Here is a 72,089-nt window from a genome sequence, read left to right as displayed (position 1 = left end):
TCTGGGGTCATAAAACCAACCATCTACACAGTATTTTCAATTGTAATAACAATTAAAAATGTTTTTGAAGAATATGCTTATTGGGACAGGGATTATGTAATTTCAAAGAATTAAAGACAATGGTATCATTACCTCTTGCGTCTCGCTCTTTTCTATCAGGTAAAAACTATGTTTAACTATGATCATCCCCCTTCATTTGTTTTCGCTTTTAATATTTTTGCAAATTCGATTAGTGTCTTTTAGCTTATCGGAGTGAAAGGTCTGAAACTAGCAGAGCTAATTCAGTTGTTTGCCTGTGATTTAACTTTTTAATGTAAGTACATCAAGTATTCTAGTTAAGGGTCTTTGTTTAGTTTATATTTTTGTAAATTAAATATTTAAAAACTTCAATTTTAAGGTTTATTTTCGTGTAGCAGTGTATAATTTTTTAAAGTTATTCAATATATCATATCAATATGTTTGGTACTTTTAAATTTATTTACGGGACTTATATTTATATGTTTAAAGGATACTACATTTACAATTATGTATTAATCAGAATTGAGTTGTATAATTTTCATCATTAAATCTCTCCAAAACGTTACCTTACATTAAGTTTTAATAATTCTTACTTTTAACAATGTTCTGTTTTTATTTGTCGTATTTGTTTCTCGTTAAATGTAGGGTTAAATTTTATCTATTAGTTGCTATAAGCTATTATAAGCCATATGAGGTGCCAAAGAACTATCCATAATACAGATCTTTTCGTTGACAAATACTAATTAATAGCAAATTTACAGTGCCAACTAAGTTGTAAGCCAACGTTGCCCTGAATTTTAAATTTTGGAAATTATTTTGATAAAAACAGTGCAAGTTTCGTCAAATTGTATTTGAAGTCATTTTCATTTTTCTGTTTTACTTAAATTAACCAATATTAACTATGTGTAAACAATGCAGTCTTTTAAATATTTTTTTTCGGAATTAGGCATGTTCAAACTGTTCAAAATGTTTTTTAAGTATATGATGTATGTATAATACTTTTGTGTTCCTTAATTTACAAATATTTGTAGAATGTCTCTGGTATCATTCGAAATAGCCGCCGTCCAAGCCCTGTTGGCGATGAAGGAATCGATCAGCTTGACTCCGTTGAGTGGTAAGTGCGTTAGCAAAGTGATGATTTGTGTAAACCAATGACACTACTTATGAACCTAAATCAGTGCATCAAATTGGAAATATAGAGTGTTGCCCGTGTATTTTTCTTAACTAAATAGTCTGCGGAAGGTCGGAGGGCAAAAGTATTCTCAATTTTAAACGCAAAGAATCTTGAATGACTATTTTGGTTCGAGAACAAATTCATATTTTTTGTTTTCGTGTAGAAATGGGCATCGCCGAAATAATCGCCGCCAAAGCATTATTAGAGCTTCGGGGAACCGGAATACAATGTCCTCCAGAGACTCGTAAGTACTTACTGTTACTATTATATTTTTAATTCTATTTTAAATGTCTTATTGGATCATACTCAAATCCAAATCCTTAGTTACGCATATTCAGTTGGTGTTAGTTCGCTTGGCCAGCTCGTAATAAACCTGTCGTATTAGTCGAGACAACTCAGTCTTTATGGCAGAGTCCTCTGTCCCATTAAACCGATGTCTGCTAACGTTAATTCAAAATGGTGGTATGCCAGCCACGTTTCAGGAAACAGAAAATCTGCATTTCTCATCGAGGCTTTCTACCGTGACAATTCATAAGAGCAGTTCTTCGATGACGATAGAGGAGGAGGTCCCAACGACGAGTCGTAAAAGGGCTCGCAGTTGCACTTCAGTAAGTTTAACCATAATAACCAAAAGTATAAGGTACATCAATATTTAATTCATATAATTTTCAAATAAAAAAAAATTTAAACATTTGTTTAACAAGAACTAACTAAATAGAAAACTACTTGAAATATTATGAAATCTCTTTACAACAGGAATCATCAGACCAGAGTGTGAGTGAAGAGTCTTCACAGGCGATGGAGTCGGTTGGAAATGATGTGGTAACCATTTTTATTTATTATTAAATACGTTGAGATTTCCATTTCTTGTTTCCATCTAACTTTTTTCGGTTAGTTTTATATCTATTAATCAATTAGGAGAATTATGCAATTGGAATGATCATGTTTTAGATGAGAATCGGCGATGGAAACGCCAATGTCCCGGTGGAAATTTACAAATCAATAAAGTGGCATTCCTACACCATGGCCACCAGGAATCTACTAACAGCCGTATTTCCTCGCCAGTAAGTACTCATTATCTGTGCATCGAAATTATATAACTCAATGTTTGTAATGAAAAAGTGCTGTGTTACTATGTGTGTGTGTGTGATCTGTATTACTTTCTTCGCAGCATTCTCGCAACGCATTCCTTAAGCGGGAAACGGTCCCCCGCGTTCCCCGACAAAGCGGCGAAACAGAAATTGGACCCGAAGCTTGTCCACGACATTGTAAAAACTGTTGTGGAGAAGTGTGGTGTACCGGAAAATATTGTGAGGTTAATATTTTTATGTAATTATTCATTTCCCGAGAATCCTAGTCGTTTGGCTCTACAACTGTAAAGTCCTTCCTAAATTTGGATAATGTCATTTTTCAAGTAGTTTGATTTGATATTGGTATCTAATGCAGATATTTTCTGTTTACTTTATAGTATTTTTATAATTATAAGTGCAGATACTACAAATCACTATTATCCTTTCAGAAAAGCTATAACATCCAAATGTGCCGATGAATATAAAATGTTGCGACATCGGCAGAAACATAAAATAGAAGAAGACGATGAAGAAGAATAAGTTTTCGCTATAACAAAGGCTCGCAACGGTCTTCTAGATATACTAATTGATAAAGCAAAAACTCGACCGTAAGATAAAATAATTAGTCTTTGTTTGTTTATCGAAACTGTTTATACGGCAATAGATTGTAATATTGTGTTCATTTTTCAGATGCATCGATTTAGCTTCGATTGGTTTGTTCCAGCGAACTCTTCTCAAGTGTACAACCAGGGCGGTAGAGGACTGTTTTAAGAATAATTTTATTTTTACATCTTTGGTTGGGGACTCGGAACGTTTGGTCAAAAATATACAACTTATCAAATTCCCTTCTGTTTTATTAAAACCTGCACGACGTACATACAGTTGGTGTATCTTGCTCCATCTTCCTTCAAGAAAAAAGGCATACAATTTGTTTAGTTGGTATTCACATTGCCACGATAACGCACAAGAGCTCAACGATCTTAAACGATTTTCAAAATTTGAACTAAATCTGTTGAGCCATTTGGTCACAATAATGTTTTTTTGTTTTATAAGAAATTAAGAAGTTCTTTGACTGTAGTTATAAGGATGAATTTAGTATTAAGAAATGTATTTTAACAACTAAAAGTAAAAATAACGCTTACACGTAAGAGTATGAACATCATGCATTCCAAAAAAAAATCACTGTTACTGCATATGTTCAATCTGCCAAGTACTTTAAGATTTTAGTGGCTAGGGATAAATATCGATTAAAAGTCTTTATAGCGTAAATTTACAGATATGTTAGGGGATTATTAGTTTTAATTTATTAATTTAATATTACTGTGGTAATAGTTTAATATTTTTGCTTCATGTTTTTTACCGGCAATTATGCTACATTCGTTAAATTAACAATAATAGAAAATTTCATAAATCAAACTCACATTTATGTACAGCATTGAAAATTGAAAAATCTGGAATAAATGTTCTAACAGTGACTACGTCTATCAGCCACGCGATCGGGCAGATCTGTGGCGGAGAAGCTGGGCTCAATATCTTCCTTTTCCAAAAAAGGGACTTTATTTCCTCCCGACAGGCCCGGGACAACTATTCCGGAAATATCCTCACGATATTTATGACCGAGTCGGGATGGGTATATCTATACGGTACGATGACGTAGTCTTGCTCTTTCGCGAATTTTGGAAACGTTTGACATTCATAAGCATGCGCTTAAGACGCGTCTAAACTGTATACACGTATTTTGATTTTGATTTTTTATACAATATACATATGCATTAAATAAAATATAATCATGAAACTCATTTTGTTAATCACGATTACATTTCTTGAAAATATTTGTGTTTTTCTGTAATATTCAAGTGAAATTAATAAAAAAGAACTGAATTTATTCAACACTAATATTATAGGTGTCAAGAAATAATACGGCGCTTGCTCCGTTTTGACGTCCTTCGCCAGTTCCCCAATGGATCCGAATAGCTCGGGATAGAGAAAGATGGCAAGCCTTTGAGGCCTTTTCAGGAGAGGGTTCCTAATTCATACAAACTGTAAAATATATTTAATAACACATAGGATAATTAGGTAATAAGTGTATCAGGACATAATATTAGCTTATATTCAAATAAAATAAGTTTTTAAACGGCCATTTTGCCTTCTTTACAGCGGGTTTTTGAAGTGAATCTTCTTAATCAGCGTTGGAAAATAAATTACCGTCACATTTTTTCGTTACCAGCCATCTTTTTCTTGTGTCTACCACGGTTGATTAGAAGAGATTCGAAGCCATTAATAACATAAATATATAATAACGATAACAATAATAGTAATAATTCTATAACAATTAAGAAATTATGTCTTATTTGTATTCATGTCTATGATGATAAAATCCTTTTGTTAAACTATATCTAATTTAACTTTATTTAACCAATTTCTGTAAAGTTGCATATAGTAGATAATCCTTTCCATCGTTCGTTTCAACACACGCACACATTTTGTATTTTTTTCATACTAGCTGTTCATGGCCAAAGGTGGTTTGGACACCCACCACCCCATACCTCACCAAACTCGCAGGCTGCTGACAGTATTTTTGGACGCCAGACGTGCCATTTGATTTTACTGTTTCCAACGTACCTTGTCATCATAAACACGTTTCATCAAATGCGGTTCGATGTAACTTTTGAAGACATATCCCCATTGTACTCTCAACATCAACTGCTCACTCCCCTGAATTACATTTAGTTAAACGCTACCCACCTAAGTATACCTTTTAAAGGCTCTTGCAGGTGCCGAGGGTGCAACAAAATTGTTTTTTTATTAAAATAATTATGATATTTTTATATCGCGTTCCGAATAACAGGTTTCGCCTTTTGCAATAATAGAAATGAAGTTTTAACACTAGTAGTTCAGATACCGGAAAACTTTATGAGCAAGGGAGAAGATAACTTTTTAAAATAGTCAGTTTTAATTTTTGTAGTATGTTAGTGCTTATCAGATATTATTGTGAGTTGACAAATATAATTTTTAAAACCTTCTCTAATATGATAACAAGTAATGAAAACGGGCTAAGTGAAACCAGGAAAACAGGAAACACCAGAAAAAAATGAAAGAATATATTTATTTATGTATTTCTTAATAATAAATTAATAGTAGTAATTCTTAATAATATATGTCCCACTGCTGGGCACAGGCCTCCTGTCAGAACAAGAGGGCTTCAGCCATAGTTCCCACGCGGGCCCAGTGCGGATTGGGAACTTCACACGCACCACTGATTTGGTGGTATGAAGCAGGTTGCTGCAGGTTTCCTCACGATGTTTCCCTTCACCCCAAAGCTCGTCATCAATTTCAAATGTTATTAATAATGATTGGAAAAAAATATTTAATCATCGTCTAAAAAAGTTATTCCTTCTATTAGGTAATTAGCAGAGTCTAAGCTAGTGCTTGGTCTAGGTTCATGCGAGATGGGGTTATCATGATGCTCATCATCATCCTCGGACTCACTATCATCGCCTCGCAGAATAAAAAATTGGTCGGTAACTCAGTCTACCACACGATCTCTTTTCGTGCACGCCAATGTGTAGTGTGTGATTTACCAATCACGCTATCGACACATCACTCGTCCGCCGCCGCGCACCCCAAGTGATACCAAAAATCGCTTCTGCGTCAAGATATTTGCCGGTATCTGTAATAGACACGTTCTTTACGAAACACGAGGAACATTAGGCCTACCACCACTTAATAATGTCCGGACTTGTCATAAGTAATGTAATTAAACCTCTAAATGTATTCAATTTGAGTAGCTCTTGAATGTTAATAAGAAATAAGTAATAAGTCTTGGTAAAGACATGTATTAAAAACCTGTCATTATCTAGAACTAAAATATTTTGTGGCGTAGAATATATCTGCGTGTTTTTTTATAATTCATTATACTTGGTATCGTTGTTGGTATCGGTTGGTGGACTCATTTGCCGCATTTAGCCTCATAGTTGGTCCATTGTGCGTAAAGATCTGGCTAATTTAGCCTAGCTCCTTCCAGATGTACAGAAGTCTTCTGGGCACTTCACAGGTTTCAAAGCGAACTGCTCCGATAATTTCTGTTCATTGTTTAGCCACAGCCTCGCATTCCAGGACTACCTGGAAGGCTGATATCTATACGCTGAAACAGCCTCTGCACATGGGGCAGTCGTGCCTAGGACAAAAAGATGTTTATTAAGGATAAGATGTTTAGTAATTGTCCGTATCATTTATAATACTTATATTAGTTACAGTTATCAATAACGTTGGTTAAAAATCTCATAATCAATACTATTTTCAGGTAGGAGACAGGAAGGTAACAAAAAACTATTTATAAAGTAATAATCTTTATTGAAATGAATAGTTTAAAACCAGCTGTTCCAAAAACAGCTTCATTTTTCATTCACATGTAACAGTGTACAAACAATCACTAGACGCCGCCTTTTTTTAAGTGAAACTTCTTTATCGGGTTGGAAAAAAATACTGTCACATTTTTCCGTTACACGCCATTTTTCCTTGTCCCTACCACGGTTGACGCGAAGAAATTCGAAGCCATTAATAACAAAAATATAAAATAACGATCGATAACAATGATAGTAGTAATTCTATTTTATTTTATTTAACCAATATCTGTACAGTTTCATATAGAAGATAATTTTTCGAAAACTAAGGTCATAAAGAAGTTTCATTTCTTACGTGCGTACACATATTAGTACACGCACACATTTTTATTATTAATAATGGTATCTGCGAGCTACATAGTTAACTTATATTTAAATAATTAGAGATATGTAAATGTTATCTTCATTTGTCCTAATGAAGCACTAATTAAAAACTCTTTTCTTTCTAAATATATATTAGTGTAGAACTAAGCCACTGTAGTGAATATTTTTAATGTGTTAATGTAATAATATATAACCTATTATGATTATGAATTCAATATTAAGAATGAAAATGCTTTACTACATTGTGTCGGTTAAATTAGGTAATCTTCAGTTTTATACAGTATAAATTTAACAGTTAACGACAAAATAGAACTTTAATAATAAAATTCGTTCTGTTGTACGCATCCTTCTATACAACGTTAGTTTTTCTATACAGTTGATTATTGATGATACTAATATTAGTAACAAACTTAAGCTATAATATAACAATATTATAATATTATTTTAATAGTACCTACTGATAAGTCTTAAAATTATTTTGTTTGTTATATACACTATTTACGCGATATCTACACTGATATATCAATGTAGAACGAGAATCCACGGACATCAATAACTTTTATTTAATGTCAATAATAACGAAAATCAAAATAGCACATACATTTACAAGAAACATAAAGTCCCAGCTTCAGACTTTTGTAATAAATGTGCTTCGTATTAATCCTTGTTTTCTTTTGCTATAGTGCAGCGTTCGCACTATAGCAGTGCCTATATATATATATATATATATACCAGCATATACTTACTACTAGCGGCCTGCATGATAGTCAGCCGTTGCATTTGTAACAACATTTAACAAACTGGCCGACTAATGCTTTGGCCATTCGTATGATAGGAGAAATAAGAAACATTTGACATAAAATTCTTTATTGAAGTTATATTTCTTTAGAGAGTAAATCACTTTAATACGCGCACACACCATCACAAAAAACCGACACACTGAAGTGAGCTATAGTCAACATTTTAGAGTTTGTGATATTTAAATAAACTGTAATTAACTAGATAATGCGTTATAATAAAACTTTCAATGTATTAATTACCTTTTTTCTATCGTTATTGTTGTTTTTTATACAAACGTAGAATAAGATGAAAGATTAAAATTTTTAAAAGATCTTGTTACTCCAAAGAAGTATAACTTCTAACGCGTACGCGTACTTCTAAGTACGTACTTACGTGTATGTAAGATAATATGTCCTTTGGAAATCAAGAGCGACGCTATAATGCCGTTTGAAAACAGAATGTCGATAAACTGAACTGAACAGGCTGGGTAGTAATGAAACGTCAACCATTCAAGTTATTTCATATTTGCCTAGCTATTTAATCAAAGGGCTAACGCCGGACGGCGGACGCCGAGGTGATATGGGTGGAATTACGTATTCTGCATCGACGTGAGATGATGAAACTCAACTGATTCAAACAACCCCTCAGAACACTCGCCATGATAAATGCAGTGCCAAGTGATGCTGAGCACACCAACTTTCTTGGAGGCTTTTTAGCCTTTCCCTCCAAATGACCACGAAACTGAACGTTGTTCAGTATATCAACGCCAATCCTTACGATGCTGGCTGCGGCTTTAAGAAGAGTGGTTTCGAAAAGAGCAGTAGCAACAAAGAGTATTTTTATCTTCTGCCTTTTCGGGATTAAATTGGACTAGATTGATTAGTCATAGATCGTTGTCTAAGGATTCCTCTCCAGTTGCAATCTTCCTCTTGGGAACTAACAGACCACAATTACTAAAACGATCGATGTAAGCCAAAATGCAACCTGTAACAAGCAAATAAAAATATTAGCTTGGAGGCTCCCAAAAGATCAGACATTTAGCAAAAGTTCATAGCAACAAATTATTGTTTGTTCACTTTTTAGAAAAATACTCATTTCTTTATGCTGATTTCCCACATAACCTTCTATCTTTACAGATATTACTAATAAGATAATACCTACACCGAAAATAATTCATTAAACGAGGCTAATGAAAGAACGAATTAAAATACTTACGTCAACATTTTCACGTACACATTACCACACACACAACTTCTTAACAATATCAGGGGCAAGCTCCGATCCGATCTTAATCTTAATCCGATCAATCGGATATTAATATTTGTGATTTGGGCTTTCAATAACACTTACAATCCCGATTTGTATCGAAATCGTTGGCTAAAATATATGACATCGTATGAAAGACCGACCAAATGTTTTATTGGTAGATTTTCTGTCTCAAAAACAAGTACATTTTCATAATTCTTCACTGGTACTGAAGTTAAATTGTACTAACAGTAGACATGCAAAGGAAGGCTGACATTGGAAATGTAAGCAACACCTTGGTTTTAAAAAGATTGCGCTTGACATAGGCACTCCTGCGCATGAGGGAAATTATATTTTTAACTGATATCCGTTCCATTGTAATGAACAAGATTGAAACCTTTAGATGTGTATGAAAATAATCCTTAAATAGAAACTATTCTGATAACCATTTTTTATTTGATATCAATGTTTAAGTTTGGCTTTTTCGTCTAGAATACTAAATGGCGAGAAAAAGATGTTCGTTGTTCATTTAAAATATTCCACGGCCAAAGATGAAAGTAAATCCTAATTCACAGAAATAGCATCAATATAATCTGGGGTCATAAAACCATCCATCTGCACGGTATTTTCAATTGTAATAACAATTAAAAATGTTTTTGAAGAATATGCTTATTGGGACAGGGATTATGTAATTTCAAAGAATTAAAGACAATGGTATCATTACCTCTTGCGTCTCGCTCTTTTCTATCAGGTAAAAACTATGTTTAACTATGATCATCCCCCTTCATTTGTTTTCGCTTTTAATATTTTTGCAAATTCGATTAGTGTCTTTTAGCTTATCGGAGTGAAAGGTCTGAAACTAGCAGAGCTAATTCAGTTGTTTGCCTGTGATTTAACTTTTTAATGTAAGTACATCAAGTATTCTAGTTAAGGGTCTTTGTTTAGTTTATATTTTTGTAAATTAAATATTTAAAAACTTCAATTTTAAGGTTTATTTTCGTGTAGCAGTGTATAATTTTTTAAAGTTATTCAATATATCATATCAATATGTTTGGTACTTTTAAATTTATTTACGGGACTTATATTTATATGTTTAAAGGATACTACATTTACAATTATGTATTAATCAGAATTGAGTTGTATAATTTTCATCATTAAATCTCTCCAAAACGTTACCTTACATTAAGTTTTAATAATTCTTACTTTTAACAATGTTCTGTTTTTATTTGTCGTATTTGTTTCTCGTTAAATGTAGGGTTAAATTTTATCTATTAGTTGCTATAAGCTATTATAAGCCATATGAGGTGCCAAAGAACTATCCATAATACAGATCTTTCCGTTGACAAATACTAATTAATAGCAAATTTACAGTGCCAACTAAGTTGTAAGCCAACGTTGCCCTGAATTTTAAATTTTGGAAATTATTTTGATAAAAACAGTGCAAGTTTCGTCAAATTGTATTTGAAGTCATTTTCATTTTTCTGTTTTACTTAAATTAACCAATATTAACTATGTGTAAACAATGCAGTCTTTTAAATATTTTTTTTCGGAATTAGGCATGTTCAAACTGTTCAAAATGTTTTTTAAGTATATGATGTATGTATAATACTTTTGTGTTCCTTAATTTACAAATATTTGTAGAATGTCTCTGGTATCATTCGAAATAGCCGCCGTCCAAGCCCTGTTGGCGATGAAGGAATCGATCAGCTTGACTCCGTTGAGTGGTAAGTGCGTTAGCAAAGTGATGATTTGTGTAAACCAATGACACTACTTATGAACCTAAATCAGTGCATCAAATTGGAAATATAGAGTGTTGCCCGTGTATTTTTCTTAACTAAATAGTCTGCGGAAGGTCGGAGGGCAAAAGTATTCTCAATTTTAAACGCAAAGAATCTTGAATGACTATTTTGGTTCGAGAACAAATTCATATTTTTTGTTTTCGTGTAGAAATGGGCATCGCCGAAATAATCGCCGCCATTATTAGAGCTTCGGGGAACCGGAATACAATGTCCTCCAGAGACTCGTAAGTACTTACTGTTACTATTATATTTTTAATTCTATTTTAAATGTCTTATTGGATCATACTCAAATCCAAATCCTTAGTTACGCATATTCAGTTGGTGTTAGTTCGCTTGGCCAGCTCGTAATAAACCTGTCGTATTAGTCGAGACAACTCAGTCTTTATGGCAGAGTCCTCTGTCCCATTAAACCGATGTCTGCTAACGTTAATTCAAAATGGTGGTATGCCAGCCACGTTTCAGGAAACAGAAAATCTGCATTTCTCATCGAGGCTTTCTACCGTGACAATTCATAAGAGCAGTTCTTCGATGACGATAGAGGAGGAGGTCCCAACGACGAGTCGTAAAAGGGCTCGCAGTTGCACTTCAGTAAGTTTAACCATAATAACCAAAAGTATAAGGTACATCAATATTTAATTCATATAATTTTCAAATAAAAAAAAATTTAAACATTTGTTTAACAAGAACTAACTAAATAGAAAACTACTTGAAATATTATGAAATCTCTTTACAACAGGAATCATCAGACCAGAGTGTGAGTGAAGAGTCTTCACAGGCGATGGAGTCGGTTGGAAATGATGTGGTAACCATTTTTATTTATTATTAAATACGTTGAGATTTCCATTTCTTGTTTCCATCTAACTTTTTTCGGTTAGTTTTATATCTATTAATCAATTAGGAGAATTATGCAATTGGAATGATCATGTTTTAGATGAGAATCGGCGATGGAAACGCCAATGTCCCGGTGGAAATTTACAAATCAATAAAGTGGCATTCCTACACCATGGCCACCAGGAATCTACTAACAGCCGTATTTCCTCGCCAGTAAGTACTCATTATCTGTGCATCGAAATTATATAACTCAATGTTTGTAATGAAAAAGTGCTGTGTTACTATGTGTGTGTGTGTGATCTGTATTACTTTCTTCGCAGCATTCTCGCAACGCATTCCTTAAGCGGGAAACGGTCCCCCGCGTTCCCCGACAAAGCGGCGAAACAGAAATTGGACCCGAAGCTTGTCCACGACATTGTAAAAACTGTTGTGGAGAAGTATGGTGTACCGGAAAATATTGTGAGGTTAATATAATAAAAGTAATTAATTTTATGTAATTATTCATTTCCCGAGAATCCTAGTCGTTTGGCTCTACAACTGTAAAGTCCTTCCTAAATTTGGATAATGTCATTTTTCAAGTAGTTTGATTTGATATTGGTATCTAATGCAGATATTTTCAGTTTACTTTATAGTATTTTTATAATTATAAGTGCAGATACTACAAATCACTATTATCCTTTCAGAAAAGCTATAACATCCAAATGTGCCGATGAATATAAAATGTTGCGACATCGGCAGAAACATAAAATAGAAGAAGACGATGAGGAAGAATAAGTTTTCGCTATAACAAAGGCTCGCAACGGTCTTCTAGATATACTAATTGATAAAGCAAAAACTCGACCGTAAGATAAAATAATTAGTCTTTGTTTGTTTATCGAAACTGTTTATACGGCAATAGATTGTAATATTGTGTTCATTTTTCAGATGCATCGATTTAGCTTCGATTGGTTTGTTCCAGCGAACTCTTCTCAAGTGTACAACCAGGGCGGTAGAGGACTGTTTTAAGAATAATTTTATTTTTACATCTTTGGTTGGGGACTCGGAACGTTTGGTCAAAAATATACAACTTATCAAATTCCCTTCTGTTTTATTAAAACCTGCACGACGTACATACAGTTGGTGTATCTTGCTCCATCTTCCTTCAAGAAAAAAGGCATACAATTTGTTTAGTTGGTATTCACATTGCCATGATAACGCACAAGAGCTCAACGATCTTAAACGATTTTCAAAATTTGAACTAAATCTGTTGAGCCATTTGGTCACAATAATGTTTTTTTGTTTTATAAGAAATTAAGAAGTTCTACTATAAGAAATTAAGAAGTTCTTTGACTGTAGTTATAAGGATGAATTTAGTATTAAGAAATGTATTTTAACAACTAAAAGTAAAAATAACGCTTACACGTAAGAGTATGAACATCATGCATTCCAAAAAAAAATCACTGTTACTGCTTATGTTCAATCTGCCAAGTACTTTAAGATTTTAGTGGCTAGGGATAAATATCGATTAAAAGTCTTTATAGCGTAAATTTACAGATATGTTAGGGGATTATTAGTTTTAATTTATTAATTTAATATTACTGTGGTAATAGTTTAATATTTTTGCTTCATGTTTTTTACCGGCAATTATGCTACATTCGTTAAATTAACAATAATAGAAAATTTCATAAATCAAACTCACATTTATGTACAGCATTGAAAATTGAAAAATCTGGAATAAAAGTTCTAACAGTGACTACGTCTATCAGCCACGCGATCGGGCAGATCTGTGGCGGAGAAGCTGGGCTCAATATCTTCCTTTTCCAAAAAAGGGACTTTATTTCCTCCCGACAGGCCCGGGACAACTATTACGGAAATATCCTCACGATATTTATGGCCGAGTCGGGATGGGTATATCTATACGGTACGATGACGTAGTCTTGCTCTTTCGCGAATTTTGGAAACGTTTGACATTCATTAGCATGCGCTTAAGACGCGTCTAAACTGTATACACGTATTTTGATTTTGATTTTTTATACAATATACATATGCATAAAATAAAATATAATCATGAAACTCATTTTGTTAATCACGATTACATTTCTTGAAAATATTTGTGTTTTTCTGTAATATTCAAGTGAAATTAATAAAAAAGAACTGAATTTATTCAACACTAATATTATAGGTGTCAAGCAATAATACGGCGCTTGCTCCGTTTTGACGTCCTTCGCCAGTTCCCCAATGGATGCAAATAGCTCTCGATAGAGAAAGAAGGCAAGCCTTTGAGGCCTTTTCAGGAGAGGGTTCCTAATGCATACAAACTGTAAAATATATTTATTAACACATAGGATAATTAGGTAATAAGTGTATCAGGACATAATATTAGCTTATATTCAAACAAAATAACTTTACAGCGGGTTTCTGAAGTGAATCTTCTTAATCGGTGTTGGAAAATAAATTACCGTCCAGCCATCTTTTTCTTGTGTCTACCACGGTTGATTAGAAGAGATTCGAAGCCATTAATAACATAAATATATAATAACGATAACAATAATAGTAATAATTCTATAACAATTAAGAAATTATGTCTTATTTGTATTCATGTCTATGATGATAAAATCCTTTTGTTAAACTATATCTAATTTAACTTTATTTAACCAATTTCTGTATAGTTGCATATAGTAGATAATCCTTTCCATCGTTCGTACACGCTCACATTTTGTATTTTTTTCATACTAGCTGTTAATGGCCAAAGGTGGTTTGGACACCCACCACCCCATACCTCACCAAACTCGCAGGCTGCTGACAGTATTTTTGGACGCCAGACGTGCCATTTGATTTTCCTGTTTCTAACGTAACTTGTCATCATAAACACGTTTCATCAAATGCGGTTCGATGTAACTTTTGAAGACATATCCCCAATGTACTCTCAACATCAACTGCTCACTCCCCTGAATTACATTTGGTTAAACGCTACCCACCTAAGTATACCTTTTAAAGGCTCTTGCAGGTGCCGAGGGTGCAACAAAATTGTTTTTTTATTAAAATAATTATGATATTTTTATATCGCGTTCCGAATAACAGGTTTCGCCTTTTGCAATAATAGAAATGAAGTTTTAACACTAGTAGTACAGATACCGGAAAACTTTATGAGCAAGGGAGAAGATAACTTTTTAAAATAGTCAGTTTTAATTTTTGTAGTATGTTAGTGCTTATCAGATATTATTGTGAGTTGACAAATATAATTTTTAAAACCTTCTCAAATATGATAACAAGTAATGAAAACGGGCTAAGTGAAACCAGGAAAACAGGAAACACCAGAAAAAAATGAAAGAATATATTTATTTATGTATTTCTTAATAATATATATATATATATATATATATATATATGTCCCACTGCTGGGCACAGGGCTACTGTCAGAACAAGAGGGCTTCAGCCGGGGGCCCAGTGCGGATTGGGAACTTCACACGCACCACTGATTTGGTGGTGTGAAGCAGGTTGCTGCAGGTTTCCTCACGATGTTTCCCTTCACCCCAAAGCTCGTCATCAATTTCAAATGTTATTAATAATGATTGGAAAAAAAATATTTAATCATCGTCTAAAAAAGATATTCCTTCTATTAGGTAATTAGCAGAGTCTAAGCTAGTGCTTGGTCTAGGTTCATGCGAGATGGGGTTATCATGATGCTCATCATCATCCTCGGACTCACTATCATCGCCTCGCAGAATAAAAAATTGGTCGGTAACTCAGTCTACCACACGATCTCTTTTCGTGCACGCCAGTGTGTAGTGTGTGATTTACCAATCACGCTATCGACACATCACTCGTCCGCCGCCGCGCACCCCAAGTGATACCAAAAATCGCTTCTGCGTCAAGATATTTGCCGGTATCTGTAATAGACACGTTCTTTACGAAACACGAGGAACATTAGGCCTACCACCACTTAATGATGTCCGGACTTGTCATAAGTAATGTAATTAAACCTCTAAATGTATTCAATTTGAGTAGCTCTTGAATGTTAATAAGAAATAAGTAATAAGTCTTGGTAAAGACATGTATTAAAAACCTGTCATTATCTAGAACTAAAATATTTTGTGGCGTAGAATATATCTGCGTGTTTTTTTATAATTCATTATACTTGGTATCGTTGTTGGTATCGGTTGGTGGACTCATTTGCCGCATTTAGCCTCATAGTTGGTCCATTGTGCGTAAAGATCTGGCTAATTTAGCCTAGCTCCTTCCAGATGTACAGAAGTCTTCTGGGCACTTCACAGGTTTCAAAGCGAACTGCTCCGATAATTTCTGTTCATTGTTTAGCCACAGCCTCGCATTCCAGGACTATCTGGAAGGCTGATATCTCTACGCTGAAACAGCCTCTGCACATGGGGCAGTCGTGCCTAGGACAAAAAGATGTTTATTAAGGATAAGATGTTTAGTAATTGTCCGTACCATTTATAATACTTATATTAGTTACAGTTATCAATAACGTTGGTTAAAAATCACATAATCAATACTATTTTCAGGTAGGAGACAGGAAGGTAAGAAAAAACTATTTATAAAGTAATAATCTTTATTGAAATGAATAGTTTAAAACCAGCTGTTCCAAAAACAGCTTCATTTTTCATTCACATGTAACAGTGTACAGACAATCACTAGACGCCGCCTTTTTTGAAGTGAAACTTCTTTATCGGGTTGGAAAAAAAACTACTGTCACATTTTTCCGTTACACGCCATTTTTCCTTGTCCCTACCATGGTTGACGCGAAGAAATTCGAAGCCATTAATAACAAAAATATAAAATAACGATCGATAACAATGATAGTAGTAATTCTATTTTATTTTATTTAACCAATATCTGTACAGTTTCATATAGAATATAATTTTTCGAAAACTAAGGTCATATAGAAGTTTCATTTCTTACGTGCGTACACATACTAGTACACGCACACATTTTTATTATTAATAATGATATCTGCGAGCTACATAGTTAACTTATATTTAAATAATTAGAGATATGTAAATGTTATCTTCATTTGTCCTAATGAAGCACTAATTAAAAACTCTTTTCTTTCTAAATATATATTAGTGTAGAACTAAGCCACTGTAGTGAATATTTTTAATGTGTTAATGTAATAATATATAACCTATTATGATTATGAATTCAATATTAAGAATGAAAATGCTTTACTACATTGTATCGGTTAAATTAGGTAATCTTCAGTTTTATACAGTATAAATTTAACAGTTAACGACAAAATACAACTTTAATAATAAAATTCGTTCTGTTGTACGCATCCTTCTATACAACGTTAGTTTTTCTATACAGTTGATTATTGATGATACTAATATTAGTAACAAACTTAAGCTATAATATAACAATATTATAATATTATTTTAATAGTACCTACTGATAAGTCTTAAAATTATTTTGTTTGTTATATACACTATTTACGCGATATCTACACTGATATATCAATGTAGAACGAGAATCCACGGACATCAATAACTTTTATTTAATGTCAATAATAACGAAAATCAAAATAGCACATACATTTACAAGAAACATAAAGTCCCAGCTTCAGACTTTTGTAATAAATGTGCTTCGTATTAATCCTTGTTTTCTTTTGCTATAGTGCAGCGTTCGCACTATAGCAGTGCCTATATATATATATATATATATATATATACCAGCATATACTTACTACTAGCGGCCTGCATGATAGTCAGCCGTTGCATTTGTAACAACATTTAACAAACTGGCCGACTAATGCTTTGGCCATTCGTATGATAGGAGAAATAAGAAACATTTGACATAAAAATCTTTATTGAAGTTATATTTCTTTAGAGAGTAAATCACTTTAATACGCGCACACACCATCACAAAAAACCGACACACTGAAGTGAGCTATAGTCAACATTTTAGAGTTTGTGATATTTAAATAAACTGTAATTAACTAGATAATGCGTTATAATAAAACTTTCAATGTATTAATTACCTTTTTTCTATCGTTATTGTTGTTTTTTATACAAACGTAGAATAAGATGAAAGATTAAAATTTTGAAAAGATCTTGTTACTCCAAAGAAGTATAACTTCTAACGCGTACGCGTACTTCTAAGTACGTACTTACGTGTATGTAAGATAATATGTCCTTTGGAAATCAAGAGCGACGCTATAATGCCGTTTGAAAACAGAATGTCGATAAACTGAACTGAACAGGCTGGCTAGTAATGAAACGTCAACCATTCAAGTTATTTCATATTTGCCTAGCTATTTAATGAAAGGGCTAACGCCGGACGGCGGACGCCGAGGTGATATGGGTGGAATTACGTATTCTGCATCGACGTGAGATGATGAAACTCAACTGATTCAAACAACCCCTCAGAACACTCGCCATGATAAATGCAGTGCCAAGTGATGCTGAGCACACCAACTTTCTTGGAGGCTTTTTAGCCTTTCCCTCCAAATGACCACGAAACTGAACGTTGTTCAGTATATCAACGCCAATCCTTACGATGCTGGCTGCGGCTTTAAGAAGAGTGGTTTCGAAAAGAGCAGTAGCAACAAAGAGTATTTTTATCTTCTGCCTTTTCGGGATTAAATTGGACTAGATTGATTAGTCATAGATCGTTGTCTAAGGATTCCTCTCCAGTTGCAATCTTCCTCTTGGGAACTAACAGACCACAATTACTAAAACGATCGATATAAGCCAAAATGTAACTTGTAACAAGCAAATAAAAATAATAGCTTGGAGGCTCCCAAAAGATCAGACATTTAGCAAAAGTTCATAGCAACAAATTATTGTTTGTTCACTTTTTAGAAAACTGCAATTATAATTCTGATCACAACTAAGCTTTAATCAAATCTATTTCCATCAAATTACTAAATACTCATTTCTTTATGCTGATTTCCCACATAACCTTCTATCTTTACAGATATTACTAATAAGATAATACCTACACCGAAAATAATTCATTAAACGAGGCTAATGAAAGAACGAATTAAAATACTTACGTCAACATTTTCACGTACACATTACCACACACACAACTTCTTAACAATATCAGGGGCAAGCTCCGATCCGATCTTAATCTTAATCCGATCAATCGGATATTAATATGTGTGATTTGGGCTTTCAATAACACTTACAATCCCGATTTGTATCGAAATCGTTGGCTAAAATATATGACATCGTATGAAAGACCGACCAAATGTTTTATTGGTAGATTTTCTGTCTCAAAAACAAGTACATTTTCATAATTCTTCACTGGTACTGAAGTTAAATTGTACTAACAGTAGACATGCAAAGGAAGGCTGACATTGGAAATGTAAGCAACACCTTGGTTTTAAAAAGATTGCGCTTGACATAGGCACTCCTGCGCATGAGGGAAATTATATTTTTAACTGATATCCGTTCCATTGTAATCAACAAGGTTGAAACGAAAGGTTTTTAGATGTGTATGAAAATAATCCTTAAATAGAAACTATTCTGATAACCATTTTTTATTTGATATCAATGTTTAAGTTTGGCTTTTTCGTCTAGAATACTAAATGGCGAGAAAAAGATGTTCGTTGTTCATTTAAAATATTCCACGGCCAAAGATGAAAGTAAATCCTCATTCACAGAAATAGCATCAATATAATCTGGGGTCATAAAACCATCCATCTGCACGGTATTTTCAATTGTAATAACAAACAAAATGTTTTTGAAGAATAAGCTTATTGGGACAGGGATTATGTAATTTCAAAGAATTAAAGACAATGGTATCATTACCTCTTGCGTCTCGCTCTTTTCTATCAGGTAAAAACGCGATCGGGAGAAACAAAAGAGGTTAGATGTTTAACTATGATCATCCCCCTTCATTTGTTTTCGCTTTTAATATTTTTGCAAATTCGATTAGTGTCTTTTAGCGTATCGGAGTGAAAGGTCTGAAATTAGCAGAGCTAATTCAGTTGTTTGCCTGTGATTTAACTTTTTAATGTAAGTATTTTAACTTTTTACTGACGAAGACTGTTTTAAGCTAAATTTTTGTATTCTAGTTAGGGGTTTTTGGTTAGTTTATATTTTTGGAAATTAAATATTTAAAAACTTCAATTTTATGGTTTATTTTCGTGTAGCAGTGTATAATTTTTTAAAGTTATTCAATATATCATATCAATATGTTTGGTACTTTTAAATTTATTTACGGGACTTATATTTATATGTTTAAAGGATACTACATTTACAATTATGTATTAATCAGAATTGAGTTGTATAATTTTCATCATTAAATCTCTCCAAAACGTTACCTTACATTAAGATTTAATAATTCTTACTTTTAACAATGTTCTGTTTTTATTTGTCGTATTTGTTTCTCGTTAAATGTAGGGTTAAATTTTATCTATTAGTTGCTATAAGCTATTATAAGCCATATGAGGTGCCAAAGTACTATCCATAATACAGATCTTTCCGTTGACAAATACTAATTAATAGCAAATTTACAGTGCCAACTAAGTTGTAAGCCAACGTTGCCCTGAATTTTAAATTTTGGAAATTATTTTGATAAAAACAGTGCGTTTCGTCAAATTGTATTTGAAGTCATTTTCATTTTTCTGTTTTACTTAAATTAACCAATATTAACTATGTGTAAACAATGCAGTCTTTTAAATATTTTTTTTTCGGAATTAGGCATGTTCAAACTGTTCAAAATGTTTTTTAAGTATATGATGTACGTATAATACTTTTGTGTTCCTTAATTTACAAATATTTGTAGAATGTCTCTGGTATCATTCGAAATAGCCGCCGTCCAAGCCCTGTTGGCGATGAAGGAATCGATCAGCTTGACTCCGTTGAGTGGTAAGTGCGTTAGCAAAGTGATGATTTGTGTAAACCAATGACACTACTTATGAACCTAAATCAGTGCATCAAATTGGAAATATAGAGTGTTGCCCGTGTATTTTTCTTAACTAAATAGTCTGCGGAAGGTCGGAGGGCAAAAGTATTCTCAATTTTAAACGCAAAGAATCTTGAATGACTATTTTGGTTCGAGAACAAATTCATATTTTTTGTTTTCGTGTAGAAATGGGCATCGCCGAAATAATCGCCGCCAAAGCATTATTAGAGCTTCGGGGAACCGGAATACAATGTCCTCTAGAGACACGTAAGTACTTACTGTTACTATTATATTTTTAATTCTATTTTAAATATCTTATTGGATCATACTCAAATCCAAATCCTTAGTTACGCATATTCAGTTGGTGTTAGTTCGCTTGGCCAGCTCGTAATAAACCTGTCGCATTAGACGAGACAACTCAGTCTTTATGGCAAAGTCCTCTGTCCCATTAAACCGATGTCTGCTAACGTTAATTTAAAATGGTGGTATGCCAGCCACGTTTCAGGAAACAGAAAATCTGCATTTCTCATCGAGGCTTTCTACCGTGACAATTCATAAGAGCAGTTCTTCGATGACGATAGAGCAGGAGGTCCCAACGACGAGTCGTAAAAGGGCTCGCAGTTGCACTTCAGTAAGTTTAACCATAATAACCAAAAGTATAAGGTACATCAATATTTAATTCATATAATTTTCAAATAAAAAAAAATTTAAACATTTGTTTAACAAGAACTAACTAAATAGAAAACTACTTGAAATATTATGAAATCTCTTTACAACAGGAATCATCAGACCAGAGTGTGAGTGAAGAGTCTTCACAGGCGATGGAGTCGGTTGGAAATGATGTGGTAACCATTTTTATTTATTATTAAATACGTTGAGATTTCCATTTCTTGTTTCCATCTAACTTTTTTCGGTTAGTTTTATATCTATTAATCAATTAGAAGAATTATGCAATTGGAATGATCATGTTTTAGATGAGAATCGGCGATGGAAACGCCAATGTCCCGGTGGAAATTTACAAATCAATAAAGTGGCATTCCTACACCATGGCCACCAGAAATCTACTAACAGCCGTATTTCCTCGCCAGTAAGTACTCATTATCTGTGCATCGAAATTATATAACTCAATGTTTGTAATGAAAAAGTGCTGTGTTACTATGTGTGTGTGTGTGTGTGATCTGTATTACTTTCTTCGCAGCATTCTCGCAACGCATTCCTTAAGCGGGAAACGGTCCCCCGCGTTCCCCGACAAAGCGGCGAAACAGAAATTGGACCCGAAGCTTGTCCACGACATTGTAAAAACTGTTGTGGAGAAGTGTGGTGTACCGGAAAATATTGTGAGGTTAATATTTTTATGTAATTATTCATTTCCCGAGAATGCTAGTCGTTTGGCTCTACAACTGTAAAGTCCTTCCTAAATTTGGATAATGTCATTTTTCAAGTAGTTTGATTTGATATTGGTATCTAATGCAGATATTTTCTGTTTACTTTATAGTATTTTTATAATTATAAGTGCAGATACTACAAATCGCTATTATCCTTTCAGAAAAGCTATAACATCCAAATGTGCCGATGAATATAAAATGTTGCGACATCGGCAGAAACATAAAATAGAAGAAGACGATGAAGAAGAATAAGTTTTCGCTATAACAAAGGCTCGCAACGGTCTTCTAGATATACTAATTGATAAAGCAAAAACTCGACCGTAAGATAAAATAATTAGTCTTTGTTTGTTTATCGAAACTGTTTATACGGCAATAGATTGTAATATTGTGTTCATTTTTCAGATGCATCGATTTAGCTTCGATTGGTTTGTTCCAGCGAACTCTTCTCAAGTGTACAACCAGGGCGGTAGAGGACTGTTTTAAGAATAATTTTATTTTTACATCTTTGGTTGGGGACTCGGAACGTTTGGTCAAAAATATACAACTTATCAAATTCCCTTCTGTTTTATTAAAACCTGCACGACGTACATACAGTTGGTGTATCTTGCTCCATCTTCCTTCAAGAAAAAAGGCATACAATTTGTTTAGTTGGTATTCACATTGCCATGATAACGCACAAGAGCTCAACGATCTTAAACGATTTTCAAAATTTGAACTAAATCTGTTGAGCCATTTGGTCACAATAATGTTTTTTTGTTTTATAAGAAAATAAGAAGTTCTACTATAAGAAATTAAGAAATTCTTTGACTGTAGTTATAAGGATGAATTTAGTATTAAGAAATGTATTTTAACAACTAAAAGTAAAAATAACGCTTACACGTAAGAGTATGAACATCATGCATTCCAAAAAAAATCACTGTTACTGCTTATGTTCAATCTGCCAAGTACTTTAAGATTTTAGTGGCTAGGGATAAATATCGATTAAAAGTCTTTATAGCGTAAATTTACAGATATGTTAGGGGATTATTAGTTTTAATTTATTAATTTAATATTACTGTGGTAATAGTTTAATATTTTTGCTTCATGTTTTTTACCGGCAATTATGCTACATTCGTTAAATTAACAATAATAGAAAATTTCATAAATCAAACTCACATTTATGTACAGCATTGAAAATTGAAAAATCTGGAATAAATGTTCTAACAGTGACTACGTCTATCAGCCACGCGATCGGGCAGATCTGTGGCGGAGAAGCTGGGCTCAATATCTTCCTTTTCCAAAAAAGGGACTTTATTTCCTCCCGACAGGCCCGGGACAACTATTACGGAAATATCCTCACGATATTTATGGCCGAGTCGGGATGGGTATATCTATACGGTACGATGACGTAGTCTTGCTCTTTCGCGAATTTTGGAAACGTTTGACATTCGCGTCTAAACTGTATACACGTATTTTGATTTTGATTTTTTATACAATATACATATACATTAAATAAAATATAATCATGAAACTCATTTTGTTAATCACGATTACATTTCTTGAAAATATTTGTGTTTTTCTGTAATATTCAAGTGAAATTAATAAAAAAGAACTGAATTTATTCAACACTAATATTATAGGTGTCAAGAAATAATACGGCGCTTGCTCCGTTTTGACGTCCTTCGCCAGTTCCCCAATGGATCCGAATAGCTCGGGATAGAGAAAGATGGCAAGCCTTTGAGGCCTTTTCAGGAGAGGGTTCCTAATTCATACAAACTGTAAAATATATTTATTAACACATAGGATAATTAGGTAATAAGTGTATCAGGACATAATATTAGCTTATATTCAAACAAAATAACTTTACAGCGGGTTTCTGAAGTGAATCTTCTTAATCGGTGTTGGAAAATAAATTACCGTCACATTTTTGGGTTTCGCGTCACATTTTTCCGTTACCAGCCATCTTTTTCTTGTGTCTACCACGGTTGATTAGAAGAGATTCGAAGCCATTAATAACATAAATATATAATAACGATAGCAATAATAGTAATAATTCTATAACAATTAAGAAATTATGTATTATTTGTATTCATGTCTATGATGATAAAATCCTTTTGTTAAACTATATCTAATTTAACTTTATTTAACCAATTTCTGTAAAGTTGCATATAGTAGATAATTTTTCAAGAAATAAGTTCATAAAGAAGTTTCCTTTCCATCGTTCGTACACGCACACATTTTGTATTTTTTTCATACTAGCTGTTAATGGCCAAAGGTGGTTTGGACACCCACCACCCCATACCTCACCAAACTCGCAGGCAGTATTTTTGGACGCCAGACGTGCCATTTGATTTTCCTGTTTCCAACGTAACTTGTCATCATAAACACGTTTCATCAAATGCGGTTCGATGTAACTTTTGAAGACATATCCCCAATGTACTCTCAACATCAACTGCTCACTCCCCTGAATTACATTTGGTTAAACGCTACCCACCTAAGTATACCTTTTAAAGGCTCTTGCAGGTGCCGAGGGTGCAACAAAATTGTTTTTTTATTAAAATAATTATGATATTTTTATATCGCGTTCCGAATAACAGGTTTCGCCTTTTGCAATAATAGAAATGAAGTTTTAACACTAGTAGTACAGATACCGGAAAACTTTATGAGCAAGGGAGAAGATAACTTTTTAAAATAGTCAGTTTTAATTTTTGTAGTATGTTAGTGCTTATCAGATATTATTGTGAGTTGACAAATATAATTTTTAAAACCTTCTCAAATATGATAACAAGTAATGAAAACGGGCTAACTGAAACCAGGAAAACAGGAAACACCATAAAAAAATGAAAGAATATATTTATTTATGTATTTCTTAATAATATATGTCCCACTGCTGGGCACAGGCCTCCTGTCAGAACAAGAGGGCTTCAGCCATAGTTCCCACGCGGGCCCAGTGCGGATTGGGAACTTCACACGCACCACTGATTTGGTGGTGTGAAGCAGGTTGCTGCAGGTTTCCTCACGATGTTTCCCTTCACCCCAAAGCTCGTCATCAATTTCAAATGTTATTAATAATGATTGGAAAAAAAATATTTAATCATCGTCTAAAAAAGATATTCCTTCTATTAGGTAATTAGCAGAGTCTAAGCTAGTGCTTGGTCTAGGTTCATGCGAGATGGGGTTATCATGATGCTCATCATCATCCTCGGACTCACTATCATCGCCAGAATAAAAAATTGGTCGGTAACTCAGTCTACCACACGATCTCTTTTCGTGCACGCCAGTGTGTAGTGTGTGATTTACCAATCACGCTATCGAGACATCACTCGTCCGCCGCCGCGCACCCCAAGTGATACCAAAAATCGCTTCTGCGTCAAGATATTTGCCGGTATCTGTAATAGACACGTTCTTTACGAAACACGAGGAACATTAGGCCTACCACCACTTAATGATGTCCGGACTTGTCATAAGTAATGTAATTAAACCTCTAAATGTATTCAATTTGAGTAGCTCTTGAATGTTAATAAGAAATAAGTAAGTGATATTGGTCTTAGTAAAGACATGTATTAAAAACATAAATTTGCATACGACAATGCGTACTAAAGTGCAACTTGTCATTATATAGAACTAAAATATTTTGTGGCGTAGAATATATCTGCGTGTTTTTTTATAATTCATTATACTTGGTATCGGTTGGTGGACTCATTTGCCGCATTTAGCCTCATAGTTGGTCCATTGTGCGTAAAGATCTGGCTAATTTAGCCTAGCTCCTTCCAGATGTACAGAAGTCTTCTGGGCACTTCACAGGTTTCAAAGCGAACTGCTCCGATAATTTCTGTTCATTGTTTAGCCACAGCCTCGCATTCCAGGACTACCTGGAAGGCTGATATCTCTACGCTGAAACAGCCTCTGCACATGGGGCAGTCGTGCCTAGGACAAAAAGATAAGATTATTAAGGATGAAGGAGTTTATTAAGGATAAGATGTTTAGTAATTGTCCGTATCATTTATAATACTTATATTAGTTACAGTTATCAATAACGTTGGTTAAAAATCTCATAATCAATACTATTTTCAGGTAGGAGACAGGAAGGTAACAAAAAACTATTTATAAAGTAATAATCTTTATTGAAATGAATAGTTTAAAACCAGCTGTTCCAAAAACAGCTTCATTTTTCATTCACATGTAACAGTGTACAGACAATCACTAGACGCCGCCTTTTTTGAAGTGAAACTTCTTTATCGGGTTGGAAAAAAAATACTGTCACATTTTTCCGTTACACGCCATTTTTCCTTGTCCCTACCACGGTTGACGCGAAGAAATTCGAAGCCATTAATAACAAAAATATAAAATAACGATCGATAACAATGATAGTAGTAATTCTATTTTATTTTATTTAACCAATATCTGTACAGTTTCATATAGAAGATAATTTTTCGAAAACTAAGGTCATAAAGAAGTTTCATTTCTTACGTGCGTACACATACTAGTACACGCACACATTTTTATTATTAATAATGATATCTGCGAGCTACATAGTTAACTTATATTTAAATAATTAGAGATATGTAAATGTTATCTTCATTTGTCCTAATGAAGCACTAATTAAAAACTCTTTTCTTTCTAAATATATATTAGTGTAGAACTAAGCCACTGTAGTGAATATTTTTAATGTGTTAATGTAATAATATATAACCTATTATGATTATGAATTCAATATTAAGAATGAAAATGCTTTACTACATTGTATCGGTTAAATTAGGTAATCTTCAGTTTTATACAGTATAAATTTAACAGTTAACGACAAAATACAACTTTAATAATAAAATTCGTTCTGTTGTACGCATCCTTCTATACAACGTTAGTTTTTCTATACAGTTGATTATTGATGATACTAATATTAGTAACAAACTTAAGCTATAATATAACAATATTATAATATTATTTTAATAGTACCTACTGATAAGTCTTAACATTATTTTGTTTGTTATATACACTATTTACGCGATATCTACACTGATATATCAGTGTATTTGTAGAACGAGAATCCACGGACATCAATAACTTTTATTTAATGTCAATAATAACGAAAATCAAAATAGCACATACATTTACAAGAAACATAAAGTCCCAGCTTCAGACTTTTGTAATAAATGTGCTTCGTATTAATCCTTGTTTTCTTTTGCTACAGTGCAGCGTTCGCACTATAGCAGTGCCTATATATATATATATATATATATATATATACCAGCATTTACTTACTACTAGCGGCCTGCATGATAGTCAGCCGTTGCATTTGTAACAACATTTAACAAACTGGCCGACTAATGCTTTGGCCATTCGTATGATAGGAGAAATAAGAAACATTTGACATAAAAATCTTTATTGAAGTTATATTTCTTTAGAGAGTAAATCATTTTAATACGCGCACACACAAAAAACCTACACGCTGAAGTGAGCTATAGTCAACATTTTAGAGTTTGTGATATTTAAATAAACTGTAATTAACTAGATAATGCGTTATAATAAAACTTTCAATGTATTAATTACCTTTTTTCTATCGTTATTGTTGTTTTTTATACAAACGTAGAATAAGATGAAAGATTAAAATTTTGAAAAGATCTTGTTACTCCAAAGAAGTATAACTTCTAACGCGTGTACATAAGTACGTACTTACGTGTATGTAAGATAATATGTCCTTTGGAAATCAAGAGCGACGCTATAATGCCGTTTGAAAACAGAATCTCGATAAACTGAACTGAACAGGCTGGCTAGTAATGAAACGTCAACGATTCAAGTTATTTCATATTTGCCTAGCTATTTAATGAAAGGGCTAACGCCGGACGGCGGACGCCGAGGTGATATGGGTGGAATTACGTATTCTGCATCGACGTGAGATGATGAAACTCAACTGATTCAAACAACCCCTCAGAACACTCGCCATGATAAATGCAGTGCCAAGTGATGCTGAGCACACCAACTTTCTTGGAGGCTTTTTAGTCTTTCCCTCCAAATGACCACGAAACTGAACGTTGTTCAGTATATCAACGCCAATCCTTACGATGCTGGCTGCGGCTTTAAGAAGAGTGGTTTCGAAAAGAGCAGTAGCAACAAAGAGTATTTTTATCTTCTGCCTTTTCGGGATTAAATTGGACTAGATTGATTAGTCATAGATCGTTGTCTAAGGATTCCTCTCCAGTTGCAATCTTCCTCTTGGGAACTAACAGACCACAATTACTAAAACGATCGATGTAAGCCAAAATGCAACCTGTAACAAGCAAATAAAAATATTAGCTTGGAGGCTCCCAAAAGATCAGACATTTAGCAAAAGTTCATAGCAACAAATTATTGTTTGTTCACTTTTTAGAAAAATACTCATTTCTTTATGCTGATTTCCCACATAACCTTCTATCTTTACAGATATTACTAATAAGATAATACCTACACCGAAAATAATTCATTAAACGAGGCTAATGAAAGAACGAATTAAAATACTTACGTCAACACTTTCACGTACACCACATACACAACTTCTTAACAATATCAGGGGCAAGCTCCGATCCGATCTTAATCTTAATCCGATCAATCGGATATTAATATTTGTGATTTGGGCTTTCAATAACACTTACAATCCCGATTTGTATCGAAATCGTTGGCTAAAATATATGACATCGTATGAAAGACCGACCAAATGTTTTATTGGTAGATTTTCTGTCTCAAAAACAAGTACATTTTCATAATACTTCACTGGTACTGAAGTTAAATTGTACTAACAGTAGACATGCAAAGGAAGGCTGACATTGGAAATGTAAGCAACACCTTGGTTTTAAAAAGATTGCGCTTGACATAGGCACTCCTGCGCATGAGGGAAATTATATTTTTAACTGATATCCGTTCCATTGTAATCAACAAGGTTGAAACGAAAGGTTTTTAGATGTGTATGAAAATAATCCTTAAATAGAAACTATTCTGATAACCATTTTTTATTTGATATCAATGTTTAAGTGTGGCTGTTTCGTCTAGAAAATGTTCATTGTTCATTTAAAATATTCCACGGCCAAAAATGAAAGTAAATCCTAATTCACAGAAATAGCATCAATATAATCTGGGGTCATAAAACCAACCATCTACACAGTATTTTCAATTGTAATAACAATTAAAAATGTTTTTGAAGAATATGCTTATTGGGACAGGGATTATGTAATTTCAAAGAATTAAAGACAATGGTATCATTACCTCTTGCGTCTCGCTCTTTTCTATCAGGTAAAAACTATGTTTAACTATGATCATCCCCCTTCATTTGTTTTCGCTTTTAATATTTTTGCAAATTCGATTAGTGTCTTTTAGCTTATCGGAGTGAAAGGTCTGAAACTAGCAGAGCTAATTCAGTTGTTTGCCTGTGATTTAACTTTTTAATGTAAGTACATCAAGTATTCTAGTTAAGGGTCTTTGTTTAGTTTATATTTTTGTAAATTAAATATTTAAAAACTTCAATTTTAAGTTTTATTTTCGTGTAGCAGTGTATAATTTTTTAAAGTTATTCAATATATCATATCAATATGTTTGGTACTTTTAAATTTATTTACGGGACTTATATTTATATGTTTAAAGGATACTACATTTACAATTATGTATTAATCAGAATTGAGTTGTATAATTTTCATCATTAAATCTCTCCAAAAACGTTACCTTACATTAAGTTTTAATAATTCTTACTTTTAACAATGTTCTGTTTTTATTTGTCGTATTTGTTTCTCGTTAAATGTAGGGTTAAATTTTATCTATTAGTTGCTATAAGCTATTATAAGCCATATGAGGTGCCAAAGAACTATCCATAATACAGATCTTTCCGTTGACAAATACTAATTAATAGCAAATTTACAGTGCCAACTAAGTTGTAAGCCAACGTTGCCCTGAATTTTAAATTTTGGAAATTATTTTGATAAAAACAGTGCAAGTTTCGTCAAATTGTATTTGAAGTCATTTTCATTTTTCTGTTTTACTTAAATTAACCAATATTAACTATGTGTAAACAATGCAGTCTTTTAAATATTTTTTTTCGGAATAAGGCTTGTTCAAACTGTTAGTTTTTTAAGTATATGATGTATGTATAATACTTTTGTGTTCCTTAATTTACAAATATTTGTAGAATGTCTCTGGTATCATTCGAAATAGCCGCCGTCCAAGCCCTGTTGGCGATGAAGGAATCGATCAGCTTGACTCCGTTGAGTGGTAAGTGCGTTAGCAAAGTGATGATTTGTGTAAACCAATGACACTACTTATGAACCTAAATCAGTGCATCAAATTGGAAATATAGAGTGTTGCCCGTGTATTTTTCTTAACTAAATAGTCTGCGGAAGGTCGGAGGGCAAAAGTATTCTCAATTTTAAACGCAAAGAATCTTGAGTGACTATTTTGGTTCGAGAACAAATTCATATTTTTTGTTTTCGTGTAGAAATGGGCATCGCCGAAATAATCGCCGCCAAAGCATTATTAGAGCTTCGGGGAACCGGAATACAATGTCCTCCAGAGACTCGTAAGTACTTACTGTTACTATTATATTTTTAATTCTATTTTAAATGTCTTATTGGATCATACTCAAATCCAAATCCTTAGTTACGCATATTCAGTTGGTGTTAGTTCGCTTGGCCAGCTCGTAATAAACCTGTCGCATTAGTCGAGACAACTCAGTCTTTATGGCAGAGTCCTCTGTCCCATTAAACCGATGTATGCTAACGTTAATTCAAAATGGTGGTATGCCAGCCACGTTTCAGGAAACAGAAAATCTGCATTTCTCATCGAGGCTTTCTACCGTGACAATTCATAAGAGCAGTTCTTCGATGACGATAGAGGAGGAGGTCCCAACGACGAGTCGTAAAAGGGCTCGCAGTTGCACTTCAGTAAGTTTAACCATAATAACCAAAAGTATAAGGTACATCAATATTTAATTCATATAATTTTCAAATAAAAAAAAATTTAAACATTTGTTTAACAAGAACTAACTAAATAGAAAACTACTTGAAATATTATGAAATCTCTTTACAACAGGAATCATCAGACCAGAGTGTGAGTGAAGAGTCTTCACAGGCGATGGAGTCGGTTGGAAATGATGTGGTAACCATTTTTATTTATTATTAAATACGTTGAGATTTCCATTTCTTGTTTCCATCTAACTTTTTTCGGTTAGTTTTATATCTATTAATCAATTAGAAGAATTATGCAATTGGAATGATCATGTTTTAGATGAGAATCGGCGATGGAAACGCCAATGTCCCGGTGGAAATTTACAAATCAATAAAGTGGCATTCCTACACCATGGCCACCAGAAATCTACTAACAGCCGTATTTCCTCGCCAGTAAGTACTCATTATCTGTGCATCGAAATTATATAACTCAATGTTTGTAATGAAAAAGTGCTGTGTTACTATGTGTGTGTGTGTGTGTGATCTGTATTACTTTCTTCGCAGCATTCTCGCAACGCATTCCTTAAGCGGGAAACGGTCCCCCGCGTTCCCCGACAAAGCGGCGAAACAGAAATTGGACCCGAAGCTTGTCCACGACATTGTAAAAACTGTTGTGGAGAAGTGTGGTGTACCGGAAAATATTGTGAGGTTAATATTTTTATGTAATTATTCATTTCCCGAGAATGCTAGTCGTTTGGCTCTACAACTGTAAAGTCCTTCCTAAATTTGGATAATGTCATTTTTCAAGTAGTTTGATTTGATATTGGTATCTAATGCAGATATTTTCTGTTTACTTTATAGTATTTTTATAATTATAAGTGCAGATACTACAAATCACTATTATCCTTTCAGAAAAGCTATAACATCCAAATGTGCCGATGAATATAAAATGTTGCGACATCGGCAGAAACATAAAATAGAAGAAGACGATGAAGAAGAATAAGTTTTCGCTATAACAAAGGCTCGCAACGGTCTTCTAGATATACTAATTGATAAAGCAAAAACTCGACCGTAAGATAAAATAATTAGTCTTTGTTTGTTTATCGAAACTGTTTATACGGCAATAGATTGTAATATTGTGTTCATTTTTCAGATGCATCGATTTAGCTTCGATTGGTTTGTTCCAGCGAACTCTTCTCAAGTGTACAACCAGGGCGGTAGAGGACTGTTTTAAGAATAATTTTATTTTTACATCTTTGGTTGGGGACTCGGAACGTTTGGTCAAAAATATACAACTTATCAAATTCCCTTCTGTTTTATTAAAACCTGCACGACGTACATACAGTTGGTGTATCTTGCTCCATCTTCCTTCAAGAAAAAAGGCATACAATTTGTTTAGTTGGTATTCACATTGCCACGATAACGCACAAGAGCTCAACGATCTTAAACGATTTTCAAAATTTGAACTAAATCTGTTGAGCCATTTGGTCACAATAATGTTTTTTTGTTTTATAAGAAATTAAGAAGTTCTTTGACTGTAGTTATAAGGATGAATTTAGTATTAAGAAATGTATTTTAACAACTAAAAGTAAAAATAACGCTTACACGTAAGAGTATGAACATCATGCATTCCAAAAAAAAATCACTGTTACTGCATATGTTCAATCTGCCAAGTACTTTAAGATTTTAGTGGCTAGGGATAAATATCGATTAAAAGTCTTTATAGCGTAAATTTACAGATATGTTAGGGGATTATTAGTTTTAATTTATTAATTTAATATTACTGTGGTAATAGTTTAATATTTTTGCTTCATGTTTTTTACCGGCAATTATGCTACATTCGTTAAATTAACAATAATAGAAAATTTCATAAATCAAACTCACATTTATGTACAGCATTGAAAATTGAAAAATCCGGAATAAATGTTCTAACAGTGACTACGTCTATCAGCCACGCGATCGGGCAGATCTGTGGCGGAGAAGCTGGGCTCAATATCTTCCTTTTCCAAAAAAGGGACTTTATTTCCTCCCGACAGGCCCGGGACAACTATTCCGGAAATATCCTCACGATATTTATGACCGAGTCGGGATGGGTATATCTATACGGTACGATGACGTAGTCTTGCTCTTTCGCGAATTTTGGAAACGTTTGACATTCATAAGCATGCGCTTAAGACGCGTCTAAACTGTATACACGTATTTTGATTTTGATTTTTTATACAATATACATATGCATTAAATAAAATATAATCATGAAACTCATTTTGTTAATCACGATTACATTTCTTGAAAATATTTGTGTTTTTCTGTAATATTCAAGTGAAATTAATAAAAAAGAACTGAATTTATTCAACACTAATATTATAGGTGTCAAGAAATAATACGGCGCTTGCTCCGTTTTGACGTCCTTCGCCAGTTCCCCAATGGATCCGAATAGCTCGGGATAGAGAAAGATGGCAAGCCTTTGAGGCCTTTTCAGGAGAGGGTTCCTAATTCATACAAACTGTAAAATATATTTAATAACACATAGGATAATTAGGTAATAAGTGTATCAGGACATAATATTAGCTTATATTCAAATAAAATAAGTTTTTAAACGGCCATTTTGCCTTCTTTACAGCGGGTTTTTGAAGTGAATCTTCTTAATCAGCGTTGGAAAATAAATTACCGTCACATTTTTTCGTTACCAGCCATCTTTTTCTTGTGTCTACCACGGTTGATTAGAAGAGATTCGAAGCCATTAATAACATAAATATATAATAACGATAACAATAATAGTAATAATTCTATAACAATTAAGAAATTATGTCTTATTTGTATTCATGTCTATGATGATAAAATCCTTTTGTTAAACTATATCTAATTTAACTTTATTTAACCAATTTCTGTAAAGTTGCATATAGTAGATAATCCTTTCCATCGTTCGTTTCAACACACGCACACATTTTGTATTTTTTTCATACTAGCTGTTCATGGCCAAAGGTGGTTTGGACACCCACCACCCCATACCTCACCAAACTCGCAGGCTGCTGACAGTATTTTTGGACGCCAGACGTGCCATTTGATTTTACTGTTTCCAACGTACCTTGTCATCATAAACACGTTTCATCAAATGCGGTTCGATGTAACTTTTGAAGACATATCCCCATTGTACTCTCAACATCAACTGCTCACTCCCCTGAATTACATTTGGTTAAACGCTACCCACCTAAGTATACCTTTTAAAGGCTCTTGCAGGTGCCGAGGGTGCAACAAAATTGTTTTTTTATTAAAATAATTATGATATTTTTATATCGCGTTCCGAATAACAGGTTTCGCCTTTTGCAATAATAGAAATGAAGTTTTAACACTAGTAGTACAGATACCGGAAAACTTTATGAGCAAGGGAGAAGATAACTTTTTAAAATAGTCAGTTTTAATTTTTGTAGTATGTTAGTGCTTATCAGATATTATTGTGAGTTGACAAATATAATTTTTAAAACCTTCTCTAATATGATAACAAGTAATGAAAACGGGCTAAGTGAAACCAGGAAAACAGGAAACACCAGAAAAAAATGAAAGAATATATTTATTTATGTATTTCTTAATAATAAATTAATAGTAGTAATTCTTAATAATATATGTCCCACTGCTGGGCACAGGCCTCCTGTCAGAACAAGAGGGCTTCAGCCATAGTTCCCACGCGGGCCCAGTGCGGATTGGGAACTTCACACGCACCACTGATTTGGTGGTGTGAAGCAGGTTGCTGCAGGTTTCCTCACGATGTTTCCCTTCACCCCAAAGCTCGTCATCAATTTCAAATGTTATTAATAATGATTGGAAAAAAATATTTAATCATCGTCTAAAAAAGTTATTCCTTCTATTAGGTAATTAGCAGAGTCTAAGCTAGTGCTTGGTCTAGGTTCATGCGAGATGGGGTTATCATGATGCTCATCATCATCCTCGGACTCACTATCATCGCCTCGCAGAATAAAAAATTGGTCGGTAACTCAGTCTACCACACGATCTCTTTTCGTGCACGCCAATGTGTAGTGTGTGATTTACCAATCACGCTATCGACACATCACTCGTCCGCCGCCGCGCACCCCAAGTGATACCAAAAATCGCTTCTGCGTCAAGATATTTGCCGGTATCTGTAATAGACACGTTCTTTACGAAACACGAGGAACATTAGGCCTACCACCACTTAATAATGTCCGGACTTGTCATAAGTAATGTAATTAAACCTCTAAATGTATTCAATTTGAGTAGCTCTTGAATGTTAATAAGAAATAAGTAATAAGTCTTGGTAAAGACATGTATTAAAAACCTGTCATTATCTAGAACTAAAATATTTTGTGGCGTAGAATATATCTGCGTGTTTTTTTATAATTCATTATACTTGGTATCGTTGTTGGTATCGGTTGGTGGACTCATTTGCCGCATTTAGCCTCATAGTTGGTCCATTGTGCGTAAAGATCTGGCTAATTTAGCCTAGCTCCTTCCAGATGTACAGAAGTCTTCTGGGCACTTCACAGGTTTCAAAGCGAACTGCTCCGATAATTTCTGTTCATTGTTTAGCCACAGCCTCGCATTCCAGGACTACCTGGAAGGCTGATATCTCTACGCTGAAACAGCCTCTGCACATGGGGCAGTCGTGCCTAGGACAAAAAGATGTTTATTAAGGATAAGATGTTTAGTAATTGTCCGTATCATTTATAATACTTATATTAGTTACAGTTATCAATAACGTTGGTTAAAAATCTCATAATCAATACTATTTTCAGGTAGGAGACAGGAAGGTAACAAAAAACTATTTATAAAGTAATAATCTTTATTGAAATGAATAGTTTAAAACCAGCTGTTCCAAAAACAGCTTCATTTTTCAATTTAACCAATATCTGTAGATATCATATAGAAGATAATTTTTCGAAAACTAAGGTCATAAAGAAGTTTCATTTCTTACGTGCGTACACATACTAGTACACGCACACATTTTTATTATTAATAATGATATCTGCGAGCTACATAGTTAACTTATATTTAAATAATTAGAGATATGTAAATGTTATCTTCATTTGTCCTAATGAAGCACTAATTAAAAACTCTTTTCTTTCTAAATATATATTAGTGTAGAACTAAGCCACTGTAGTGAATATTTTTAATGTGTTAATGTAATAATATATAACCTATTATGATTATGAATTCAATATTAAGAATGAAAATGCTTTACTACATTGTATCGGTTAAATTAGGTAATCTTCAGTTTTATACAGTATAAATTTAACAGTTAACGACAAAATAGAACTTTAATAATAAAATTCGTTCTGTTGTACGCATCCTTCTATACATCGTTAGTTTTTCTATATAGTTGATTATTGATGATACTAATATTAGTAACAAACTTAAGCTATAATATAACAATATTATAATATTATTTTAATAGTACCTACTGATAAGTCTTAAAATTATTTTGTTTGTTATATACACTATTTACGCGATATCTACACTGATATATCAGAATCCACGGACATCAATAACTTTTATTTAATGTCAATAATAACGAAAATCAAAATAGCACATACATTTACAAGAAACATAAAGTCCCAGCTTCAGACTTTTGTAATAAATGTGCTTCGTATTAATCCTTGTTTTCTTTTGCTATAGTGCAGCGTTCGCACTATAGCAGTGCCTATATATATACCAGCATTTACTTACTACTAGCGGCCTGCATGATAGTCAGCCGTTGCATTTGTAACAACATTTAACAAACTGGCCGACTAATGCTTTGGCCATTCGTATGATAGGAGAAATAAGAAACATTTGACATAAAATTCTTTATTGAAGTTATATTTCTTTAGAGAGTAAATCATTTTAATACGCGCACACACAAAAAACCTACACGCTGAAGTGAGCTATAGTCAACATTTTAGAGTTTGTGATATTTAAATAAACTGTAATTAACTAGATAATGCGTTATAATAAAACTTTCAATGTATTAATTACCTTTTTTCTATCGTTATTGTTGTTTTTTATACAAACGTAGAATAAGATGAAAGATTAAAATTTTGAAAAGATGTTGTTACTTCAAAGAAGTATAACTTCTAACGCGTGTACATAAGTATACACACGTTTTTTTTTAAATATAAGCATTTAAAATGTAAGATAATATGTCCTTTGGAAATCAAGAGCGACGCTATAATGCCGTTTGGAAAGTTTCCGCGTTAGGTGACAGAATGTCGATAAACTGAAATGAACAGGCTGGCTAGTAATGAAACGTCAACCATTCAAGTTATTTCATATTTGCCTAGCTATTTAATGAAAGGGCTAACGCCGGACGGCGGACGCCGAGGTGATATGGGTGGAATTACGTATTCTGCATCGACCTGCGATGATGAAACTCAACTGATTCAAACAACCCCTCAGAACACTCGCCATAATAAATGCAGTGCCGAGTGATGCTGAGCATACCAACTTTCTTGGAGGCTTTTTAGCCTTTCCCTCCACCAAATGACCACGAAACTGAACGTTGTTCTGTATATCAACGCCAATCCTTACGATGCTGGCTGCGGCTTTAAGAAGAGTGGCTTCGAAAAGAGCAGTAGCAACAAAGAGTATTTTTATCTTCTGCCTTTTTGGGATTAAATTGGACTAGATTGATGAGTCATAAATCGTTGTCTAAGGATTCCTCTCCAGTTGCCATGTTCCTCTTGGGAACTAACAGACCACAATTACTAAAACGATCGATATAAGCCAAAATGTAACTTGTAACAAGCAAATAAAAATAATAGCTTGGAGGCTCCCAAAAGATCAGACATTTAGCAAAAGTTCATAGCAACAAATTATTGTTTGTTCACTTTTTAGAAAACTGCAATTATAATTCTGATCACAACTAAGCTTTAATCAAATCTATTTCCATCAAATTACTAAATACTCATTTCTTTATGCTGATTTCCCACATAACCTTCTATCTTTACAGATATTACTAATAAGATAATACCTACACCGAAAATAATTCATTAAACGAGGCTAATGAAAGAACGAATTAAAATACTTACGTCAACATTTTCACGTACACATTACCACACACACAACTTCTTAACAATATCAGGGGCAAGCTCCGATCCGATCTTAATCTTAATCCGATCAATCGGATATTAATATGTGTGATTTGGGCTTTCAATAACACTTACAATCCCGATTTGTATCGAAATCGTTGGCTAAAATATATGACATCGTATGAAAGACCGACCAAATGTTTTATTGGTAGATTTTCTGTCTCAAAAACAAGTACATTTTCATAATTCTTCACTGGTACTGAAGTTAAATTGTACTAACAGTAGACATGCAAAGGAAGGCTGACATTGGAAATGTAAGCAACACCTTGGTTTTAAAAAGATTGCGCTTGACATAGGCACTCCTGCGCATGAGGGAAATTATATTTTTAACTGATATCCGTTCCATTGTAATCAACAAGGTTGAAACGAAAGGTTTTTAGATGTGTATGAAAATAATCCTTAAATAGAAACTATTCTGATAACCATTTTTTATTTGATATCAATGTTTAAGTTTGGCTTTTTCGTCTAGAATACTAAATGGCGAGAAAAAGATGTTCGTTGTTCATTTAAAATATTCCACGGCCAAAGATGAAAGTAAATCCTCATTCACAGAAATAGCATCAATATAATCTGGGGTCATAAAACCATCCATCTGCACGGTATTTTCAATTGTAATAACAAACAAAATGTTTTTGAAGAATAAGCTTATTGGGACAGGGATTATGTAATTTCAAAGAATTAAAGACAATGGTATCATTACCTCTTGCGTCTCGCTCTTTTCTATCAGGTAAAAACGCGATCGGGAGAAACAAAAGAGGTTAGATGTTTAACTATGATCATCCCCCTTCATTTGTTTTCGCTTTTAATATTTTTGCAAATTCGATTAGTGTCTTTTAGCGTATCGGAGTGAAAGGTCTGAAATTAGCAGAGCTAATTCAGTTGTTTGCCTGTGATTTAACTTTTTAATGTAAGTATTTTAACTTTTTACTGACGAAGACTGTTTTAAGCTAAATTTTTGTATTCTAGTTAGGGGTTTTTGGTTAGTTTATATTTTTGGAAATTAAATATTTAAAAACTTCAATTTTATGGTTTATTTTCGTGTAGCAGTGTATAATTTTTTAAAGTTACTCAATATATCATATCAATATGTTTGGTACTTTTAAATTTATTTACGGGACTTATATTTATATGTTTAAAGGATACTACATTTACAATTATGTATTAATCAGAATTGAGTTGTATAATTTTCATCATTAAATCTCTCCAAAACGTTACCTTACATTAAGATTTAATAATTCTTACTTTTAACAATGTTCTGTTTTTATTTGTCGTATTTGTTTCTCGTTAAATGTAGGGTTAAATTTTATCTATTAGTTGCTATAAGCTATTATAAGCCATATGAGGTGCCAAAGTACTATCCATAATACAGATCTTTCCGTTGACAAATACTAATTAATAGCAAATTTACAGTGCCAACTAAGTTGTAAGCCAACGTTGCCCTGAATTTTAAATTTTGGAAATTATTTTGATAAAAACAGTGCGTTTCGTCAAATTGTATTTGAAGTCATTTTCATTTTTCTGTTTTACTTAAATTAACCAATATTAACTATGTGTAAACAATGCAGTCTTTTAAATATTTTTTTTTCGGAATTAGGCATGTTCAAACTGTTCAAAATGTTTTTTAAGTATATGATGTACGTATAATACTTTTGTGTTCCTTAATTTACAAATATTTGTAGAATGTCTCTGGTATCATTCGAAATAGCCGCCGTCCAAGCCCTGTTGGCGATGAAGGAATCGATCAGCTTGACTCCGTTGAGTGGTAAGTGCGTTAGCAAAGTGATGATTTGTGTAAACCAATGACACTACTTATGAACCTAAATCAGTGCATCAAATTGGAAATATAGAGTGTTGCCCGTGTATTTTTCTTAACTAAATAGTCTGCGGAAGGTCGGAGGGCAAAAGTATTCTCAATTTTAAACGCAAAGAATCTTGAATGACTATTTTGGTTCGAGAACAAATTCATATTTATTGTTTTCGTGTAGAAATGGGCATCGCCGAAATAATCGCCGCCAAAGCATTATTAGAGCTTCGGGGAACCGGAATACAATGTCCTCCAGAGACTCGTAAGTACTTACTGTTACTATTATATTTTTAATTCTATTTTAAATGTCTTATTGGATCATACTCAAATCCAAATCCTTAGTTACGCATATTCAGTTGGTGTTAGTTCGCTTGGCCAGCTCGTAATAAACCTGTCGCATTAGTCGAGACAACTCAGTCTTTATGGCAGAGTCCTCTGTCCCATTAAACCGATGTATGCTAACGTTAATTCAAAATGGTGGTATGCCAGCCACGTTTCAGGAAACAGAAAATCTGCATTTCTCATCGAGGCTTTCTACCGTGACAATTCATAAGAGCAGTTCTTCGATGACGATAGAGGAGGAGGTCCCAACGACGAGTCGTAAAAGGGCTCGCAGTTGCACTTCAGTAAGTTTAACCATAATAACCAAAAGTATAAGGTACATCAATATTTAATTCATATAATTTTCAAATAAAAAAAAATTTAAACATTTGTTTAACAAGAACTAACTAAATAGAAAACTACTTGAAATATTATGAAATCTCTTTACAACAGGAATCATCAGACCAGAGTGTGAGTGAAGAGTCTTCACAGGCGATGGAGTCGGTTGGAAATGATGTGGTAACCATTTTTATTTATTATTAAATACGTTGAGATTTCCATTTCTTGTTTCCATCTAACTTTTTTCGGTTAGTTTTATATCTATTAATCAATTAGAAGAATTATGCAATTGGAATGATCATGTTTTAGATGAGAATCGGCGATGGAAACGCCAATGTCCCGGTGGAAATTTACAAATCAATAAAGTGGCATTCCTACACCATGGCCACCAGAAATCTACTAACAGCCGTATTTCCTCGCCAGTAAGTACTCATTATCTGTGCATCGAAATTATATAACTCAATGTTTGTAATGAAAAAGTGCTGTGTTACTATGTGTGTGTGTGTGTGTGATCTGTATTACTTTCTTCGCAGCATTCTCGCAACGCATTCCTTAAGCGGGAAACGGTCCCCCGCGTTCCCCGACAAAGCGGCGAAACAGAAATTGGACCCGAAGCTTGTCCACGACATTGTAAAAACTGTTGTGGAGAAGTGTGGTGTACCGGAAAATATTGTGAGGTTAATATTTTTATGTAATTATTCATTTCCCGAGAATGCTAGTCGTTTGGCTCTACAACTGTAAAGTCCTTCCTAAATTTGGATAATGTCATTTTTCAAGTAGTTTGATTTGATATTGGTATCTAATGCAGATATTTTCTGTTTACTTTATAGTATTTTTATAATTATAAGTGCAGATACTACAAATCACTATTATCCTTTCAGAAAAGCTATAACATCCAAATGTGCCGATGAATATAAAATGTTGCGACATCGGCAGAAACATAAAATAGAAGAAGACGATGAAGAAGAATAAGTTTTCGCTATAACAAAGGCTCGCAACGGTCTTCTAGATATACTAATTGATAAAGCAAAAACTCGACCGTAAGATAAAATAATTAGTCTTTGTTTGTTTATCGAAACTGTTTATACGGCAATAGATTGTAATATTGTGTTCATTTTTCAGATGCATCGATTTAGCTTCGATTGGTTTGTTCCAGCGAACTCTTCTCAAGTGTACAACCAGGGCGGTAGAGGACTGTTTTAAGAATAATTTTATTTTTACATCTTTGGTTGGGGACTCGGAACGTTTGGTCAAAAATATACAACTTATCAAATTCCCTTCTGTTTTATTAAAACCTGCACGACGTACATACAGTTGGTGTATCTTGCTCCATCTTCCTTCAAGAAAAAAGGCATACAATTTGTTTAGTTGGTATTCACATTGCCATGATAACGCACAAGAGCTCAACGATCTTAAACGATTTTCAAAATTTGAACTAAATCTGTTGAGCCATTTGGTCACAATAATGTTTTTTTGTTTTATAAGAAATTAAGAAGTTCTTTGACTGTAGTTATAAGGATGAATTTAGTATTAAGAAATGTATTTTAACAACTAAAAGTAAAAATAACGCTTACACGTAAGAGTATGAACATCATGCATTCCAAAAAAAAAACACTGTTACTGCTTATGTTCAATCTGCCAAGTACTTTAAGATTTTAGTGGCTAGGGATAAATATCGATTAAAAGTCTTTATAGCGTAAATTTACAGATATGTTAGGGGATTATTAGTTTTAATTTATTAATTTAATATTACTGTGGTAATAGTTTAATATTTTTGCTTCATGTTTTTTACCGGCAATTATGCTACATTCGTTAAATTAACAATAATAGAAAATTTCATAAATCAAACTCACATTTATGTACAGCATTGAAAATTGAAAAATCTGGAATAAATGTTCTAACAGTGACTACGTCTATCAGCCACGCGATCGGGCAGATCTGTGGCGGAGAAGCTGGGCTCAATATCTTCCTTTTCCAAAAAAGGGACTTTATTTCCTCCCGACAGGCCCGGGACAACTATTACGGAAATATCCTCACGATATTTATGGCCGAGTCGGGATGGGTATATCTATACGGTACGATGACGTAGTCTTGCTCTTTCGCGAATTTTGGAAACGTTTGACATTCGCGTCTAAACTGTATACACGTATTTTGATTTTGATTTTTTATACAATATACATATACATTAAATAAAATATAATCATGAAACTCATTTTGTTAATCACGATTACATTTCTTGAAAATATTTGTGTTTTTCTGTAATATTCAAGTGAAATTAATAAAAAAGAACTGAATTTATTCAACACTAATATTATAGGTGTCAAGAAATAATACGGCGCTTGCTCCGTTTTGACGTCCTTCGCCAGTTCCCCAATGGATCCGAATAGCTCGGGATAGAGAAAGATGGCAAGCCTTTGAGGCCTTTTCAGGAGAGGGTTCCTAATTCATACAAACTGTAAAATATATTTATTAACACATAGGATAATTAGGTAATAAGTGTATCAGGACATAATATTAGCTTATATTCAAACAAAATAACTTTACAGCGGGTTTCTGAAGTGAATCTTCTTAATCGGTGTTGGAAAATAAATTACCGTCACATTTTTGGGTTTCGCGTCACATTTTTCCGTTACCAGCCATCTTTTTCTTGTGTCTACCACGGTTGATTAGAAGAGATTCGAAGCCATTAATAACATAAATATATAATAACGATAGCAATAATAGTAATAATTCTATAACAATTAAGAAATTATGTATTATTTGTATTCATGTCTATGATGATAAAATCCTTTTGTTAAACTATATCTAATTTAACTTTATTTAACCAATTTCTGTAAAGTTGCATATAGTAGATAATTTTTCAAGAAATAAGTTCATAAAGAAGTTTCCTTTCCATCGTTCGTACACGCACACATTTTGTATTTTTTTCATACTAGCTGTTAATGGCCAAAGGTGGTTTGGACACCCACCACCCCATACCTCACCAAACTCGCAGGCAGTATTTTTGGACGCCAGACGTGCCATTTGATTTTCCTGTTTCCAACGTAACTTGTCATCATAAACACGTTTCATCAAATGCGGTTCGATGTAACTTTTGAAGACATATCCCCAATGTACTCTCAACATCAACTGCTCACTCCCCTGAATTACATTTGGTTAAACGCTACCCACCTAAGTATACCTTTTAAAGGCTCTTGCAGGTGCCGAGGGTGCAACAAAATTGTTTTTTTATTAAAATAATTATGATATTTTTATATCGCGTTCCGAATAACAGGTTTCGCCTTTTGCAATAATAGAAATGAAGTTTTAACACTAGTAGTACAGATACCGGAAAACTTTATGAGCAAGGGAGAAGATAACTTTTTAAAATAGTCAGTTTTAATTTTTGTAGTATGTTAGTGCTTATCAGATATTATTGTGAGTTGACAAATATAATTTTTAAAACCTTCTCAAATATGATAACAAGTAATGAAAACGGGCTAACTGAAACCAGGAAAACAGGAAACACCATAAAAAATGAAAGAATATATTTATTTATGTATTTCTTAATAATATATGTCCCACTGCTGGGCACAGGCCTCCTGTCAGAACAAGAGGGCTTCAGCCATAGTTCCCACGCGGGCCCAGTGCGGATTGGGAACTTCACACGCACCACTGATTTGGTGGTGTGAAGCAGGTTGCTGCAGGTTTCCTCACGATGTTTCCCTTCACCCCAAAGCTCGTCATCAATTTCAAATGTTATTAATAATGATTGGAAAAAAAATATTTAATCATCGTCTAAAAAAGATATTCCTTCTATTAGGTAATTAGCAGAGTCTAAGCTAGTGCTTGGTCTAGGTTCATGCGAGATGGGGTTATCATGATGCTCATCATCATCCTCGGACTCACTATCATCGCCTCGCAGAATAAAAAATTGGTCGGTAACTCAGTCTACCACACGATCTCTTTTCGTGCACGCCAATGTGTAGTGTGTGATTTACCAATCACGCTATCGACACATCACTCGTCCGCCGCCGCGCACCCCAAGTGATACCAAAAATCGCTTCTGCGTCAAGATATTTGCCGGTATCTGTAATAGACACGTTCTTTACGAAACACGAGGAACATTAGGCCTACCACCACTTAATAATGTCCGGACTTGTCATAAGTAATGTAATTAAACCTCTAAATGTATTCAATTTGAGTAGCTCTTGAATGTTAATAAGAAATAAGTAATAAGTCTTGGTAAAGACATGTATTAAAAACCTGTCATTATCTAGAACTAAAATATTTTGTGGCGTAGAATATATCTGCGTGTTTTTTTATAATTCATTATACTTGGTATCGTTGTTGGTATCGGTTGGTGGACTCATTTGCCGCATTTAGCCTCATAGTTGGTCCATTGTGCGTAAAGATCTGGCTAATTTAGCCTAGCTCCTTCCAGATGTACAGAAGTCTTCTGGGCACTTCACAGGTTTCAAAGCGAACTGCTCCGATAATTTCTGTTCATTGTTTAGCCACAGCCTCGCATTCCAGGACTACCTGGAAGGCTGATATCTCTACGCTGAAACAGCCTCTGCACATGGGGCAGTCGTGCCTAGGACAAAAAGATGTTTATTAAGGATAAGATGTTTAGTAATTGTCCGTATCATTTATAATACTTATATTAGTTACAGTTATCAATAACGTTGGTTAAAAATCTCATAATCAATACTATTTTCAGGTAGGAGACAGGAAGGTAACAAAAAACTATTTATAAAGTAATAATCTTTATTGAAATGAATAGTTTAAAACCAGCTGTTCCAAAAACAGCTTCATTTTTCAATTTAACCAATATCTGTAGATATCATATAGAAGATAATTTTTCGAAAACTAAGGTCATAAAGAAGTTTCATTTCTTACGTGCGTACACATACTAGTACACGCACACATTTTTATTATTAATAATGGTATCTGCGAGCTACATAGTTAACTTATATTTAAATAATTAGAGATATGTAAATGTTATCTTCATTTGTCCTAATGAAGCATTAATTAAAAACTCTTTTCTTTCTAAATATATATTAGTGTAGAACTAAGCCACTGTAGTGAATATTTTTAATGTGTTAATGTAATAATATATAACCTATTATGATTATGAATTCAATATTAAGAATGAAAATGCTTTACTACATTGTATCGGTTAAATTAGGTAATCTTCAGTTTTATACAGTATAAATTTAACAGTTAACGACAAAATAGAACTTTAATAATAAAATTCGTTCTGTTGTACGCATCCTTCTATACATCGTTAGTTTTTCTATATAGTTGATTATTGATGATACTAATATTAGTAACAAACTTAAGCTATAATATAACAATATTATAATATTATTTTAATAGTACCTACTGATAAGTCTTAAAATTATTTTGTTTGTTATATACACTATTTACGCGATATCTACACTGATATATCAGAATCCACGGACATCAATAACTTTTATTTAATGTCAATAATAACGAAAATCAAAATAGCACATACATTTACAAGAAACATAAAGTCCCAGCTTCAGACTTTTGTAATAAATGTGCTTCGTATTAATCCTTGTTTTCTTTTGCTATAGTGCAGCGTTCGCACTATAGCAGTGCCTATATATATATATATATATATATATATATATATATATATATATATATATACCAGCATTTACTTACTACTAGCGGCCTGCATGATAGTCAGCCGTTGCATTTGTAACAACATTTAACAAACTGGCCGACTAATGCTTTGGCCATTCGTATGATAGGAGAAATAAGAAACATTTGACATAAAATTCTTTATTGAAGTTATATTTCTTTAGAGAGTAAATCATTTTAATACGCGCACACACAAAAAACCTACACGCTGAAGTGAGCTATAGTCAACATTTTAGAGTTTGTGATATTTAAATAAACTGTAATTAACTAGATAATGCGTTATAATAAAACTTTCAATGTATTAATTACCTTTTTTCTATCGTTATTGTTGTTTTTTATACAAACGTAGAATAAGATGAAAGATTAAAATTTTGAAAAGATGTTGTTACTTCAAAGAAGTATAACTTCTAACGCGTGTACATAAGTATACACACGTTTTTTTTTAAATATAAGCATTTAAAATGTAAGATAATATGTCCTTTGGAAATCAAGAGCGACGCTATAATGCCGTTTGGAAAGTTTCCGCGTTAGGTGACAGAATGTCGATAAACTGAAATGAACAGGCTGGCTAGTAATGAAACGTCAACCATTCAAGTTATTTCATATTTGCCTAGCTATTTAATGAAAGGGCTAACGCCGGACGGCGGACGCCGAGGTGATATGGGTGGAATTACGTATTCTGCATCGACCTGCGATGATGAAACTCAACTGATTCAAACAACCCCTCAGAACACTCGCCATAATAAATGCAGTGCCGAGTGATGCTGAGCATACCAACTTTCTTGGAGGCTTTTTAGCCTTTCCCTCCACCAAATGACCACGAAACTGAACGTTGTTCTGTATATCAACGCCAATCCTTACGATGCTGGCTGCGGCTTTAAGAAGAGTGGCTTCGAAAAGAGCAGTAGCAACAAAGAGTATTTTTATCTTCTGCCTTTTTGGGATTAAATTGGACTAGATTGATGAGTCATAAATCGTTGTCTAAGGATTCCTCTCCAGTTGCCATGTTCCTCTTGGGAACTAACAGACCACAATTACTAAAACGATCGATATAAGCCAAAATGTAACTTGTAACAAGCAAATAAAAATAATAGCTTGGAGGCTCCCAAAAGATCAGACATTTAGCAAAAGTTCATAGCAACAAATTATTGTTTGTTCACTTTTTAGAAAACTGCAATTATAATTCTGATCACAACTAAGCTTTAATCAAATCTATTTCCATCAAATGACTAAATACTCATTTCTTTATGCTGATTTCCCACATAACCTTCTATCTTTACAGATATTACTAATAAGATAATACCTACACCGAAAATAATTCATTAAACGAGGCTAATGAAAGAACGAATTAAAATACTTACGTCAACATTTTCACGTACACATTACCACACACACAACTTCTTAACAATATCAGGGGCAAGCTCCGATCCGATCTTAATCTTAATCCGATCAATCGGATATTAATATGTGTGATTTGGGCTTTCAATAACACTTACAATCCCGATTTGTATCGAAATCGTTGGCTAAAATATATGACATCGTATGAAAGACCGACCAAATGTTTTATTGGTAGATTTTCTGTCTCAAAAACAAGTACATTTTCATAATTCTTCACTGGTACTGAAGTTAAATTGTACTAACAGTAGACATGCAAAGGAAGGCTGACATTGGAAATGTAAGCAACACCTTGGTTTTAAAAAGATTGCGCTTGACATAGGCACTCCTGCGCATGAGGGAAATTATATTTTTAACTGATATCCGTTCCATTGTAATCAACAAGGTTGAAACGAAAGGTTTTTAGATGTGTATGAAAATAATCCTTAAATAGAAACTATTCTGATAACCATTTTTTATTTGATATCAATGTTTAAGTTTGGCTTTTTCGTCTAGAATACTAAATGGCGAGAAAAAGATGTTCGTTGTTCATTTAAAATATTCCACGGCCAAAGATGAAAGTAAATCCTCATTCACAGAAATAGCATCAATATAATCTGGGGTCATAAAACCATCCATCTGCACGGTATTTTCAATTGTAATAACAAACAAAATGTTTTTGAAGAATAAGCTTATTGGGACAGGGATTATGTAATTTCAAAGAATTAAAGACAATGGTATCATTACCTCTTGCGTCTCGCTCTTTTCTATCAGGTAAAAACGCGATCGGGAGAAACAAAAGAGGTTAGATGTTTAACTATGATCATCCCCCTTCATTTGTTTTCGCTTTTAATATTTTTGCAAATTCGATTAGTGTCTTTTAGCGTATCGGAGTGAAAGGTCTGAAATTAGCAGAGCTAATTCAGTTGTTTGCCTGTGATTTAACTTTTTAATGTAAGTATTTTAACTTTTTACTGACGAAGACTGTTTTAAGCTAAATTTTTGTATTCTAGTTAGGGGTTTTTGGTTAGTTTATATTTTTGGAAATTAAATATTTAAAAACTTCAATTTTATGGTTTATTTTCGTGTAGCAGTGTATAATTTTTTAAAGTTACTCAATATATCATATCAATATGTTTGGTACTTTTAAATTTATTTACGGGACTTATATTTATATGTTTAAAGGATACTACATTTACAATTATGTATTAATCAGAATTGAGTTGTATAATTTTCATCATTAAATCTCTCCAAAACGTTACCTTACATTAAGATTTAATAATTCTTACTTTTAACAATGTTCTGTTTTTATTTGTCGTATTTGTTTCTCGTTAAATGTAGGGTTAAATTTTATCTATTAGTTGCTATAAGCTATTATAAGCCATATGAGGTGCCAAAGTACTATCCATAATACAGATCTTTCCGTTGACAAATACTAATTAATAGCAAATTTACAGTGCCAACTAAGTTGTAAGCCAACGTTGCCCTGAATTTTAAATTTTGGAAATTATTTTGATAAAAACAGTGCGTTTCGTCAAATTGTATTTGAAGTCATTTTCATTTTTCTGTTTTACTTAAATTAACCAATATTAACTATGTGTAAACAATGCAGTCTTTTAAATATTTTTTTTTCGGAATTAGGCATGTTCAAACTGTTCAAAATGTTTTTTAAGTATATGATGTACGTATAATACTTTTGTGTTCCTTAATTTACAAATATTTGTAGAATGTCTCTGGTATCATTCGAAATAGCCGCCGTCCAAGCCCTGTTGGCGATGAAGGAATCGATCAGCTTGACTCCGTTGAGTGGTAAGTGCGTTAGCAAAGTGATGATTTGTGTAAACCAATGACACTACTTATGAACCTAAATCAGTGCATCAAATTGGAAATATAGAGTGTTGCCCGTGTATTTTTCTTAACTAAATAGTCTGCGGAAGGTCGGAGGGCAAAAGTATTCTCAATTTTAAACGCAAAGAATCTTGAATGACTATTTTGGTTCGAGAACAAATTCATATTTATTGTTTTCGTGTAGAAATGGGCATCGCCGAAATAATCGCCGCCAAAGCATTATTAGAGCTTCGGGGAACCGGAATACAATGTCCTCCAGAGACTCGTAAGTACTTACTGTTACTATTATATTTTTAATTCTATTTTAAATGTCTTATTGGATCATACTCAAATCCAAATCCTTAGTTACGCATATTCAGTTGGTGTTAGTTCGCTTGGCCAGCTCGTAATAAACCTGTCGCATTAGTCGAGACAACTCAGTCTTTATGGCAGAGTCCTCTGTCCCATTAAACCGATGTATGCTAACGTTAATTCAAAATGGTGGTATGCCAGCCACGTTTCAGGAAACAGAAAATCTGCATTTCTCATCGAGGCTTTCTACCGTGACAATTCATAAGAGCAGTTCTTCGATGACGATAGAGGAGGAGGTCCCAACGACGAGTCGTAAAAGGGCTCGCAGTTGCACTTCAGTAAGTTTAACCATAATAACCAAAAGTATAAGGTACATCAATATTTAATTCATATAATTTTCAAATAAAAAAAAATTTAAACATTTGTTTAACAAGAACTAACTAAATAGAAAACTACTTGAAATATTATGAAATCTCTTTACAACAGGAATCATCAGACCAGAGTGTGAGTGAAGAGTCTTCACAGGCGATGGAGTCGGTTGGAAATGATGTGGTAACCATTTTTATTTATTATTAAATACGTTGAGATTTCCATTTCTTGTTTCCATCTAACTTTTTTCGGTTAGTTTTATATCTATTAATCAATTAGAAGAATTATGCAATTGGAATGATCATGTTTTAGATGAGAATCGGCGATGGAAACGCCAATGTCCCGGTGGAAATTTACAAATCAATAAAGTGGCATTCCTACACCATGGCCACCAGAAATCTACTAACAGCCGTATTTCCTCGCCAGTAAGTACTCATTATCTGTGCATCGAAATTATATAACTCAATGTTTGTAATGAAAAAGTGCTGTGTTACTATGTGTGTGTGTGTGTGTGATCTGTATTACTTTCTTCGCAGCATTCTCGCAACGCATTCCTTAAGCGGGAAACGGTCCCCCGCGTTCCCCGACAAAGCGGCGAAACAGAAATTGGACCCGAAGCTTGTCCACGACATTGTAAAAACTGTTGTGGAGAAGTGTGGTGTACCGGAAAATATTGTGAGGTTAATATTTTTATGTAATTATTCATTTCCCGAGAATGCTAGTCGTTTGGCTCTACAACTGTAAAGTCCTTCCTAAATTTGGATAATGTCATTTTTCAAGTAGTTTGATTTGATATTGGTATCTAATGCAGATATTTTCTGTTTACTTTATAGTATTTTTATAATTATAAGTGCAGATACTACAAATCACTATTATCCTTTCAGAAAAGCTATAACATCCAAATGTGCCGATGAATATAAAATGTTGCGACATCGGCAGAAACATAAAATAGAAGAAGACGATGAAGAAGAATAAGTTTTCGCTATAACAAAGGCTCGCAACGGTCTTCTAGATATACTAATTGATAAAGCAAAAACTCGACCGTAAGATAAAATAATTAGTCTTTGTTTGTTTATCGAAACTGTTTATACGGCAATAGATTGTAATATTGTGTTCATTTTTCAGATGCATCGATTTAGCTTCGATTGGTTTGTTCCAGCGAACTCTTCTCAAGTGTACAACCAGGGCGGTAGAGGACTGTTTTAAGAATAATTTTATTTTTACATCTTTGGTTGGGGACTCGGAACGTTTGGTCAAAAATATACAACTTATCAAATTCCCTTCTGTTTTATTAAAACCTGCACGACGTACATACAGTTGGTGTATCTTGCTCCATCTTCCTTCAAGAAAAAAGGCATACAATTTGTTTAGTTGGTATTCACATTGCCATGATAACGCACAAGAGCTCAACGATCTTAAACGATTTTCAAAATTTGAACTAAATCTGTTGAGCCATTTGGTCACAATAATGTTTTTTTGTTTTATAAGAAAATAAGAAGTTCTACTATAAGAAATTAAGAAGTTCTTTGACTGTAGTTATAAGGATGAATTTAGTATTAAGAAATGTATTTTAACAACTAAAAGTAAAAATAACGCTTACACGTAAGAGTATGAACATCATGCATTCCAAAAAAAAATCACTGTTACTGCTTATGTTCAATCTGCCAAGTACTTTAAGATTTTAGTGGCTAGGGATAAATATCGATTAAAAGTATTTATAGCGTAAATTTACAGATATGTTAGGGGATTATTAGTTTTAATTTATTAATTTAATATTACTGTGGTAATAGTTTAATATTTTTGCTTCATGTTTTTTACCGGCAATTATGCTACATTCGTTAAATTAACAATAATAGAAAATTTCATAAATCAAACTCACATTTATGTACAGCATTGAAAATTGAAAAATCTGGAATAAATGTTCTAACAGTGACTACGTCTATCAGCCACGCGATCGGGCAGATCTGTGGCGGAGAAGCTGGGCTCAATATCTTCCTTTTCCAAAAAAGGGACTTTATTTCCTCCCGACAGGCCCGGGACAACTATTACGGAAATATCCTCACGATATTTATGGCCGAGTCGGGATGGGTATATCTATACGGTACGATGACGTAGTCTTGCTCTTTCGCGAATTTTGGAAACGTTTGACATTCGCGTCTAAACTGTATACACGTATTTTGATTTTGATTTTTTATACAATATACATATACATTAAATAAAATATAATCATGAAACTCATTTTGTTAATCACGATTACATTTCTTGAAAATATTTGTGTTTTTCTGTAATATTCAAGTGAAATTAATAAAAAAGAACTGAATTTATTCAACACTAATATTATAGGTGTCAAGAAATAATACGGCGCTTGCTCCGTTTTGACGTCCTTCGCCAGTTCCCCAATGGATCCGAATAGCTCGGGATAGAGAAAGATGGCAAGCCTTTGAGGCCTTTTCAGGAGAGGGTTCCTAATTCATACAAACTGTAAAATATATTTATTAACACATAGGATAATTAGGTAATAAGTGTATCAGGACATAATATTAGCTTATATTCAAACAAAATAACTTTACAGCGGGTTTCTGAAGTGAATCTTCTTAATCGGTGTTGGAAAATAAATTACCGTCACATTTTTGGGTTTCGCGTCACATTTTTCCGTTACCAGCCATCTTTTTCTTGTGTCTACCACGGTTGATTAGAAGAGATTCGAAGCCATTAATAACATAAATATATAATAACGATAGCAATAATAGTAATAATTCTATAACAATTAAGAAATTATGTATTATTTGTATTCATGTCTATGATGATAAAATCCTTTTGTTAAACTATATCTAATTTAACTTTATTTAACCAATTTCTGTAAAGTTGCATATAGTAGATAATTTTTCAAGAAATAAGTTCATAAAGAAGTTTCCTTTCCATCGTTCGTACACGCACACATTTTGTATTTTTTTCATACTAGCTGTTAATGGCCAAAGGTGGTTTGGACACCCACCACCCCATACCTCACCAAACTCGCAGGCAGTATTTTTGGACGCCAGACGTGCCATTTGATTTTCCTGTTTCCAACGTAACTTGTCATCATAAACACGTTTCATCAAATGCGGTTCGATGTAACTTTTGAAGACATATCCCCAATGTACTCTCAACATCAACTGCTCACTCCCCTGAATTACATTTGGTTAAACGCTACCCACCTAAGTATACCTTTTAAAGGCTCTTGCAGGTGCCGAGGGTGCAACAAAATTGTTTTTTTATTAAAATAATTATGATATTTTTATATCGCGTTCCGAATAACAGGTTTCGCCTTTTGCAATAATAGAAATGAAGTTTTAACACTAGTAGTACAGATACCGGAAAACTTTATGAGCAAGGGAGAAGATAACTTTTTAAAATAGTCAGTTTTAATTTTTGTAGTATGTTAGTGCTTATCAGATATTATTGTGAGTTGACAAATATAATTTTTAAAACCTTCTCAAATATGATAACAAGTAATGAAAACGGGCTAACTGAAACCAGGAAAACAGGAAACACCATAAAAAAATGAAAGAATATATTTATTTATGTATTTCTTAATAATATATGTCCCACTGCTGGGCACAGGCCTCCTGTCAGAACAAGAGGGCTTCAGCCATAGTTCCCACGCGGGCCCAGTGCGGATTGGGAACTTCACACGCACCACTGATTTGGTGGTGTGAAGCAGGTTGCTGCAGGTTTCCTCACGATGTTTCCCTTCACCCCAAAGCTCGTCATCAATTTCAAATGTTATTAATAATGATTGGAAAAAAATATTTAATCATCGTCTAAAAAAGTTATTCCTTCTATTAGGTAATTAGCAGAGTCTAAGCTAGTGCTTGGTCTAGGTTCATGCGAGATGGGGTTATCATGATGCTCATCATCATCCTCGGACTCACTATCATCGCCTCGCAGAATAAAAAATTGGTCGGTAACTCAGTCTACCACACGATCTCTTTTCGTGCACGCCAGTGTGTAGTGTGTGATTTACCAATCACGCTATCGACACATCACTCGTCCGCCGCCGCGCACCCCAAGTGATACCAAAAATCGCTTCTGCGTCAAGATATTTGCCGGTATCTGTAATAGACACGTTCTTTACGAAACACGAGGAACATTAGGCCTACCACCACTTAATGATGTCCGGACTTGTCATAAGTAATGTAATTAAACCTCTAAATGTATTCAATTTGAGTAGCTCTTGAATGTTAATAAGAAATAAGTAATAAGTCTTGGTAAAGACAGCCTCTGCACATGGGGCAGTCGTGCCTAGGACAAAAAGATGTTTATTAAGGATAAGATGTTTAGTAATTGTCCGTATCATTTATAATACTTATATTAGTTACAGTTATCAATAACGTTGGTTAAAAATCTCATAATCAATACTATTTTCAGGTAGGAGACAGGAAGGTAACAAAAAACTATTTATAAAGTAATAATCTTTATTGAAATGAATAGTTTAAAACCAGCTGTTCCAAAAACAGCTTCATTTTTCATTCACATGTAACAGTGTACAGACAATCACTAGACGCCGCCTTTTTTGAAGTGAAACTTCTTTATCGGGTTGGAAAAAAAATACTGTCACATTTTTCCGTTACACGCCATTTTTCCTTGTCCCTACCACGGTTGACGCGAAGAAATTCGAAGCCATTAATAACAAAAATATAAAATAACGATCGATAACAATGATAGTAGTAATTCTATTTTATTTTATTTAACCAATATCTGTACAGTTTCATATAGAAGATAATTTTTCGAAAACTAAGGTCATAAAGAAGTTTCATTTCTTACGTGCGTACACATACTAGTACACGCACACATTTTTATTATTAATAATGATATCTGCGAGCTACATAGTTAACTTATATTTAAATAATTAGAGATATGTAAATGTTATCTTCATTTGTCCTAATGAAGCACTAATTAAAAACTCTTTTCTTTCTAAATATATATTAGTGTAGAACTAAGCCACTGTAGTGAATATTTTTAATGTGTTAATGTAATAATATATAACCTATTATGATTATGAATTCAATATTAAGAATGAAAATGCTTTACTACATTGTATCGGTTAAATTAGGTAATCTTCAGTTTTATTCAGTATAAATTTAACAGTTAACGACAAAATACAACTTTAATAATAAAATTCGTTCTGTTGTACGCATCCTTCTATACATCGTTAGTTTTTCTATACAGTTGATTATTGATGATACTAATATTAGTTACAAACTTAAGCTATAATATAACAATATTATAATATTATTTTAATAGTACCTACTGATAAGTCTTAAAATTATTTTGTTTGTTATATACACTATTTACACGATATCTACACTGATATATCAGTGTATTTGTAGAACGAGAATCCACGGACATCAATAACTTTTATTTAATGTCAATAATAACGAAAATCAAAATAGCACATACATTTACAAGAAACATAAAGTCCCAGCTTCAGACTTTTGTAATAAATGTGCTTCGTATTAATCCTTGTTTTCTTTTGCTACAGTGCAGCGTTCGCACTATAGCAGTGCCTATATATATATATATATATATATATATATACCAGCATATACTTACTACTAGCGGCCTGCATGATAGTCAGCCGTTGCATTTGTAACAACATTTAACAAACTGGCCGACTAATGCTTTGGCCATTCGTATGATAGGAGAAATAAGAAACATTTGACACAAAAATCTTTATTGAAGTTATATTTCTTTAGAGAGTAAATCACTTTAATAGGTGTTAAACATTTGTCCTAATGAAGCACTAATTAAAAACTCTTTTCTTTCTAAATATATATTAGTGTAGAACTAAGCCACTGTGTTACGTAGCCCTATATAATGGAATCTGCATTTCGCAATATATCAAGAATAACACGTCCCTAATGTTACATGGTGTCAGCGGAATTCCTATGTCGCAACTTACACGAGTTACACGAGCCTCACGTTGCATAGTGTCAGCATTTGGTGCCTCTTCGAGCCTTTTTATTTCCATATATTATGCGCATTCAATTTCCTCACTTCGGGTTGTTTAGCCGTATTTTAATTATAGTTTAAATTGTAATTTTATTTTTAAATTAAATTAGTTTAAAACATTTGGTTTTTTTTTGGAACCTTCGGCTGTGGCCTTCGTAATTGGCGCAGTCGGTAGGATTTGTTCGTAGTGTCAGTGAATCGATCATAGACCGGGCAAATCCAGAAACCTACAAGAGCCTGCAGCCAGAGGGAAATCAAGACATAGATTTATCAAAGAGACCCGATGTGGTGAGTACCTAGTTTTTATCTAGACTTGCCAAATTATCCTATAATTTTTTATTATAATCCCATACCAAGATTTTCCATCCTAGAGAATCACGGAACCCTAGGTTAGGTATTATACGTAGGAATTTAGATTTTGATTTAGGTAGAGATTTAACAGGAAATATGTCGGAGCTTCTAGTTGACAACATATTTTAAGCCTTACGTTTAGTTCCCGAGTTTGATGGTAACCCGAATGTCCTCACTAGGTTCATTAATTTATGTGATCAATTGGTGGCAAAATTTATAACAGCGGAACCGGGTTATGAATTAAGTAATCTATCACTTATTAATGGCATTCTCAATAAGGTTACTGGGCCCGCCGCGCGGACTCTAAGCTCTAATGGAATTTCTGAGAATTGGATCAGTATACGTAGTTCTTTAATAAATAATTTTGCAGACCACCGTGATGAGACCTCTCTCTATAATGATTTATCTCTCATAAGTCAAGATTCAGGAACACCTCAAGAGTTTTATGAGCGTTGCCAAAATCTTTTTAGTATAATTATGACGTATGTTAATTTGCACGATTCGGTACAGAGTACAGTCGAGGCCAAAAGAGCGCTATATAAAAAGTTAACTTTACAAGCATACTTGCGTGGCCTTCGTGATCCACTTGGGTCTCGAATTCGTTGTATGCGACCCGAATCAATAGAACAAGCCCTTGAATTTGTACATGAGGAACAAAATACTTTATACATTCAGCAGCGTAATCAAAGCTGTCCCGATAGAAAATTATATAATAACAGTAGTAATCAACCTAATATGACCAATGCTCAACGTAATTTTAATTTTATACCTAATTTTAATTCAGGCCCCTCTAGATTTTTAAATCCGCAAACTAATAGGCCTATGCCCATGCCTATGGCTGTTTGGAAGCCTCAATTGCCTTTAAATCGTGGTCCTTCTAGAACACAACAGATGTTTGGTGCTCCTCCACCAAATTACCGTCCACAAAGTAATGTATTTAGAGTGCCTCAACAGAAACCGGTTAATAATGGTCCTCAACCGATGAGTGGCGTTAGTCACTATGTCAGTAAGACCTCTCCACCTAAACCCGTCTTTAGCGGGCATGATTGGTCAAGACATGGGAACCCACCACCTTCAAACTATTTCAAATTTAAGGATGTAAATTTTAATGAGGTCCAAGACCAGTATGACTATAACTATTATTCCTGTAATGACTATTACTATGACCCATATTACCAGGAACATTACTATTCTGAGCCAGTTTATGACATGACAGAGTATCAAGACGTTAACGAATACTCACCTCCTAGTGTTGAAGAGACACAAGAGAGTTCAACTTCAAATCAGGATTTTCAGACAACTCACAAATCAGACAAGCAAAAATAGAAATAAATTTACAAACACAAAGACAACTTCCGTACATACAGATTACAAATCCACCCTTAAAATTATTGGTTGATACAGGGGCGAATCAATCATTCATAAGCCCCGAGGCAGTAGAAAAATTCTATCCCAATACACAGTGTAATTACGACCCTTTTGAGGTTACTAATATTCATGCGACCACTCGAAATAATTATTCCATAACTATACCATGTTTTCGCGAATTTGGTGAAGATTTTGATATAACCTTGTTCATATATAAATTTCACAATTATTTCGATGGCTTAATTGGACTAGATTTGCTGGAAAAATTGGAATCTAGCATTGATTTAAAAAATAAAGTCCTAGTTACACGGAGCTCTACCAACCCCCTGCGAATGTATGATTCACGGAACTGTAATCTTTATGAGGAAATAATACCGGCCAATACATCTAAAATAATTCGAGTTCCAATTAACTTTCATGACGGTGACGCATTTGTGACTGAACAGACAATATCTAACTGCACTATTCATGACTGTCTTACTAATGTACAGAACAACCGAGGTTTTATTGAAGTTACCAACCCGACTAAACATGATGTAGTATTTTCGATGGACCGACCAGTTAGTGCCGAATTATTTAATACTCAGTGCACGCGTACTCAACAACATACCGATCGCACATCCGAAGTACTTTCGCGATTACGTACGGACCATCTGAATCCTGAAGAACGAGCCAACCTAGAGTCACTTTGTTCTCGTTACGCTGACGTGTTCTATCTTGATGGCGAACCATTAACCTTCACCAATAAGATAAAACATAGTATTCGTACTTCAGATGAATTACCTGTTTATACCAAAAGCTACAGGTACCCCTTCGTTCACAGACAGGAAGTTCAAGATCAAATCTCGAAAATGCTCGATCAGGGAATTATCCGTCCTTCTCAGTCAGCATGGAGTTCTCCCATATGGGTTGTCCCCAATAAGGCTGATGCTTCTGGCAAAGTCAAGTGGCGAATTGTCATCGATTTTAGGAAAGTTAATGAAAAGACTATTGATGATAAATATCCTATTCCTAATATAAATGATGTACTAGACAAATTAGGTAACTGTCATTATTTCAGAGGGTTATGGACAATGTTCTTAGAGATCTTCAAAATGTAGTGTGTTTAGTGTACCTTGATGATATAATAGTTTTTAGTGTTTCATTGCAGGAACACATGGTAAATTTAGAAAAAGTATTTAAAAGATTAAGAGAATCAAATTTCAAGATACAAATGGACAAGTCCGAATTTTAAAAACTAGAAACTTCATATTTAGGGCATATAATAAGTAAAGATGGTATTAAGCCAAACTCTGATAAGATAAAAGCTATTCAAAAATTTCCTTTGCCTAAAACCGCCACTGAAATAAAACGTTTCCTTGGTTTAGTAGGTTATTATCGAAAATTTATTCCTGATTTTGCTCGTATAATGAAACCAATGACGCAGTGTTTGAAAAAAGGTTCTAAAATAACTTTTAATGATTCTAATTATGTTAATTGCTTTGAGAAATGTAAATTATTATTAATTAATGATCCTATCTTGCAGTATCCTGATTTTAATAAAGATTTTGTTCTTACAACCGATGCATCTAATTTTGCTATTGGCGCCGTACTTTCTCAAGGAACTATAGGTAGTGATAAACCTATAGTATATGCATCAAGAACACTTAATACGAGTGAAATTAATTATAGTACTATTGAAAAGGAACTTTTAGCTATAGTGTGGGCGACTAAATATTTTAGACCATATCTATTCGGTAGAAAATTTAAGATTGTAACAGATCATAGGCCACTTCAGTGGGTAATGAATCTTAAAGAACCAGGTTCTAGATTAACGCGTTGGAGGTTAAAACTAAGCGAATATAAGCAAGGAAAAATGAATACCAATGCCGATGCTTTATCTCGCGTCGAAATCAATAATGAGGACGTGAGTTCCATCGCTGTAAATATATCTGAAAAACCTCTATCTCAGTCTGGTTCTGCCACTGAAACAATTCATACCAGTGATGAGAACCCGATCTTAGAAGTACCTATATCTGACGACCCACTTAATAGATTTAGTCGACAAATTTGTTTCGTTTTAGTAGGTGACATAAAAAACGACCGACAGTGACAAAACCTTTCGAAACTCATACCAGAACGACTGTACAACTCTCTGAATCTAACTTGACCAATGACGTTATTAACGCAATTAAAGAATATGTTAACCCCAAGGTTAAAACCGGAATTATCATTCATCCTCCTCTCGCCATGTATAAGATTATCCCGATTATACAAGACAATTTTAAAAGTTCAACTATGAATCTTGTTTTAACAAAGACTGAATTAGAAAACGTTAAAGAGTACCTACGACAGCAGGAAATTATAAAAAAATATCACGAGGGTAAAACAAACCACCGCGGTATCACTGAATGTTATCTCTCTTTATCTGAAATATATGAGTGAATGCAGTGTTTGCGGCCAGGCTAAATATGACCGAAATCCGATTAAACAGAGATTTTCAATTGTACCCCCACCTTCAAAGCCTTTCCAAATAGTTCATCTTGATCTTTTTACAGCACAAAACGAAAAATACCTTACAATAGTAGATGCCTTTTCCAAGTATTCGCAAGCATATCATCTGAGAGATAGTACTGCTTTGAGTGTCGTTCAAGCTTTACTTGTATTCTGTACTGTGTATGGAGGTCCCGAATTTACAAATCAGATCTTCTCAGAATTTTCTCGATTTCACAAAATACAACATCACATAATTTTAGCTCATTCTCCAAAAGATAATGGTATTGTAGAGAGATTTCATTCCACTATCCTCGAGCATCTTAGAATACTGAAGCTCGAGAAGCGAAATGAACCAGCAATTAATCTAATGCCCTATGCAATTTTAGCTTATAATAGCTCGATTCATAGTTTTACTAAATGTAGACCTTTGGACTTGATAACTGGACATTTTGACCCACGTGACCCAATAGATATCGACCTATCAGAGCACTTACTCCAACAATATTCACAAGACCACAAGAAACGTATGAACCAAGTATATGACTTAATAAATGAGTCTTCGTTACATAAACGAACCCAATTGACTGAAAATAGGAATAAAGACCGTGAGCCTGAAAAAGAATATTGTCCTGACGAGCAAGTGTTTATTCGTAATCCTTTAGCATCCCGACAAAAATTAGCTCCTCGTTTTACCCAGGACACTGTTCTTGCTGACCTTCCTATCCATATTTATACAAAGAAAAAACGAAATCCTATTGCAAAGTCACGCCTTAAGCGAAGTCCTAAAGATCCCACCTTGTTACAGGATTCCAATTTTGTTGACCATCCTTCTACATAAGACTCAAGGACAAGATGTGACAATTGAATCTTTGGACAATGGACCCGGACTACTACCATTCAAACTAGGACCCGCTAAGATTATTTCTCACTATCATTCCTTTTTGAATTACATAAATATTATATACAGATAGAATTAGTTGAAGTTCAAATTGGCAATTTGAGTACTCAGTTAAATAATAAGACATTATCTATGTTTAATCCTCATGTAGAACATTTAAAAGGTAAACTTATGAAAATACATGACCAGCTTCGTACTTTTCAATTTCATCGCAGTAAAAGAGGACTGATTAATGGCCTTGGATTTGTAATTAAGTCCATATCCGGTAATTTAGACTATACTGATGCAATTAAATATGAAAATGCTATTAATTTGTTACAAAAAAACGATGCAACATTAGAGTCTGAAATCAATACCCGAATAAGTTTAAATAAAGAGTGGGTTACGCAAAGTTCCAAAGTTATAGAAGACATTATATTGAATCAAGAATCAATTGATAAATATGTAAAATTAATTTTAGATAAAAATAATCAGATAGAAGCTGATTTAATTGAGTATGCTCATCTAGCTCAGCATCTCTTTATTCTATCGGATAATATAGAAGATTTATCCGAGGAATTATTTAGCCTAGGAAATACATTATCATTTATACGTGCATCGAGCACTCCTTATTCGTTAATTGATTTAGAAGAGGTTAAGCATATATTAGATAAGTTAAGGGTTTTATATCCAAAAGATGAAATCCTTGATATAGATTTTAGGATTTTTTATGAAATAATTAAGTTAGGATATTTTTATTTAGACAGGAAAATAGTAATAGTAATAAAAGTCCCAATTATCGTGCCCTACACCTATGACCTTTATAAATTAGCCGTTGTCCCGAATAAGAACCATAAAGTCCTTATTCCCACCTCTCCATATTTGGCAATTTCTGGAAAAGACTCTAGGTATATAGAGACAGAATGTCCGAAGTTAAATTCATGGTTTCTCTGCAACTCAAAACCAGATTATAAGAAGGATAAATTCGACTGTATCCAGCAGCTGATCACCCAACAGGAGCTCAACAATTCCTGTCCCTTAACTTCAGTCGTCTTACAAAATGAAGCATTAGAACAACTTGATGATAAGCATTATACAATGAGCTTTCCAACTTTAACGAAAGTTAAATTATTCTGTGGATAGGAACAATATAGGACACTACAAGGCAGCTATGTAGCAGTCATTCCACTTAACTGTTACCTTAAGGCACCAGGATTTACCATTACTAATATGAATAATCGTATAAAAGGTCACATTGTCAAGATATTGGAAATACCGCAATATATTGAATCCAAGAATATTGAACAGCCAACATTAAACCTGGCCTCTACAGACCTCAACAGTTTTCATACTCTTAACACGAAGATGTCTATGCAGCCTCCAGTACATCTAAATCAAGACAAGGATATAAGTCTATATCATACTACCATACCTCTATATGTAGCATTGATAGTATTGATTATTTTAATTGGCATCGTGACATATAGACAAATGGTAATTAAACCTGAAACAAAAGGACATCCTGAAAAAGAACATGTTCCTGAAAACCCCAGTCAAAAGAAAGTGAATCCCAGACATATTTCATCAGCAACTCTCTCACACAAAGTTCTCGAATAGTTGCTGATTTTAGGAGGGAGGTGTTACGTAGCCCTATATAATGGAATCTGCATTTCGCAATATATCAAGAACAACACGTCCCTAATGTTACATGGTGTCAGCGGAATTCCTATGTCGCAACTTACACGAGTTACACGAGCCTCACGTTGCATAGTGTCAGCATTTGGTGCCTCTTCGAGCCTTTTTATTTCCATATATTATGCGCATTCAATTTCCTCACTTCGGGTTGTTTAGCCGTATTCTAATTATAGTTTAAATTGTAATTTTATTTTTAAATTAAATTAGTTTAAAACATTTGGTTTTTTTTAAACCTTCGGCTGTGGCCTTCGTAATTGGCCTACCACCACTTAATGATGTCCGGACTTGTCATAAGTAATGTAATTAAACCTCTAAATGTATTCAATTTGAGTAGCTCTTGAATGTTAATAAGAAATAAGTAAGTGATATTGGTCTTAGTAAAGACATGTATTAAAAACATAAATTTGCATACGACAATGCGTACTAAAGTGCAACTTGTCATTATCTAGAACTAAAATATTTTGGGGCGTAGAATATATCAGCGTGTTTTTTTTTATAATTCATTATACTTGGTATCGTTGTTGGTATCGGTTGGTGGACTCATTTGCCGCATTTAGCCTCATAGTTGGTCCATTGTGCGTAAAGATCTGGCTAATTTAGCCTAGCTCCTTCCAGATGTACAGAAGTCTTCTGGGCACTTCACAGGTTTCAAAGCGAACTGCTCCGATAATTTCTGTTCATTGTTTAGCCACAGCCTCGCATTCCAGGACTACCTGGAAGGCTGATATCTCTACGCTGAAACAGCCTCTGCACATGGGGCAGTCGTGCCTAGGACAAAAAGATGTTTATTAAGGATAAAGATAGGGACGGATAATGATTATTAAGGATAAGATGTTAAGTAATTGTCCGTATCATTTATAATACTTATATTAGTTACAGTTATCAATAACGTTGGTTAAAAATCTCATAATCAATACTATTTTCAGGTAGGAGACAGGAAGGTAACAAAAAACTATTTATAAAGTAAAAATATTTATTGAAATGAATAGTTTAAAACCAGCTGTTCCAAAAACAGCTTCATTTTTCATTCACATGTAACAGTGTACAGACAATCACTAGACGCCGCCTTTTTTGAAGTGAAACTTCTTTATCGGGTTGGAAAAAAAATACTGTCACATTTTTCCGTTACACGCCATTTTTACTTGTCCCTACCACGGTTGACGCGAAGAAATTCGAAGCCATTAATAACAAAAATATAAAATAACGATCGATAACAATGATAGTAGTAATTCTATTTTATTTTATTTAACCAATATCTGTACAGTTTCATATAGAAGAGAATTTTTCGAAAACTAAGGTCATAAAGAAGTTTCATTTCTTACGTGCGTACACATACTAGTACAGGCACACATTTTTATTATTAATAATGATATCTGCGAGCTACATAGTTAACTTATATTTAAATAATTAGAGATATGTAAATGTTATCTTCATTTGTCCTAATGAAGCACTAATTAAAAACTCTTTTCTTTCTAAATATATATTAGTGTAGAACTAAGCCACTGTAGTGAATATTTTTAATGTGTTAATGTAATAATATATAACCTATTATGATTATGAATTCAATATTAAGAATGAAAATGCTTTACTACATTGTATCGGTTAAATTAGGTAATCTTCAGTTTTATACATTATAAATTTAACAGTTAACGACAAAATAGAACTTTAATAATAAAATTCGTTCTGTTGTACGCATCCTTCTATACATCGTTAGTTTTTCTATACAGTTGATTATTGATGATACTAATATTAGTAACAAACTTAAGCTATAATATAACAATATTATAATATTATTTTAATAGTACCTACTGATAAGTCTTAAAATTATTTTGTTTGTTATATACACTATTTACGCGATATCTACACTGATATATCAGTGTATTTGTAGAACGAGAATCCACGGACATCAATAACTTTTATTTAATGTCAATAATAACGAAAATCAAAATAGCACATACATTTACAAGAAACATAAAGTCCCAGCTTCAGACTTTTGTAATAAATGTGCTTCGTATTAATCCTTGTTTTCTTTTGCTATAGTGCAGCGTTCGCACTATAGCAGTGCCTATATATATATATATATATATATATATACCAGCATTTACTTACTACTAGCGGCCTGCATGATAGTCAGCCGTTGCATTTGTAACAACATTTAACAAACTGGCCGACTAATGCTTTGGCCATTCGTATGATAGGAGAAATAAGAAACATTTGACATAAAATTCTTTATTGAAGTTATATTTCTTTAGAGAGTAAATCACTTTAATACGCGCACACACCATCACAAAAAACCGACACACTGAAGTGAGCTATAGTCAACATTTTAGAGTTTGTGATATTTAAATAAACTGTAATTAACTAGATAATGCGTTATAATAAAACTTTCAATGTATTAATTACCTTTTTTCTATCGTTATTGTTGTTTTTTATACAAACGTAGAATAAGATGAAAGATTAAAATTTTGAAAAGATCTTGTTACTCCAAAGAAGTATAACTTCTAACGCGTGTACATAAGTATACACACGTTTTTTTAAATATAAGCATTTAAAATGTAAGATAATATGTCCTTTGGAAATCAAGAGCTACGCTATAATGCCGTTTGGAAAGTTACCGCGTTAGGTGACAGAATGTCGATAAACTGAAATGAACAGGCTGGCTAGTAATGAAACGTCAACCATTCAAGTTATTTCATATTTGCCTAGCTTTTTAATCAAAGGGCTAACGCCGGACGGCGGACGCCGAGGTGATATGGGTGGAATTACGTATTCTGCATCGACGTGAGATGATGAAACTCAACTGATTCAAACAACCCCTCAGAACACTCGCCATGATAAATGCAGTGCCAAGTGATGCTGAGCACACCAACTTTCTTGGAGGCTTTTTAGCCTTTCCCTCCAAATGACCACGAAACTGAACGTTGTTCAGTATATCAACGCCAATCCTTACGATGCTGGCTGCGGCTTTAAGAAGAGTGGTTTCGAAAAGAGCAGTAGCAACAAAGAGTATTTTTATCTTCTGCCTTTTCGGGATTAAATTGGACTAGATTGATTAGTCATAGATCGTTGTCTAAGGATTCCTCTCCAGTTGCAATCTTCCTCTTGGGAACTAACAGACCACAATTACTAAAACGATCGATATAAGCCAAAATGTAACTTGTAACAAGCAAATAAAAATAATAGCTTGGAGGCTCCCAAAAGATCAGACATTTAGCAAAAGTTCATAGCAACAAATTATTGTTTGTTCACTTTTTAGAAAAATACTCATTTCTTTATGCTGATTTCCCACATAACCTTCTATCTTTACAGATATTACTAATAAGATAATACCTACACCGAAAATAATTCATTAAACGAGGCTAATGAAAGAACGAATTAAAATACTTACGTCAACATTTTCACGTACACATTACCACACACAACTTCTTAACAATATCAGGGGCAAGCTCCGATCCGATCTTAATCTTAATCCGATCAATCGGATATTAATATTTGTCATTTGGGCTTTCAATAACACTTACAATCCCGATTTGTATCGAAATCGTTGGCTAAAATATATGACATCGTATGAAAGACCGACCAAATGTTTTATTGGTAGATTTTCTGTCTCAAAAACAAGTACATTTTCATAATTCTTCACTGGTACTGAAGTTAAATTGTACTAACAGTAGACATGCAAAGGAAGGCTGACATTGGAAATGTAAGCAACACCTTGGTTTTAAAAATATTGCGCTTGACATAGGCACTCCTGAGCATGAGGGAAATTAGATTTTAAACTGATATCCGTTCCATTGTAATCAACAAGGTTGAAACTTTGAGAAGTGTATGAAAATAATCCTTAAATAGGAACTATTCTGATAACCATTTTTTATTTGATATCAATGTTTAAGTGTGGCTGTTTCGTCTAGAAAATGTTCATTGTTCATTTAAAATATTCCACGGCCAAAAATGAAAGTAAATCCTAATTCACAGAAATAGCATCAATATAATCTGGGGTCATAAAACCAACCATCTACACAGTATTTTCAATTGTAATAACAATTAAAAATGTTTTTGAAGAATATGCTTATTGGGACAGGGATTATGTAATTTCAAAGAATTAAAGACAATGGTATCATTACCTCTTGCGTCTCGCTCTTTTCTATCAGGTAAAAACTATGTTTAACTATGATCATCCCCCTTCATTTGTTTTCGCTTTTAATATTTTTGCAAATTCGATTAGTGTATTTTAGCTTATCGGAGTGAAAGGTCTGAAACTAGCAGAGCTAATTCAGTTGTTTGCCTGTGATTTAACTTTTTAATGTAAGTACATCAAGTATTCTAGTTAAGGGTCTTTGTTTAGTTTATATTTTTGTAAATTAAATATTTAAAAACTTCAATTTTAAGGTTTATTTTCGTGTAGCAGTGTATAATTTTTTAAAGTTATTCAATATATCATATCAATATGTTTGGTACTTTTAAATTTATTTACGGGACTTATATTTATATGTTTAAAGGATACTACATTTACAATTATGTATTAATCAGAATTGAGTTGTATAATTTTCATCATTAAATCTCTCCAAAACGTTACCTTACATTAAGTTTTAATAATTCTTACTTTTAACAATGTTCTGTTTTTATTTTTCGTATTTGTTTCTCGTTAAATGTAGGGTTAAATTTTATCTATTAGTTGCTATAAGCTATTATAAGCCATATGAGGTGCCAAAGTACTATCCATAATACAGATCTTTCCGTTGACAAATACTAATTAATAGCAAATTTACAGTGCCAACTAAGTTGTAAGCCAACGTTGCCCTGAATTTTAAATTTTGGAAAAAATATTTTGATAAAAACAGTGCAAGTTTCGTCAAATTGTATTTGAAGTCATTTTCATTTTTCTGTTTTACTTAAATTAACCAATATTAACTATGTGTAAACAATGCAGTCTTTTAAATATTTTTTTCGGAATTAGGCATGTTCAAACTGTTCAAAATGTTTTTTAAGTATATGATGTATGTATAATACTTTTGTGTTCCTTAATTTACAAATATTTGTAGAATGTCTCTGGTATCATTCGAAATAGCCGCCGTCCAAGCCCTGTTGGCGATGAAGGAATCGATCAGCTTGACTCCGTTGAGTGGTAAGTGCGTTAGCAAAGTGATGATTTGTGTAAACCAATGACACTACTTATGAACCTAAATCAGTGCATCAAATTGGAAATATAGAGTGTTGCCCGTGTATTTTTCTTAACTAAATAGTCTGCGGAAGGTCGGAGGGCAAAAGTATTCTCAATTTTAAACGCAAAGAATCTTGAATGACTATTTTGGTTCGAGAACAAATTCATATTTTTTGTTTTCGTGTAGAAATGGGCATCGCCGAAATAATCGCCGCCAAAGCATTATTAGAGCTTCGGGGAACCGGAATACAATGTCCTCTAGAGACACGTAAGTACTTACTGTTACTATTATATTTTTAATTCTATTTTAAATGTCTTATTGGATCATACTCAAATCCAAATCCTTAGTTACGCATATTCAGTTGGTGTTAGTTCGCTTGGCCAGCTCGTAATAAACATGTCGCATTAGTCGAGACAACTCAGTCTTTATGGCAGAGTCCTCTGTCCCATTAAATCGATGTCTGCTAACGTTAATTCAAAATGGTGGTATGCCAGCCACGTTTCAGGAAACAGAAAATCTGCATTTCTCATCGAGGCTTTCTACCGTGACAATTCATAAGAGCAGTTCTTCGATGACGATAGAGGAGGAGGTCCCAACGACGAGTCGTAAAAGGGCTCGCAGTTGCACTTCAGTAAGTTTAACCATAATAACCAAAAGTATAAGGTACATCAATATTTAATTCATATAATTTTCAAATAAAAAAAAATTTAAACATTTGTTTAACAAGAACTAACTAAATAGAAAACTACTTGAAATATTATGAAATCTCTTTACAACAGGAATCATCAGACCAGAGTGTGAGTGAAGAGTCTTCACAGGCGATGGAGTCGGTTGGAAATGATGTGGTAACCATTTTTATTTATTATTAAATACGTTGAGATTTCCATTTCTTGTTTCCATCTAACTTTTTTCGGTTAGTTTTATATCTATTAATCAATTAGGAGAATTATGCAATTGGAATGATCATGTTTTAGATGAGAATCGGCGATGGAAACGCCAATGTCCCGGTGGAAATTTACAAATCAATAAAGTGGCATTCCTACACCATGGCCACCAGGAATCTACTAACAGCCGTATTTCCTCGCCAGTAAGTACTCATTATCTGTGCATCGAAATTATATAACTCAATGTTTGTAATGAAAAAGTGCTGTGTTACTATGTGTGTGTGTGTGATCTGTATTACTTTCTTCGCAGCATTCTCGCAACGCATTCCTTAAGCGGGAAACGGTCCCCCGCGTTCCCCGACAAAGCGTCGAAACAGAAATTGGACCCGAAGCTTGTCCACGACATTGTAAAAACTGTTGTGGAGAAGTGTGGTGTATCGGAAAATATTGTGAGGTTAATATTTTTATGTAATTATTCATTTCCCGAGAATCCTAGTCGTTTGGCTCTACAACTGTAAAGTCCTTCCTAAATTTGGATAATGTCATTTTTCAAGTAGTTTGATTTGATATTGATATCTAATGCAGATATTTTCTGTTTACTTTATAGTATTTTTATAATTATAAGTGCAGATACTACAAATCACTATTATCCTTTCAGAAAAGCTATAACATCCAAATGTGCCGATGAATATAAAATGTTGCGACATCGGCAGAAACATAAAATAGAAGAAGACGATGAAGAAGAATAAGTTTTCGCTATAACAAAGGTCTTCTAGATATACTAATTGATAAAGCAAAAACTCGACCGTAAGATAAAATAATTAGTCTTTGTTTGTTTATCGAAACTGTTTATACGGCAATAGATTGTAATATTGTGTTCATTTTTCAGATGCATCGATTTAGCTTCGATTGGTTTGTTCCAGCGAACTCTTCTCAAGTGTACAACCAGGGCGGTAGAGGACTGTTTTAAGAATAATTTTATTTTTACATCTTTGGTTGGGGACTCGGAACGTTTGGTCAAAAATATACAACTTATCAAATTCCCTTCTGTTTTATTAAAACCTGCACGACGTACATACAGTTGGTGTATCTTGCTCCATCTTCCTTCAAGAAAAAAGGCATACAATTTGTTTAGTTGGTATTCACATTGCCACGATAACGCACAAGAGCTCAACGATCTTAAACGATTTTCAAAATTTATAAAAAACTACAAATTGTATAGATTGTGCCAGCGATTGTGAATCGTTTCCCAAGCGTACAACGAGGTCGGTAAACGGCTACTGTAAGAAATTCTTTGACTGTAGTTATAAGGATGAATTTAGTATTTTAACAACTAATTCACTGTTACTGCATATGTTCAATCTGCAAAGTACTTTAAGATTTTAGTGGCTAGGGATAAATATCGATCAAAAGTCTTTATAGCTTAAAAATTTACAGATATGTTAAGGGATTATTAGTTTTAATTTAATAATTTTGCTTAATGTTTTTTACCGGCAATTATGCTACATTCGTTAAATTAACAATAATAGGAAATTTCATAAATCAAATTCACATTTACGTACAGCATTGAAAATTGAAAAATCTGGAATAAATGTTCTAACAGTGACTACGTCTATCAGCCACGCGATCGGGCAGATCTGTGGCGGAGAAGCTGGGCTCAATATCTTCCTTTTCCAAAAAAGGGACTTTATTTCCTCACGACAGGCCCGGGACAACTATTCCGGAAATATCCTCACGATATTTATGGCCGAGTCGGGATGGGTATATCTATACGGTACGATGACGTAGTCTTGCTCTTTCGCGAATTTTGGAAACGTTTGAAATTCATAAGCATGCGCTTAAGACGCGTCTAAACTGTATACACGTATTTTGATTTTGATTTTTTATACAATATACATATGCATTAAATAAAATATAATCATGAAACTCATTTTGTTAATCACGATTACATTTCTTGAAAATATTTGTGTTTTTCTGTAATATTCAAGTGAAATTAATAAAAAAGAACTGAATTTATTCAACACTAATATTATAGGTGTCATGAAATAATACGGCGCTTGCTCCGTTTTGACGTCCTTCGCCAGTTCCCCAATGGATGCAAATAGCTCGGGATAGAGAAAGATGGCAAGCCTTTGAGGCCTTTTCAGGAGAGGGTTCCTAATTCATACAAACTGTAAAATATATTTAATAACACATAGGATAATTAGGTAATAAGTGTATCAGGACATAATATTAGCTTATATTCAAATAAAATAAGTTTTTAAACGGCCATTTTGCCTTCTTTACAGCGGGCTTTTGAAGTGAATCTTCTTAATCGGCGTTGGAAAATAAATTACCGTCACATTTTTCCGTTACCAGCCATCTTTTTCTTGTGTCTACCACGGTTGATTAGAAGAGATTCGAAGCCATTAATAACATAAATATATAATAACGATAACAATAATAGTAATAATTCTATAACAATTAAGAAATTATGTATTATTTGTATTCATGTCTATGATGATAAAATCCTTTTGTTAAACTATATCTAATTTAACTTTATTTAACCAATTTCTGTAAAGTTGCATATAGTAGATAATTTTTCAAGAAATAAGTTCATAAAGAAGTTTCCTTTCCATCGTTCGTACACGCACACATTTTGTATTTTTTTCATACTAGCTGTTAATGGCCAAAGGTGGTTTGGACACCCACCACCCCATACCTCACCAAACTCGCAGGCTGCTGACAGTATTTTTGGACGCCAGACGTGCCATTTGATTTTCCTGTTTCCAACGTAACTTGTCATCATAAACACGTTTCATCAAATGCGGTTCGATGTAACTTTTGAAGACATATCGCCAATGTACTCTCAACATCAACTGCTCACTCCCCTGAATTACATTTGGTTAAACGCTACCCACCTAAGTATACCTTTTAAAGGCTCTTGCAGGTGCCGAGGGTGCAACAAAATTGTTTTTTTATTAAAATAATTATGATATTTTTATATCGCGTTTTTATAACAGGTTTCGCCTTTTGCAATAATAGAAATGAAGTTTTAACACTAGTAGTACAGATACCGGAAAACTTTATGAGCAAGGGAGAAGATAACTTTTTAAAATAGTCAGTTTTAATTTTTGTAGTATGTTAGTGCTTATCAGATATTATTGTGAGTTGACAAATATAATTTTTAAAACCTTCTCAAATATGATAACAAGTAATGAAAACGGGCTAAGTGAAACCAGGAAAACAGGAAACACCAGAAAAAAATGAAAGAATATATTTATTTATGTATTTCTTAATAATAAATTAATAGTAGTAATTCTTAATAATATATGTCCCACTGCTGGGCACAGGCCTCCTGTCAGAACAAGAGGGCTTCAGCCATAGTTCCCACGCGGGCCCAGTGCGGATTGGGAACTTCACACGCACCACTGATTTGGTGGTGTGAAGCAGG

This window comes from Pieris brassicae, chromosome Z (genome assembly GCF_905147105.1).
Source record: "Pieris brassicae chromosome Z, ilPieBrab1.1, whole genome shotgun sequence".
Lineage (NCBI taxonomy): Eukaryota > Metazoa > Arthropoda > Insecta > Lepidoptera > Pieridae > Pieris > Pieris brassicae.
This window is presented reverse-complemented; position numbering follows the sequence as displayed.